The 72,089-nt window shown below is 43.6% G+C and overlaps 2 protein-coding genes across 5 annotated transcripts; both read left to right on the top strand.

Moving 5' to 3' along the window:
• Positions 1-7,068: 7,068 nt before the first annotated feature.
• nxnl1 (nucleoredoxin like 1) lies at positions 7,069-9,895 on the top strand (the record flags this gene model as incomplete). The annotated part of the gene is made up of 4 exons (XM_038967637.1): positions 7,069-7,233; positions 7,646-7,806; positions 8,388-8,520; positions 9,773-9,895. Coding segments are annotated over exons 1-4 (582 nt in total), but the record flags the coding sequence as incomplete, so codon positions are not given.
• A 10,211-nt stretch (positions 9,896-20,106) lies between these two features.
• LOC120018381 (NACHT, LRR and PYD domains-containing protein 3-like) lies at positions 20,107-67,639 on the top strand. 4 transcript variants are annotated; one of them, XM_038961561.1, is made up of 12 exons: positions 20,107-20,728; positions 48,398-48,450; positions 49,799-50,041; positions 50,154-50,216; positions 51,217-53,011; positions 59,308-59,538; positions 59,793-59,966; positions 64,041-64,220; positions 65,239-65,412; positions 65,785-65,958; positions 66,049-66,098; positions 66,232-67,639. In XM_038961561.1, exons 3-12 carry the CDS (start codon positions 49,822-49,824, stop codon positions 67,065-67,067), a joined length of 3,897 nt encoding a protein of 1,298 aa, XP_038817489.1. In that variant the 5' UTR covers positions 20,107-20,728; positions 48,398-48,450; positions 49,799-49,821; the 3' UTR covers positions 67,068-67,639. The 4 variants fall into 4 exon arrangements, with proteins under 4 accessions (XP_038817489.1, XP_038817497.1, XP_038817481.1 ...); XM_038961553.1 differs by lacking the exon at positions 20,107-20,728 and adding an exon at positions 48,059-48,198; XM_038961569.1 differs by lacking the exon at positions 48,398-48,450.
• Positions 67,640-72,089: the final 4,450 nt, after the last annotated feature.

The raw sequence follows: 72,089 nt of genomic DNA, 5'->3' as shown, positions 1-72,089 counted from the left end.
TCATTGAAGCTCGTCTGGAGGTTAGTTAACACAGTGTCCAAAGAAGGGCCAGAAGTATGCAGAATGATGTATCTAGTTGTATCACAGTAGAATCTAGCTGCACCAAGAGCATGCCAAGGGAAGGGGGGGCCCCCCCCCCCCCCCCCTCTCATCTATGAGATTAGTCTGCAGGTATTTTCAGCCTGTGTTTCTTATTGGATTAACATCAACACACTTCATAGTAATCATTTAACACCACAGTCACACACACACACACACACACACACACACACACACACACACACACACACACACACACACACACACACACACACACACACACACACACACACACACACACACACACACACACACACACACACACACACACACACACACACAGAGTCTGGACACAGCACCACCACCCGTCACCCTCTCTCTCTCTCCTCTCTCTTTCTCTCTTCTCTCCTCTCATTCTGATATAATGTGATTAGTGTAGTTGATCCTCTGGGGTTTAGCTGAATTACCTCTCTCTGTCTCTCGCTCTCTCTCTCTTTCTTCTATCTCTCTCTGTCTCTCTCTCTTTCTTCTATCTCTCTCTGTCTCTCTCTCTCTCTCTCTCTCTATCTCTCTATGTCTCTCTTTCTGTCTCTCTCTCTCTTTCTTCTATATCTCCCTGTCTCCCACACAGGTGATATTCTCAGTGTCTGACTCACCCTACTCTTCTGACCCAGCTAATCTCCCACTCTAGGTGGAGGAGAGGGGAGGCGACAGGGAGAGAGACATGGGGACAGAGTGTGAGAGAGAGGGAAAACACTGGGAAGAGAGGCAGACGAATAAAGAATGAAGGAATAACGGAAAGAAGGGAGAGAGGGAGAGTGAGGGAGAGAGAGAGGGAGGGAAACAACAGAGGAACAGACAAGATAAAGAGAGATGAAGAATAATCGATAACGGGAACGGTTTTTGGACAACCTGCGAGAAAGAAAAGAAAGAGGAGGAGCATAAGGAGACGGAGAGAGAGAGAGGACTACAGACTACAGTCTGAAGGTGAACGCTCTGAGATATCTGCTAGATATCTGTTCCAGCTAGAGATAGTTTTAGTCCACCTATTATGCCATCGTTGACTTTAATGAGGAGGCCTGTTCTATAGATTATATTTCTAGGTTAGATATATTATGGGTGCTTACCAACTGTAGCTTCCAGGGCTAACTAGTTATCAACACAGCAATATTTACATTTTTATTTCACCTTTATTTAACCAGGTAAGCTAGTTGAGAACATGTTCTAATTTGCAACGGCGACCTGGCCAAGATAAAGCAAAGCAGTGCGACACAAACAACAACACAGTTACACATGGAATAAACTTACAGTCAATAACACAATAGAAAAAAAGACAGTCTATTTACAGTGTGTGCAAATGGCGTGAGGAGGTAAGGCAATAAATAGGCCATAGTAGCGAAGTAATTACAATTTAGCATATTAACACTGAAGTGATAGATGAGCAGATTATGATGACCAGATGACGGTGTGTAATTAGTGATACTGGTGTGCAAAAGAGCAGCAAAGTAAATAAAACAATATGGGGATGAGGTAGGTAGATTGGATGGGCTATTTACAGATGGTCTATGTACAGCTGCAGCGATCGGTTAGCTGCTCAGATAGCTGATGTTTAAAGTTAGTGAGGGAAATATAACTCTCCAACTTCAGCGATTTTTGCAATTCGTTCCAGTCGTTGGCTGCAGAGAACTGGAAGGAAAGGCGGCCAAAGCAGGTGTAGGCTTTGGAGATGACCAGTGAGATATACCTGCTGGAGCGCGTGCTACGGGTGGGTGTTGTTATCGTGACCAGTGAGCTGAGATAAGGCAGAGCTTTACCTAGCATAGACTTATAGATGACCTGGAGCCAGTGGGTCTGGCGACAAATATGCAGCGAGGGCCAGTCGACTAGAGCATACAGGTCGCAGTGGTGGATGGTATAAGGGGCTTTGGTAACAAAACGGATGGCACTGTGATAGACTGCATCCAGTTTGCTGAGTAGAGTATTGGAAGCTATTTTGTATATGACATCGCCGAAGTTGAGGATCCGTAGGATAGTCAGTTTTACTAGGGTATGTTTGGCAGCGTGAGTGAAGGAGGCTTTGTTGCGAAATAGAGAACCGATTCTAGATTTGATTTTGGATTGGAGATGTTTAATATGAGTCTGGAAGAAGAGGGGGCACTATTTTTATGTTTGGAAAAATAACGTTCCCAAAGTAAACGGCCTATTTCTCAGGCCCAGATGCTAGAATATGCATATATAATTGACAGATTAGGATAGAAAACACTCTAAAGTTTCCAAAACTGTCAAAATATTGTCTGAGTATAACAGAACTGATTTCGCAGGTGAAAACCTGAGGAAATCCAAACAGGAAGTGCCTCTTATTTTGAAAAATCCCTGTTCCATTGCCTGCCTTTCCTCCATTTAAAGGGATAACAACCAGATTCCTTTCCCAATGGCTTCTACAGGGTGTGAACAGTCTTTAGACATAGTTTCAAGATTTTATTCTGAAAAATGAGCAAGATTTTTCACATCGCGTCAGTGGACTGCCAGATGGCCTTCCATTAGTTCATGTGCGCCACAGTGATAGCTCGACATTTTCTTTCTCTGTAGTATTGAATAGTTTACCGTCCGGTTGAAATATTATCGATTATTTATGTTAAAAACAACCTGAGGATTGATTATAAAAAACGTTTGACATGTTTCTACGAACTTAACGGATACAATTTTGAATTTTTGTCTGCCCTTCATGACCTGCCTAAGGCTGTGGAATACTGAACATAACGCGCAAACCAAATGGAGGTTTTTGGATATAAATATAATCTATAACGAACAAAAGGAACATTTAATGTGTAACTGGGAGTCTCGTGAGTGCAAACATCCGAAGATCATCAAAGGTAAGCGATTCATTTTATTGCTTTTCTGACTTTCCTGACCAAGCTACTTTGCTGCTAGGTGTTCATAATGTTTTGTCTACTGATTGATAAATTCACACAAACGCTTGGATTGCTTTCGCTGTTAAGCATATTTTCAAAATCTGACATGACAGGTGGATTATCAACAAGCTAAACTGTGTTTTGTTATATTGCACTTGTTATTTCATGAATATAAATATTTTTTGTAATATTTTGGGAATTTGGCGCTCTGCAATTCAGTGGTTGTTTATGAAAATGATCCCGCTAAAGGGATCGGTGCGCCAAGAGGTTATTAAAGTCTAACCAGACACCTAGGTATTTGTAGTTGTCCACATATTCCTGGTCAGAACCGTCCAGAGTAGTGATGCTAGTCGGGCGGGCGGGTGCTGGCAGCGAACGGTTGAAAAGCATGCATTTGGTTTTACTAGCGTTTAAGAGCAGTTGGAGGCCACGGAAGGAGTGTTGTATGGCATTGAAGCTCATTTGGAGGTTAGTTACCAGTTTTAGAAACTGTAGAGTGTTTTCTATCCAAATCTACCAATTATATGCATATCCTAGCTTCTGGGCCTGAGTAGCAGGCAGTTTACTTTGGGCACGCTTTTCATCCGGACGTCAAAATACCGCCCCCTATCCCAAAGAAATTAACACAGTGTCCAAAGAAGGGCCAGATGTATACAGAATGGTGTCATCTGCGTAGAGGTGGATCAGGGAATCAAGAGCGACATTGTTGATATATACAGAGAAAAGAGTCGGCCCGAGAATTGAACCCTGTGGTACCCCCATAGAGACTGCCAGAGGTCCGGACAACAGGCCCTCCGATTTGACACACTGAACTCTACCTGAGAAGTAGTTAGTGAACCAGGCGAGGGATCATTTGAGAAACCAAGGCTGTTGAGTCTGCCGATAAGAATACGGTGATTGACAGAGTCGAAAGCCTTGGCTGCACAGTATTGTCTTTTATCGATGGCGGTTATGATATCGTTTAGTGCCTTGAGCGTGGCTGAGCTGTTTTGCAGCTCTTTCAGAACATCTGCTATCTGGATTTGAGTGAAGGAGAAGCTGGGGAGGCTTAGGCAAGTAGCTGCGGGGGGTGCGGCGCTGTTGGCCGGGGTTGGGGTAGCCAGGAGGAAAGCATGGCCAGCCGTAGAGAAATGCGTATTGAAATTTTAAATTATCATGGATTTATCGGTGGTGATCGTGTTACCTAGCCTCAGTGCAGTAGGTAGCTGGGAGGAGGTGCTCTTGTTCTCCATGGACTTTACAGTGTCCCAAAACGTTTTGGAGTCAGAGCTACAGGATTCAAATTTCTGTTTGAAAAAGCTAGCCTTTGCTTTCCTGACTGACTGCGTGTATTGGTTCCTGACTTCCCTGAATAGTTGCATATTGCGGGGACTATTCGATGCTATTGCAGTCCACCACAGGATGTTTTTGTGCTGGTCAAGGGCAGTCAGGTCTAGAGTGAACTATGGGCTATATCTGTCCTTAGTTCTACTTTTTTTGAAAGGGGCATGCTTATTTAAGATGGTGAGGAAATTACTTTTAAAGAACGACCAGGCATCCTCTACTGACGGGATGAAGTCAATATCCTTCCAGGATACCCGGGCCAGGTCGATTAGAAAGGCCTGCTCGCAGAAGTGTTTTAGGGAGCGTTTTGACAGTGATGAGGGGTGGTCGTTTGACCGCGGATCTCTGAGATCCTGATTGAAAACAGCAGAGGTGTATTTGGAGGGCAAGTTGGTCAGGATAAAATCTATGAGGGTGCCCATGTTTACGGATTTAGGGTTGTACCTGGTTGGTTCCTTGATAATTTGTGTGAGATTGAGGGTGAGATTGATCTAGCTTAGATTGTAGGACTGCCGGGGTGTTAAGCATATCCCAGTTTAGGTCACCTAACAGAACGAACTCTGAAGATAGATGGGGGCAATGAATTCACATATGGTGTCCAGGGCACAGCTGGGAGCTGAGGGGGGTCTATAACAGGCGGAAACAGTGAGAGACTTATTTCTGGAGAGATTCATTTTTAAAATTAGAAGCTTCAACTGTTTGGGCATAGACCTGGAAAGTTTGTCAGAACATTGCAAGCTATCTCTGCAGTAGATTGCAACTCCTCCCCCTTCGGCAGTTATATCTAGATGGAAAATGTTGTAGTTGGTTATGGAAATCTCAGAATTGTTGGTAGCCTTCCTAAGCCAGGATTCAGACACGGCAAGGACATCAGGGAGTGTGCTAAAGCAGTGAGTAAAACAAAGTTAGGGAGGAGGCATCTGATGTTAACATACATGAAACCAAGGCTTTTTCGATTACAGAAGTCAACAAATGAGAGTGCCTGGGGACACGCAGGGCCTGGGTTAACCTCCACATCACCCGAGGAACAGAGGAGGAGTAGGATGAGGGTACGGCTAAAGGCTATCAAAACTGGTAATCTAGTGCTTTGGGGACAGAGAATAAAAGGAGCAGATTTCTGGGCGTGGTGGAATAGATTCAGGGCATAATGTGCAGACATGGGTATGGTGGGGTGCGGGTACAGTGGAGGTAAGCCCAGGCACTGAGTGATGATAAGAGAGGTTGCATCTCTGGCCTCGCTGGTTATACTGGATGAGGTCACCGCATGTGTGGGAGGTGGGACAAAGGAGGTATCTGAGGCATGTAGAGTGGGACTAGGGGCTCCACAGTAAACTAAAACAATGATAACTATCCTAAACAACAGTATACAAGGCATATTGACATTTGAGAGAGACATAAAGCGAGGCATGAAGCAATCACAGGTGTTGATTGGGAGAGCTAGCTAAGACAACAACGGGTGAGACAACAACAGCTAATCAGCTAAAACAACAACAGGTAAAATGGCGATGAATGGGCAGAGAGGGTCGGTTAACTACACACAGGGCCTGATTTGGGGCTGACAGATAAACTAAAAAGTAAACAAAGTGGAGTACCGTGATAAATGAACAGTCCAGCAGGCATCAGCTATGTAGCCACGTGATCATAGGGTACAGTGAACAGCAATAGATGAAACAGGGAACCCGTGGGGTAGTCGTTACTACGCTAGCATGCGGGAGACACAGCGTTTAAAGTTAGCAGGCCGGGGTAAGGAGAAGTGTCTGCTCCGGCGTCCGGCAAAGGCCGGTTGAGGGCACAGCGGATGGAATTACGTCTGCGGACCAGTCGTGGTGGTACGGCGGGGCACCGTGTTGACAAAGGGTCCAGGCCAGATGGCGAAAGAGGTATTGTAGTTGTAGTAATTTTGTTTGCTACCCGTGTTGGGGTAGATTCCGGGAGGCATCGGCTGAGTAGCCGGGTGATCACAGAGTAGGCCGGGAGGTGGGCCTGGCTCAGGGCTAGCTTCGGGGCTGGGTCACTCGGTAGCAGCTAGCTAGCTGTGATGATCAGGAGTAATGGTTCAGGGTTTACGGCAGGAATCTGGCGTTGTAGTTGAGAAAAACAGTCCGAGGCTGGCAGGTATTATCCAGGCGAAAAAAAAACTGCTGGTGCCTGAGCAGAAGGTAAAGGCCGCTAGCAGTGGCTAACAATGACTAAATAGCTAGTAGCTAATTAGCTGGTTAGCTGCTGATGGAGGTTCTGGCTATAAAGTAAAAAAAATAGCGGATCCGTATCACATTGGGTGAGGCGGGTTCCCGGAATGTATATTACATTTAAAAATGGAAAAGAGATTGTAAAATAAATTTTAATATATACAAAAAAGACGAAAAATACAATAAGTAAACGAGAGGACAACAAACCACGTCTGCACTGCTACGCCGTCTTGAAAAAAGAAATATATATGTTTAGCTCATCTTAGCTGAGAGAGGCTGAGTCCTCAAATGGCATTCCCTATCTAGTGCACTACTTTTAACCAGGGCCCATGGCCCCCGATTCCCTATCTAGTGCACTACTTTTAACCAGGACCCATGGCCACCTATTCCCTATCTAGTGCACTACTTTTAACCAGGGCTCATGGCCACCTATTCCCTATCTAGTGCACTACTTTTAACCAGGACCCATGGCCACCTATTCCTAACTTCTCATGCAACTTCAATGGGGTGTACTGACGTGATTTCTCTCCCTCTCTCTTTCTCTCTCTCTCTCTCTCGTTCCTTCTCCTCTCTCTCCTCTCCTCTCCTCCCCCCAGTAGTAGATCATGGTAGATTTGTTCCTAGGTCATTCACTAGTATGTAACAACAGGGATCGTGTTGAGTACGATACGGAACGAGAAGTCATGCTTCGTCTCCAGAACCGGATCCTGCTCCTGTTCTTTGGTTCCGCAGACTGCCAACGGTGCCAGGAGTTCATCCCCACACTTAAGGTAAACACACACCACTCACAGGCTCCTAGGCACACACACACACACACACACACACACACACACACACACACACACACACACACACACACACACACACACACACACACACACACACACACACACACACACACACACACACACACACACACACACACATTGACTCACTTGATAGCCAATAGTAGAGTAGGTCAAGTCTCTCTCTCTCTCTCTCTCTCTCTCTCTCTCTCTCTCTCTCTCTCTCTCTCTCTCTCTCTCTCTCTCTCTCTCTCTCTCTCTCTCTCTCTCTCTCTCTCTCTCTCTCTCTCTCTCTCTCTCTCTCTGTGCCAATTAAGGTATTATAAACATCTCACATCTCTCCTCCCTCCCTCTACACCCTTCCCCTTTCCTTCCCCAATCTACCCCCTCCACTTAGGACTTCTTCAAGCGTCTAACTGATGAGTTCTACGTGGAACGCTCCGCCCAGTTGGTCCTTCTGTACATCAGCCTGGACCAATCAGAGGAGCAGCTGGAGCACCTCCTCAAAGAGCTGCCCAAGAAATGCCTGTTCCTAACCCACGATGACCCCTATCGCAGGTATGGGTGGATGGGGTTGGGTGGGGTTGATGGGGTTGGGTGGGGAGGAGAAATGCTTGTTCCTACCCACGATGACCCCTATCGCAGGTATGGGTGGATGGGGTTGGGTGGGGAGGAGAAATGCCTGTTCCTAACCCACGATGACCCCTATCGCAGGTATGGGTGGATGGGGTTGGGTGGGGAGGAGAAATGCCTGTTCCTACCCCACGATGACCCCTATCGCAGGTATGGGTGGATGGGGTTGGGTGGGGTGGAGTGTTTGTCTATAGAGTGTGTGTGTATCTTGCACTGTGTGCGTGGGTGTATAGAGTGATTGTGTGTGTATGACAACTTGTCGGTGTCTGTCTGTCTGTCTGTCTGTCTGTCTGTCTGTCTGTCTGTCTGTCTGTCTGTCTGTCTGTCTGTCTGTCTGTCTGTCTGTCTGTCTGTCTGTCTGTGTATGTCTGTGTATGTCTGTGTATGTATGTGTATGTATGTGTATATCTTACACTGTGTGTGGGTGTGTATATAACATGTCTGTGTGTGTGTGTGTGTGTGTGTGTGTGTGTGTGTGTGTGTGTGTGTGTGTGTGTGTGTATCAGAGAGCTGGAGTCTATGTTTGAGGTGGAGGATGTACCGAGGGTGGTGGTTCTGCGTCCAGACTGTTCTGTTCTATCTCCCAACGCTGTCTCTGAGATAAGCAGCCTCGGAACCGACTGCTTCCACAACTGGCAGGTCTCTGTGTGTGTGTGTGGGTGTGTGTGTGTGTGTGTGTGTGTAACGTGGGCGTTTAACGTGTGTGTACATATATGTAACGTGTGTGTATAACGTGCATTTGTGTGTATACAACATTGTGTGTGTGTGTTTATACAACATTGTTTGTGTGTGTATGACAATGTGTGTGTATAATATTGTGTGAGTGTGTATAAAGTGTGTGTATATAATATTGTGTGAGTGTAACGGAAACACCATGTAACGTCCTGACCAGAGTTCTTATGTGTTTTGCTTGTTTAGTGTTGGTCAGGACGTGAGCTGGGTGGGAATTCTATGTTGTGTGTCTAGTTTGTCTGTTTCTGTGTCCAGCCTAATATGGTTCTCAATCAGAGGCAGCTGTCAATCGTTGTCCCTGATTGAGAATCATATATAGGAGGCTTGTTTTGTGTTGGGATTTTGTGGGTGATTGTTTCCTGTCTCTGTGTTTTGTCTGCACCAGATGGGGCTGTCTCGGTTTTCACATTTGTTATTTTGTTACTTGTAGTAGTGTTACCGTTTATTCGTCTATTAAACATGTTGAACACTAGCCGCGCTGCATTTTGGTCCTCTCCTTCACCTATGGAAGAAAACCGTGACACACCAACATAAAGTGTCCTAATAGGACGTTGGGTCACCATGAGCCAGAACAGCTTCAATGGCATAGATCCTACAAGTGTCTGGGACTCTATTGGAGGGATGTGACACCATTATTCTACGAAAAATTCCATAATTTAGTGTTTTGTTGATGGGGGTGGAAAACGATGTCTCAGGTGCCACTCAATTGGGTTGACATCTGGTGACTCTACACACACACGCGCACGTGCGCTCACACACACACACATTTCTTAGCCACTTTTTCTCCTTTGAGACTTCTCTTTCCAAGTCACTGAGATCTCTTCTTCTAGCCATGGTAGCCAAAATAATGGGCAACTGGACATTTTTATACATGACCCTAAGCATGATGGGATGTCAGGAACCACAGCTGTGCGGAAGGAAGCGCTTTGTATCCCTCATTTACTGAAGTGTTTCCTTTATTTTGTATGTATGTATTTATATATATTATTTGTGTGTGTGTGTGTGTGTGTGTGTGTGTGTGTGTGTGTGTGTGTGTGTGTGTGTGTGTGTGTGTGTGTGTGTGTGTGTGTGTGTGTGTGTGTGTGTGTGTGTGTGTGTGTGTGTATTATGCGTGTGCGTGTGTGTATATAAGGTGTGTATAACAACGTGTGTCTGACAGGAATCAGCTGAGCTTATCGACAGGAACTTCATGCTGAACGAGGAGTTTGATGACAAAAAGATGCGGAGCGTCACCGACCCGATACGCCGCCTCAAATACAAGGTGAAGAAGAAGAAGAAGAAGAGGAGCTGGTGGGGGTGGGGGGGTGGTGGAGCCGGAGAGGACGAGGGAGAGGAGGAGGAGGACGAGGAGGAGGAGGAAAGAGGAGAGAAAGAAGGATGAGAAGCAGAATGGAGGAGAAGGAAGAGAAGGAGGTAGAGGAGGAGTAGGAGGATGATGAAGAGGAGGTAGAGGGTGGTCCTGGGGTTGAGATGTGTATAATATTGTGCGTTTGTATATAACGTGTGTATATAAAGGGGAAGAGGAAGAATGAGAAAAGAAGTTGGGAATCCACTCCTCTTAAGCACAGGCCAATCATGTGAATTATCTCCAATGACTGGTTGGTTCTGTCAAGACAGACCTCTTGATTGGTTGATTGTCGCTTCTGTTAATGACTGGATTGCTGATGCTGCCAAGACAATTGTTGTGTCCCAAGTGGCACCCTATTCCCTTCATAGTGCACTATTTATGATCAGGGCCCATAGAGCTCTGGTCAAAAGTAGTGCACTATGTAGGAATGTAGTGTGACATTCGGGACTCTACCCAAAAATGGGTTGTAGTGATATAAAGCTTTTCATTAGGCCTCAAAACACTGATGCTAATGCTAATGCTAACTAATGATTAACAATCACTGAATAATATGAACTGCTGCTAACTAGCCATTAGCAATGCCAATTGCAAACTCCCTCAAAACTGGAGATATCTGTGGCACTGTAGAGCGAGAGAGAGCACAAGGTGCCCCTGTGTAATGGTCATGCTGTTTAGCTTCTTGTTATGCCACCCCTGTCAGGTGGATGGATTATCTTGGCAAATGAGAAATACTCACTAACACGAACATAAACAAATTTGTGCATATTTTTGTTGAGAAATACGATTATTGTGCATATGGAACATTTCTGGGATTTTTTGTTGTTGCATGAAACATGGGACCAAAACTTTGCATGTTGCGTTTATATTTTTGTTCAGTGGCAATGGTTGATGATAACTGATGCTATGTGATGCTAACTAGTGATTAGCAATGACTGGATAATATGAACTGATGCTATTTGATGCTAACTAGTGATTAGCAATGACTGGATAATATGAACTGATGCTAATTGATGTTAACTAACCATTAGCAATAGGTGGCTAATATGACCTTAATTAATAATTGACGCTAACTATGGATTGGAAATCGTTGAATAATATGAACTGATGCTAACCAGAAATTAGCAATGACTGTATAATATAAAATGTTGCTAATATCAGTGGTTGGATAATATTGGCACTAATTACTGTCCATAGTGTTGTGGTGTGACGGTGCCAGAACAGAAGACTGCTTCTGTAGGTCACCTCAATGCTTTACACTGAGCATTAACAACTGATTGTTATGTACATTTGTATTGTGTATATAATTTATGTTGATATATTCATATTAAAACAGATATCAACGCTACATTGTCAGTAAAGGACTTGGTTCTTCATCATTCATCTGGATGATGATGATGATGACTATGTTGTTGTTATGATGATGTAATAAATTTGGCAGAAGCCTAGTTAGGTCTCTCTCTCTCTTTCACTTTCTCTCTCTCGCTGTCTCTCGCACTCCGCCCTTCTTTGTCTTTTGCACAAACCCAGCCAGTTGTGCTTTTCCTTTTTTTACAAATGTGTTGCTGACACAGTCACGTAGCTACTTCCTGTTCTCTCAGTAACAGTACGGCAGAGAGGAAGTACGACTAAAACCACAACTCTTGAGAAAAGCTATCCCTAACTTCACCAGAAAAGTAAGGAATTTACTTCAATTAACAGTTCAGGTTCATAATTGTTCAGATGATATGATAAATAAGGAAGTCAAATGCACTCAATGATTAAATCACAGGATGAATAGGAGGCCTATAGGCCCCAGGCCTACCAGAAGGGTGTCCCTTGACCCCTCAGCCCCAGGCCTACCAGAAGAGTGTCCCCTGACCCCTCAGCCCCAGGCCTACCAGAAGAGTGTCCCCTGACCCCTCAGCCCCAGGCCTACCAGAAGGGTGTCCCCTGACCCCTCAGCCCCTGGCCTACCAGAAGGGTGTCCCCTGACCCCTCAGCCCCAGGCCTACCAGAAGGGTAGGGTTAGGGTTAGGGTTAGGGTTAGGGTTAGACAGTTTTATTGAGATGTGGGTGCAGCAGTGTACGGAAACGGTATGTATTGTGGGGTCAACGAAATAATGCCATGAAGGACTGCAGGTAATATCCGGCTCATGGTTGGTTGTGAAATGCCAGAACAATCTCCTGTCAGAATGTTCCAGTGGCCAGAAATCCCAGGGTGGAGAGGACTTGGGTTTGCACTGGGATGGCATTGGTGCATTTCGTCTCCCTTTCTAATACTGGAAAGAGTTGGTTGCAGAGATACAATAAAATATGCCTTGGAAAACTAAATCTACTAATAAGCCAAGCGTCGCTCTCAGCAAAAGAATCTGCACGCTCATTGAAAACACGCTCCCTGCGTAATGCAGCTTGTGCCAGATCCTCCAGAAATGCAAGATTTGTCATTTTGGACAAGTCATAACGCCTCAGTGTTGCCTTTTATACTATTTAACTGGTTTAACTAAATTGCCTCCAATCTTACATTCCACTCTCTTTCTAAATGACTTTATTATTCAATTAGGCTTAAATGCTTTCATGTTTATGAATTCGATAGCACCCTGAGAAAACTATTAGTAGCTTAAGTGTCTATAAAAGAAAAACATTACTAAACTATTATTGTATTAACTTTTTTCTTCATAGTTGATGATTTGGTCCAGTATGTCAATCCTTTCTCCATTTGGTGGATGGTATTTCATTAGCAGATTTGACTTTTCTACCACAAGGTGCTGTGGGTACGCAGGTCAGAGGTGTGCTTAAATTTACACACATTCTCAAGTATAAGTACAAATTGATAAATCCCACACTTTGCTTAGAAATGATGGCACGCAGCATGGTTTACCAACATTTCTGTTCATACGCAACATTGATAAATGAGTGCCTAGGCTCTATAATAGCCTGCCATTCCTGTGTGTCAACATTTTGTTTTATTTTATCTTTATTTAAATAGGCTAGTCAGTTAAGAAGAAATTATTATTTTACAATGACGGCCTACCGGGGAACAGTAGGCTCAGGGGCAGGGGCAGAACAACAGAGTTTTATCTTGTCAGCTCGGGGATTCAAGCCACCTACCTTTCGGTTACTGGCCCAACGCTCTAACCACTAGGCTACCTGCTGCCCCCTAAATAACTGGCTGTGGTACTGATAAAGTTGCAGTCACACATTCTAGACCCAATTTTCTACCATTTGGTGTAATGTCATGTCCCAGATATTTAACTGATTCAGAGACAAGCTGCAGCTTTTTCTTTGAGACTTTGGCCATTTTCAGCAAGAAAGCCTAGCAGAGTTCGCATGCTTGTTTGGTTTCAGAACACAGTAACAGGTCGTTGACATACTGTATTAACGTACTCCCAGCGGGGGGTATGAAACACTCTAAATTTTGCACCAAAGTAGCAGAAAACACCTCCGTCAAGTCCATGTAATCTTATGGGCAAACGGTCCAGCGCTTGTTCAGAAAAGTAAAAAGCGAACCAGAACTGTGATTGTGGTGCAACGGGACTGCTAGAATTGAGCATCTGTCAGATTTAACACCTGAACACCATTTAGCCGATGCCGGCACGGCAGATAGTGCTGTGGTTTGGCACAACAGGAGCCCTGAACATGAACAGCATCATTAACTGGTCTAAGATCTTGAACAAACGCCAATCACCCGAGGCTTTCCGGACGGGAAGAATGGGGGTGTTGCAGGAAGAGTCTGGACAAGGCACAATTGCTCCTCTTTCTACCAATGAAGCATGAACAGGGGTAATCCCCCTCACTGCCTCCTGACTCAGAGGATACTGGGCCCGGCTGGGTCTGTGTGTGTGCTCTTAGGTGTGACAGTCAGCGGTTTCACCCTCCTCTTTCGCCCAATGTCATACTTATCTTTAGCCCACAGAGAGTCTTGGAGACCAGCCAACAAGGGTGACTCAGTCTCCACGGAAACCATCTGTTTAGTTGGTTTTGCATTATCTAAGCCATGCACACATTGTTGAACAGGCGCAGCCCACACAGAGTATATGTGCCAGGGGTGAATTTAGATCCATCCACTCTAACTGTTAGGACTTCCACCGAAGTCGGTTCCTCTCCTTGTTCGGGCGGCGTTCGGCGGTCGGCGTCACCGGTCTTCTAGCCATCGTAAATGTTTTTGTACATTTTCCATTTGTTTTGTCTTGTATTCCCACACACCTGGTTCTCATTTCCCTCATTGCGTGTTGTGTATTTAACCCTCTGTTCCCTCCATGTCTTTGTGTGGTTTGTTGTAAGTGCTTGTGCACATGGTTACGGGTGCGCGTCGGGTTTTGTACCCATGTTGGTTTATTCTTGATGCCGTTGGTTTTGAATTTAAACTGCTCCGGCTATTACCGAGTTCTGCTCTCCTGCGTTTGACTTCACTGCCACCAGTTACTCACCCCTTACACTAACTTCCCAGTCAGTAACCTGCAAGACAGACTTCAACCAGACACCGGTGTCCTTCCAGGCAACATCATCTGTCTTAGCTATTGAAAAACTGAGGTATCGTTTCGATTAAGAGATCAAGTCTGTACCTTGGTTATCTTTACACTAACAGCACAACATTGGGGCCCACTATACATGTCACTGCGCAGTAAGCTTTTCTTGGATTGCGGTTTCTTTCAGACAATTTTATTCGTATTACAAATCTCTCTTCAATGGTGAAAAATGGGCGGTGCAATGTAAGTCAGTCTGGCATAAAACTGACTGTTTGTTAATAACAAATGCGAGCAATTAAGAAGGGGATGGGATCACAGTGTGATCCATCAATAACCTGCATGTCCCACGCATAGTACCAAACACTTGTTGGGTTAGTGTTAGACAGCATCATGCGATGACATGTCTCCTGAGGCTGTAAAACAGTGAGGACTTTTTCTTTACAAAGAATATTAATTCCCAATTTACGGAGAAGATCTCTTCCTGCCACATTTACAGGACAACATGCAAAAGAAATGAACTGATGTTTTATGCATGTGTCATCAACTTTAACAGGTAGGGGGATTGGGAGCAACTCTTTCATAGTCACTCCCCAGGATCCCACAGTGCTGACTGATTCATTTGACATGCGAGGTTTGGGATTTAGATTTTATGTCTAGTAAAAAGTTGACAGAATTTGACAAGAAGACGAACCATTGGTTCCTCACGGAGGCTAGAAAAAATCTTTAGGTGCTGTCCTACGGTGTCAACTGTCTCAACCTCGTGTCAGTTGGTGTGTGGGTTGTAAAGGGTCATTTACGGTGGTGGTTATGTTCTCCAGTTACCTGCCCCTCGCCCTGCCACGCCCCCAATCCGTTCTTGCAGTTTTTTTGCAAAATGTCAACTCTTTCCACAATTATAACAGAGAGGGCCGTATTTCTGCCAGACGCCACATCCACCTTTGGCTCTACCTCCTCCATGCCCTCCTTGACCATGAGCGGAATTGACCTTGGACTGTGAGTTACTTCTGCCCCTGAGACAATGCCAATTGTGCAGCCTGGAGTTTCACACTCTCCTTCTTCATTGTCTGTTTGGTCTTGGAGACAGCTGTTGTCTCTCAGCATGTTTACAGTATTCAACAACGGTTTGGATGGTGGTGGTTTCCCAGCCAAAACAGGTCGTCTTAACCTGCTTATCCAGGCCCGGACGTAGTCCATTCATCAGGGCAGCCTTCAGGAGGCTGTTGTAGTCAGGCCCGGACGTAGTCCATTCATCAGGGCAGCCTTCAGGAGGCTGTTGTAGTCGTCAGTGCCTGGTCTGATGCTACTGTGTTTAACTTAACCTGCTTATCCAGGCCCGGACGTAGTCCATTCATCAGGGCAGCCTTCAGGAGGCTGTTGTAGTCAGGCCCGGACGTAGTCCATTCATCAGGGCAGCCTTCAGGAGGCTGTTGTAGTCGTCAGTGCCTGGTCTGATGCTACTGTGTTTAACTTAACCTGCTTATCCAGGCCCGGACGTAGTCCATTCATCAGGGCAGCCTTCAGGAGGCTGTTGTAGTCGTCAGTGCCTGGTCTGATGCCACTGTGTTTACGGAAACAGTTCTCAAGTCTGTGCCTGTAATCTTCCAATGACCTTCCAATTGGCCTTTCGTATGCAGCTATGGACAGCTTCCCAATCAGTCATACAGTAGGTGGGTAATGTTCTTTAATAGGGTCACACAGAGAGGTCAGTTGAGTCTGATAGGCTCTATCCTCACCCCAGAGGTGGTTCTCGTCGAATCCTCCTGCCACGTCAGTCCATCGCAGTCTCATCTGGCAGATGTGGGCTGACCTCAGACCTTCTTTTACCATTATTTCTTTAACTTTCCTATCAGAACATGCTGCTTCTCCTTCCCATTTCCTGAAATTATCCCAATCTTTCCTACTTGGTTTCTTGGTCTCAAAATCCTGTAACTTCTTTCTACATTCTGTTGGCTACACTTAATGTACTTTTCAAGGTGAAATCTGCTACCTTGTGCCAGAACGGTACCTGTTCCAGAATGTCCTGCCCCACTTATCCACCAATACCTTCACCGGTCTGACAAGGTTCTCCCTTGCTGCTCTTGGCTCCCATTGTGAAACTCCATCTCTACACACTCTCAGAGACAAAGAAAAACAAACAGTATTTGGTTAGGAATGTCTTCCTTTCTTATAATTCAAACAGAGTTTATTCTTTATTTTTTTCTCCATCAAAATATATATCTATACATTTTTACATTTTCTATGTAATTAAAAAAAGTGTACCCATATGGAAGTTCCTCCTATGCAAATGTAGTACCTCAGGATCTTATCTTGGAAAACCTTTCATCGTGCATTTACATCTGACGATTGCAAACCATAGCATATCAATTCATATTAATTTAGTACTTTGCCCAATAATGCGCATTTACCCAGGAATACCTCTGTTATAAAACAGGGTATTCTCCACACACAGTAGAGCCCTCCTTGTCACTAAGACAACGCCTTCTTCACACACAGTAAATTCTCCTCTACACACAGTAGAATCCTCCTTGTCACTAAGACAACGCCTTCTTCACACACAGTAAATTCTCCTCTACACACAGTAGAGCCCTCCTTGTCATTAACACAACGCCTTCTTCACACACAGTAAATTCTCCTCTACACACAGTAGAGTCTTCTGTCACTAAGACAAGATCTATATTTTAATGTGCACTTTAATTGTCCTTTAAAACCTGTTGAGGATAGAGGGCGCTATTTTCAGTTTGGGGAAAAATCGTGCCCAATTTAAACGGCCTCGTACTCTATTCTTGCTCGTACAATATGCATATTATTATTACTATTGGATAGAAAACACTCTCAAGTTTCTAAAACCGTTTGAATTATATCTGTGAGTAAAACAGAACTCATTTTTCAGCAAACTTCCTGTCAGAAAATGAAAAATCTGAAATCGAGGCTCTGTTCCAGGGCCTCCCTATCATTTTGCTTGACATTTATGACTATACATGCACTTCATACGCCTTCCACTAGATGTCAATAGGCTGTGAGAGGTGAAATGGGGTTTCTAGGTATTTCTATGGTCAAAAGAGAGAGCTTGGAATGACATGACCCCCGAATTCTTTTGTTCAGGAAGCGCATAAAGGTCATCAGTATTGGCTTCTGAAAAGCATTCGCTATAGACGTCTAATATCTCCGGCTTTGCTTTTATTTGATAAATGTGATAATATCATCGTAAAGTATGTTTTTTCAATATAGTTTTATCCGATTATTGAAATTTTTCCGGGAGTTTAGGCGTGTTGCGTTCTTTGCGTTTGGTGACGATGGACAGCTTAGCGCCACTTGGCTAGTTTTGCTTGCTCATTCGAGAGGGAAAAAGGCCATTCTAAAACCAAACAATGATTGTTCTGGACAAAGGACCCCTTGTACAACATTCTGATGGAAGATCATCAAAAGCAGGACCCATTTATGATGTTATTTCATATATCTGTCGAACATGTTTACTTTTAGTTTGCGCCCAGATTTTGGGCGCTCTTTCGCTATAACGTAAGCTGCATGTCGTAATGAAGTTATTTTTAGAATTCTAACACGGCGATTGCATTAAGAACTAGTGTATCTATCATTTCCTATACAACATGTATTTTTTAGTAAAGTTTATGAATAGTTATTTGGTCAGAATAGGTGAGTGTCAGAAATATATCCGGACATTCTGGGAAAAAGATGCTACGTTTTCACAATGTATAACCACGGATTTCAGCTCTAAATATGCAAATTTTCGAACAAACCATATATGTATTGTGTAATATGATGTTATAGGACTGTCATCTGATGAAGTTTATGAAGGTTAGTAAAAAAATGTATATCTTTTGCTGGTTTATTCGCTATCGCTAACGTGCCTATTGCTATCGCTAACGTGCCTTGAATGAATGAATGCGGTTGTGTGGTAGGCTATTGTAGTAAGCTAATATAATGCTATATTGTGTTTTCGCTGCAAAACACTTAAAAAATCGGAAATATTGGCTGGATTCACAAGATGTTTGTCTTTCATTTGCTGTACACCATGCATTTTTCAGAAATGTTTTATGATGAGTATTTAGGTATTTCACGTTGGTCTCTGTAATTACTCTGGCTGCTTCGGTGCTATTTCTGATGGTAGCTGTGATGGTAGCTGCAATGTAAAACTGATTTATACCTCAAATATGCAAATTTTTCGAACAAAACATAGATTTATTGTATAACATGTTATAAGACTGTCATCTGATGAAGTTGTTTCTTGGTTAGTTTGGTTGGTTCTTGGTTAGTTTGGTTGGTTATGTGCAAGCTACCTGTGCTGTGAAAAATGTCTGTGCTTTTTTGTAATTGGTGGTGAGCTAACATAAATATACGTGGTGTTTTCGCTGTAAAACTTTTAAAAATCGGACATGTTGACTGGATTCACAAGATGTGTATCTTTCATTTGCTGTATTGGACTTGTTAATGTGTGAAAGTTAAATATTTCTAAAAAATATTTTTTGAATTTCGCGCTTTGCCTTTTCAGTGGAATGTGGGAGGTGTTCCGCTAGCGGAACCCCGGTGCTAGACAGGTTAAAAAAGTCAGTCTCACCCTTCATTTTATTGTTCGGGATGGCGTATCCGTCCACTAATGCTCCCTGACGGGTCCAAGGTGAGTCCCTTCTGCTCCACTCAGGCGGAGTGTGGGTCCCTGAGCCACGTCTAATGCAGCCCCTGTGTGCAGTTAACCTCGGTGTTACCGGCAACGATCAGCAAATGGAGTTTGCCATCCTCGTCACCAACAATTGTCGTGGAAATTCTAACCAAAAAGAAGAGACTGTAGATTCTTCAAACAACAATTTTATTCTAAGAAATGCAATTCTGGAGCAGTTAGCAATCACTCAATGGTGCAGAGTTAAAGAGCCCAACGAACAAGAGTTACGTCTCAGCTTTTATAGCAATGTACAAACTCTTTGTTCTACGTGACATTTAGCAGATGTGTGAGAACCTGGTGGGAACATAGTGTGCAAAAAAGTGATAACACCAGTTTTGTTACTCCTTTCTTCTGATATCTAGGCACTGCTGCTCAAGCTAGCTTCTGTTCTCTTCACATCAGGGACACAGCTGTGTCCTTGACGCGTCTTTCTTTTCCCCAACGCAGTTAAGCCAAAACCACGGCCCGTTATTCAGAGGGGCGTTCTACAAAACTTTGAGCGTTCTCCAAGTCTCCAAGTCCGGAAGTGAATATCACGGAGTGCGAAATTTCAGTCACTGATTAATAACATTTTCCCTTGTATTTCAAGATTGAAAAATATAATAACATAATGTCGTGGACTGAGCTAGCCATTAACGTCCCTTAACACTCAAAGACAGATTCAATGGCTGTAGAATAGCGTATTCGACTGAATGATTATAATAAATATTTGAGAAATTCTGAATAATAAGCATATGCTTTTACCTGATAATAGACTACTTGTCACGCCCTGAACTTAGAGAGCTGTTTTATTTCTCTATTTGGTTAGGTCAGGGTGTGATGTGGGGTGGGCATTCTATGTTTTGTTTTCTATGTTTCTTTATTTCTATGTTTTGGCCGGGTATGGTTCTCAATCAGGGACAGCTGTCTATCGTTGTCTCTGATTGGGGATCATACTTAGGTAGCCCTTTTTCCCTCCTTTCAGTGTGGGTAGTTGACTTTGTTAGAGGCATTATAGCCTATGTTAAGCTTCACGGTCGTTTCTTTGTTTTGTTGGTGACATTTTCAATAAATAAAAGGAATATGTACGCTCACCACGCTGCACTTTGGTCCACTTCTTACGACGCCCGTGACACTACTAATGATAATATGACAACTTCAAATACCGAGCTAGTGACATTAAGTAGCCTAGGTTAACTTAGCTGACCTTCAATTGAGGGAATTCAACAGAGTTCTCTGTGACATTTTTACATCTCATTCAAACTCTAAAATTAAATACATGGGCAAATGTTACCAAATATGATAATAACAGGCCTGCATTACGGTAGGCAGCTAATTGTTAAATGACACTTTCCATCCTTACCTTGGAAGGTCACTGGATCTGCGCTGATCGACAGTGAGTGTGACAACGCTAGCTAGCCAATGGGAGCCTAGTAGAACGCCCCTCTGAATAATGATGTGTGGTTTTGGCTTAACTGCGTTGGGGGAAAAGTAAGACGCGTCCTTGACAGATACCAAAAGAACAGGATGTACAAAGAGGCTTTTCCTTTTTTCACAAATGTGTTGCTGACACAGTCACGTAGCTACTTCCTGTTCTCTCAGTAACAGCATGGCAGAGATGAAACCACAACTCTGAGAAAAACTAACCTTACTAACTTCACCAGAAGGGTAAGAAACTTACTTCAATAAACAGTTCAGTTTAATAATAGGTTCAGATGATATGATAAAAGAGGACATCAAATGCACTCAATGATTAAATCACCAGAGGAATAGGAGGCCTAAAGGGGAGGAAAATGTAGAGAAGAAGAGAGGAATATGGATGAGTGAGAAAGGAGGTAAAAGAGGAGAGAAAGAAGAGGCGTAATTTAAAATTCATCCTATTCACTAACCCCCAAACCTGTTTTGTTTGTTGACAAATGTATTATTTCCTTATTTATAGCCATTTTTGTCAGAATATCTTGCTTTGTCCTTCTTCAAGTTTGTTGCATTGTTACTCACACATAAAATAGCAAAAAAATAAAATATATATAAACTTTTTTTTACACAGATCTGTGCTCTTTTGCACCACAAAAATGGTGCCCATAGTCACTTTCTGTTTCTGCAGTAAAATCAAAAGTCAAAGTCATGTCATTGCATGAAGTCACTTCACAGCAACATTGTGAACGTTATGAACAGTTTTGCACCTGGAAAATGTCACCCATAATTGCTAGGATTCAGTCTTTGGTTGTACTAGGTGAAGAGTTACATTCATCTGTCAGGAGCCATTGGGAAGTCCCTCCCCTCTGACCTTCTCCTCCAATGGGTTTTGAGAAGGAGACGAGGAGAGGACACAAGGGCGTTACCAATTGAGATTCTCCCATGTAGTCAGGTTGTGTCACGAGACACAAAGTCTGATATGGAGGGAGATCGCCCTCCAGTGGTAGAATGACTGTGGCTCTCCTCTCTAGACAGCATCCTCCCATCTGGATGTGTAGTGATATGTATGTGATTGGGTAGTAGGATTCCGGCACAGTATATCTGCCGTAGTGCGTCTGTGAATGTGTTTCTGTCATCTGACCTGTAGAGGGCGCTCTATCTCTGATTTCATTATGAACAGGTGTGAAAGTAGATGGAATTTCTTCCCTGTACAGGACTTTCTCTATGACTTTGTTGGTTTCAGCAGAGATGCCCATGAATTCCAGTTCAACAAACTTGAATAATGTTCTGCCTTAACTGTCCATTACTGTACGTTACTGTACATATGCACCACAGGTGTCAATAAAAGGCAGGGCCGGCGTTACGGGCTTGCCTTAGGGGGCCTGGTCCACCCTACCGTTCCTCCTTGCCCGTCCAAAATGTGTATTTTAATTTGACCAAGAAGCGGGTCAACAGAAAATCTATCTTAGATAAAGCGTCCAAGCGAGCGAAACAACGCTCCTCTGTCACAGAGTGTGTAGACCATTTTTCTGAAAAGACGTACTCTTTTTAGTTTTGGCCAGACAGCATCAGATACAGAGGCTACACATACTGTAGTAAGACAGAGAGAGAGTTTTGGCCAGACAGCATCAGATACAGAGGCTACACATACTGTAGTAAGACAGAGAGAGAGTTTTGGCCAGACAGCATCAGATACAGAGGCTACACATACTGTAGTAAGACAGAGAGAGAGTTTTGGCCAGGTAGCATCAGATACAGAGGCTACACATACTGTAGTAAGACAGAGAGAAAGTTTTGGCCAGACATCATCAGATACACAGGCTACACATACTGTAGTAAGACAGAGAGAGAGTTTTGGCCAGACAGCATCAGATACAGAGGCTACACATACTGTAGTAAGACAGAGAGAGAGTTTTGGCCACTGTTCAGGTGATGAATTTTTTGGGGGGGGACCAGTGGCGGCCACTTGTCATTGGTCAATTAAAAAAGAACACAGTAAATGTACCGTTCTAGTTCTCAAATGTCCATTCAGTCAGAACTTCTCCCTCCCAATGAGTCTCTCCTGCCAGACAGCTGACTTCTACACGTCAGACTACATCTGCTCTATTAGGTACAGATGGCTGACTTCCACACGTCAGGCTGCATCTGCTCTATTAGGTACAGATGGCTGACTTCCACACGTCAGGCTGCATCTGCTCTATTAGGTACAGATGGCTGACTTCCACACGTCAGACTACATCTGCTCTATTAGATACAGATGGCTGACTTCCACACGTCAGACTACATCTGCTCTATTAGGTACAGATGGCTGACTTCCACACGTCAGACTACATCTACTCTATTAGATACAGATGGTTGACTTCCACACGTCAGACTACATCTGCTCTATTAGATACAGATGGCTGACTTCCACACGTCAGACTACATCTGCTCTATTAGGTACAGATGGCTGACTTCCACACGTCAGACTACATCTCTCTATTAGGTACAGATGGCTGACTTCCACACGTCAGACTACATCTGTTCTAATAGGTACAGATGGATGACTTCCACACGTCAGACTACATCTGCTCTATTAGGTACAGATGGCTGACTTCCACACGTCAGACTACATCTGCTCTAATAGGTACAGATGGATGACTTCCACACGTCAGACTACATCTGCTCTATTAGGTACAGACGGCTGACTTCCACACGTCAGACTACATCTGCTCTATTAGGTACAGATGGCTGACTTCCACACGTCAGACTACATCTGCTCTATTAGGTACAGACAGCTGACTTCCACACGTCAGACTACAACAGCTCTAATAGGTACAGATGGCTGACTTCCATACGTCAGACTACATCTGCTCTATTAGGTACAGATGGCTGACTTCCACACGTCAGACTACATCTGCTCTATTAGGTACAGACGGCTGACTTACACACGTCAGACTACATCTGCTCTATTAGGTACAGATGGATGACTTCCACACGTCAGACTACATCTGCTCTATTAGGTACAGATGGATGACTTCCACACGTCAGACTACATCTGCTCTATTAGGTACAGATGTCTGACTTCCACACGTCAGACCTCATCTGCTCTATTAGGTACAGATGGCTGACTTCCACACTTCAGACTACATCTGCTCTATTAGGTACAGATGGCTGACTTCCACACGTCAGGCTGCATCTGCTCTATTAGGTACAGATGGCTGACTTGCACACATCAGACTACATCTGCTCTATTAGGTACAGATGGCTGACTTCCACACGTCAGACTACATCTGCTCTATTAGGTACAGATGGCTGACTTCCACACGTCTGACTACATCTGCTCTAATAGGTACAGACGGCTGACTTCCACACGTCAGACTACATCTGCTCTATTAGGTACAGATGGCTGACTTCCACACGTCTGACTACATCTGCTCTAATAGGTACAGATGGCTGACTTCCACACGTCAGACTACATCTGCTCTATTAGATACAGACGGCTGACTTAGACACGTCAGACCTCATCTGCTCTATTAGGTACAGATGGCTGACTTCCACACGTCAGACTACATCTGCTCTATTAGATACAGACAGCTGACTTCCACACGTCAGACTACATCTGCTCTATTAGGTACAGATGGCTGACTTCCACACGTCAGACTACATCTGCTCTATTAGGTACAGATGGCTGACTTCCACACATCAGACTACATCTGCTCTATTAGATACAGACGGCTGACTTCCACACGTCAGACTACATCTGCTCTATTAGGTACAGATGGCTGACTTCCACACGTCTGACTACATCTGCTCTAATAGGTACAGATGGCTGACTTCCACACGTCAGACTACATCTGCTCTATTAGATACAGACGGCTGACTTAGACACGTCAGACCTCATCTGCTCTATTAGGTACAGATGGCTGACTTCCCCACTTCAGACTACATCTGCTCTATTAGGTACAGATGAATGACTTCCACACGTCAGACTACATCTGCTCTATTAGGTACAGATGGATGACTTCCACACATCAGACTACATCTGCTCTATTAGGTACAGATGGCTGACTTCCACACGTCATGCTGCATCTGCTCTATTAGGTACAGATGTCTGACTTCCACACGTCAGACCTCATCTGCTCTATTAGGTACAGATGGCTGACTTCCACACTTCAGACTACATCTGCTCTATTAGGTACAGATGGCTGACTTCCACACGTCAGGCTGCATCTGCTCTATTAGGTACAGATGGCTGACTTCCACACGTCAGGCTGCATCTGCTCTATTAGGTACAGATGGCTGACTTCCACACGTCAGACTACATCTGCTCTATTAGGTACAGATGGCTGACTTCCACACATCAGACTACATCTGCTCTATTAGATACAGACGGCTGACTTCCACACGTCAGACTACATCTGCTCTATTAGGTACAGATGGCTGACTTCCACACGTCTGACTACATCTGCTCTAATAGGTACAGATGGCTGACTTCCACACGTCAGACTACATCTGCTCTATTAGATACAGACGGCTGACTTAGACACGTCAGACCTCATCTGCTCTATTAGGTACAGATGGCTGACTTCCCCACTTCAGACTACATCTGCTCTATTAGGTACAGATGAATGACTTCCACACGTCAGACTACATCTGCTCTATTAGGTACAGATGGATGACTTCCACACGTCAGACTACATCTGCTCTATTAGGTACAGATGGCTGACTTCCACACGTCATGCTGCATCTGCTCTATTAGGTACAGATGTCTGACTTCCACACGTCAGACCTCATCTGCTCTATTAGGTACAGATGGCTGACTTCCCCACTTCAGACTATATCTGCTCTATTAGGTACAGATGGCTGACTTCCACACGTCAGGCTGCATCTGCTCTATTAGGTACAGATGGCTGACTTCCACACGTCTTGCTGCATCTGCTCTATTAGGTACAGATGGCTGACTTCCACACGTCAGACTACATCTGCTCTATTAGATACAGATGGCTGACTTCCACACGTCAGACTACATCTGCTCTATTAGGTACAGACGGCTGACTTCCACACATCAGACTACATCTGCTCTATTAGATACAGACGGCTGACTTCCACACGTCAGACTACATCTGCTCTATTAGGTACAGATGGCTGACTTCCACACGTCAGACTACATCTGCTCTAATAGGTACAGATGGCTGACTTCCACACGTCAGACTACATCTGCTCTATTAGATACAGACGGCTGACTTAGACACGTCAGACTACATCTGCTCTATTAGGTACAGATGGATGACTTCCACACGTCAGACTACATCTGCTCTATTAGATACAGACAGCTGACTTCCACACGTCAGACTACATCTGCTCTATTAGGTACAGATGGCTGACTTCCACACGTCAGACTACATCTGCTCTATTAGGTACAGATGGCTGACTTCCACACATCAGACTACATCTGCTCTATTAGATACAGACGGCTGACTTCCACACGTCAGACTACATCTGCTCTATTAGGTACAGATGGCTGACTTCCACACGTCTGACTACATCTGCTCTAATAGGTACAGATGGCTGACTTCCACACGTCAGACTACATCTGCTCTATTAGATACAGACGGCTGACTTAGACACGTCAGACCTCATCTGCTCTATTAGGTACAGATGGCTGACTTCCCCACTTCAGACTACATCTGCTCTATTAGGTACAGATGGATGACTTCCACACGTCAGACTACATCTGCTCTATTAGGTACAGATGGATGACTTCCACACGTCAGACTACATCTGCTCTATTAGGTACAGATGGCTGACTTCCACACGTCATGCTGCATCTGCTCTATTAGGTACAGATGGCTGACTTCCACACGTCAGACCTCATCTGCTCTATTAGGTACAGATGGCTGACTTCCCCACTTCAGACTACATCTGCTCTATTAGGTACAGATGGCTGACTTCCACACGTCAGGCTGCATCTGCTCTATTAGGTACAGATGGCTGACTTCCACACGTCAGGCTGCATCTGCTCTATTAGGTACAGATGGCTGATTTCCACACGTCAGACTACATCTGCTCTATTAGATACAGATGGCTGACTTCCACACGTCAGACTACATCTGCTCTATTAGGTACAGACGGCTGACTTCCACACGTCAGACTACATCTACTCTATTAGATACAGATGGCTGACTTCCACACGTCAGACTACATCTGCTCTATTAGATACAGATGGCTGACTTCAACACGTCAGACTACATCTGCTCTGTTAGGTACAGACGGCTGACTTCCACACGTCAGACTACATCTGCTCTATTAGGTACAGATGGCTGACTTCCACACGTCAGACTACATCTGCTCTATTAGGTACAGACGGCTGACTTCCACACGTCAGACTACAACTGCTTTAATAGGTACAGATGGCTGACTTCCATACGTCAGACTACACCTGCTCTATTAGGTACAGACGGCTGACTTACACACGTCAGACTACATCTGCTCTATTAGGTACAGATGGATGACTTCCACACGTCAGACTACATCTGCTCTATTAGGTACAGATGGCTGACTTCCACACGTCATGCTGCATCTGCTCTATTAGGTACAGATGTCTGACTTCCACACGTCAGACCTCATCTGCTCTATTAGGTACAGATGGCTGACTTCCCCACTTCAGACTACATCTGCTCTATTAGGTACAGATGGCTGACTTCCACACGTCAGGCTGCATCTGCTCTATTAGGTACAGATGGCTGACTTCCACACGTCAGGCTGCATCTGCTCTATTAGGTACAGATGGCTGACTTCCACACGTCAGACTACATCTGCTCTATTAGATACAGATGGCTGACTTCCACACGTCAGACTACATCTGCTCTATTAGGTACAGACGGCTGACTTCCACACGTCAGACTACATCTACTCTATTAGATACAGATGGCTGACTTCCACACGTCAGACTACATCTGCTCTATTAGATACAGATGGCTGACTTCAACACGTCAGACTACATCTGCTCTATTAGGTACAGACGGCTGACTTCCACACGTCAGACTACATCTGCTCTATTAGGTACAGATGGCTGACTTCCACACGTCAGACTACATCTGCTCTATTAGGTACAGATGGCTGACTTCCACACGTCATGCTGCATCTGCTCTATTAGGTACAGATGGCTGACTTCCACACGTCAGACCTCATCTGCTCTATTAGGTACAGATGGCTGACTTCCCCACTTCAGACTACATCTGCTCTATTAGGTACAGATGGCTGACTTCCACACGTCAGGCTGCATCTGCTCTATTAGGTACAGATGGCTGACTTCCACACGTCAGGCTGCATCTGCTCTATTAGGTACAGATGGCTGATTTCCACACGTCAGACTACATCTGCTCTATTAGATACAGATGGCTGACTTCCACACGTCAGACTACATCTGCTCTATTAGGTACAGACGGCTGACTTCCACACGTCAGACTACATCTACTCTATTAGATACAGATGGCTGACTTCCACACGTCAGACTACATCTGCTCTATTAGATACAGATGGCTGACTTCAACACGTCAGACTACATCTGCTCTGTTAGGTACAGACGGCTGACTTCCACACGTCAGACTACATCTGCTCTATTAGGTACAGATGGCTGACTTCCACACGTCAGACTACATCTGCTCTATTAGGTACAGACGGCTGACTTCCACACGTCAGACTACAACTGCTTTAATAGGTACAGATGGCTGACTTCCATACGTCAGACTACACCTGCTCTATTAGGTACAGACGGCTGACTTACACACGTCAGACTACATCTGCTCTATTAGGTACAGATGGATGACTTCCACACGTCAGACTACATCTGCTCTATTAGGTACAGATGGCTGACTTCCACACGTCATGCTGCATCTGCTCTATTAGGTACAGATGTCTGACTTCCACACGTCAGACCTCATCTGCTCTATTAGGTACAGATGGCTGACTTCCCCACTTCAGACTACATCTGCTCTATTAGGTACAGATGGCTGACTTCCACACGTCAGGCTGCATCTGCTCTATTAGGTACAGATGGCTGACTTCCACACGTCAGGCTGCATCTGCTCTATTAGGTACAGATGGCTGACTTCCACACGTCAGACTACATCTGCTCTATTAGATACAGATGGCTGACTTCCACACGTCAGACTACATCTGCTCTATTAGGTACAGACGGCTGACTTCCACACGTCAGACTACATCTACTCTATTAGATACAGATGGCTGACTTCCACACGTCAGACTACATCTGCTCTATTAGATACAGATGGCTGACTTCAACACGTCAGACTACATCTGCTCTATTAGGTACAGACGGCTGACTTCCACACGTCAGACTACATCTGCTCTATTAGGTACAGATGGCTGACTTCCACACGTCAGACTACATCTGCTCTATTAGGTACAGATGGCTGACTTCCACACGTCATGCTGCATCTGCTCTATTAGGTACAGATGGCTGACTTCCACACGTCAGACCTCATCTGCTCTATTAGGTACAGATGGCTGACTTCCCCACTTCAGACTACATCTGCTCTATTAGGTACAGATGGCTGACTTCCACACGTCAGGCTGCATCTGCTCTATTAGGTACAGATGGCTGACTTCCACACGTCAGGCTGCATCTGCTCTATTAGGTACAGATGGCTGATTTCCACACGTCAGACTACATCTGCTCTATTAGATACAGATGGCTGACTTCCACACGTCAGACTACATCTGCTCTATTAGGTACAGACGGCTGACTTCCACACGTCAGACTACATCTACTCTATTAGATACAGATGGCTGACTTCCACACGTCAGACTACATCTGCTCTATTAGATACAGATGGCTGACTTCAACACGTCAGACTACATCTGCTCTGTTAGGTACAGACGGCTGACTTCCACACGTCAGACTACATCTGCTCTATTAGGTACAGATGGCTGACTTCCACACGTCAGACTACATCTGCTCTATTAGGTACAGACGGCTGACTTCCACACGTCAGACTACAACTGCTTTAATAGGTACAGATGGCTGACTTCCATACGTCAGACTACACCTGCTCTATTAGGTACAGACGGCTGACTTACACACGTCAGACTACATCTGCTCTATTAGGTACAGATGGATGACTTCCACACGTCAGACTACATCTGCTCTATTAGGTACAGATGGCTGACTTCCACACGTCATGCTGCATCTGCTCTATTAGGTACAGATGTCTGACTTCCACACGTCAGACCTCATCTGCTCTATTAGGTACAGATGGCTGACTTCCCCACTTCAGACTACATCTGCTCTATTAGGTACAGATGGCTGACTTCCACACGTCAGGCTGCATCTGCTCTATTAGGTACAGATGGCTGACTTCCACACGTCAGGCTGCATCTGCTCTATTAGGTACAGATGGCTGACTTCCACACGTCAGACTACATCTGCTCTATTAGATACAGATGGCTGACTTCCACACGTCAGACTACATCTGCTCTATTAGGTACAGACGGCTGACTTCCACACGTCAGACTACATCTACTCTATTAGATACAGATGGCTGACTTCCACACGTCAGACTACATCTGCTCTATTAGATACAGATGGCTGACTTCAACACGTCAGACTACATCTGCTCTATTAGGTACAGACGGCTGACTTCCACACGTCAGACTACATCTGCTCTATTAGGTACAGATGGCTGACTTCCACACGTCAGACTACATCTGCTCTATTAGGTACAGACGGCTGACTTCCACACGTCTGACTACAACTGCTCTAATAGGTACAGATGGCTGACTTCCATACGTCAGACTACATCTGCTCTATTAGGTACAAACGGCTGACTTACACACGTCAGACTACATCTGCTCTATTAGGTACAGATGCATGACTTCCACACGTCAGACTACATCTGCTCTATTAGGTACAGACGGCTGACTTCCACACGTCAGACTACATCTACTCTATTAGATACAGATGGCTGACTTCCACACGTCAGACTACATCTGCTCTATTAGATACAGATGACTGACTTCAACACGTCAGACTACATCTGCTCTATTAGGTACAGACGGCTGACTTCCACACGTCAGACTACATCTGCTCTATTAGGTACAGATGGCTGACTTCCACACGTCAGACTACATCTGCTCTATTAGGTACAGACGGCTGACTTCCACACGTCAGACTACAACTGCTTTAATAGGTACAGATGGCTGACTTCCATACGTCAGACTACACCTGCTCTATTAGGTACAGACGGCTGACTTACACACGTCAGACTACATCTGCTCTATTAGGTACAGATGGATGACTTCCACACGTCAGACTACATCTGCTCTATTAGGTACAGATGGCTGACTTCCACACGTCATGCTGCATCTGCTCTATTAGGTACAGATGTCTGACTTCCACACGTCAGACCTCATCTGCTCTATTAGGTACAGATGGCTGACTTCCCCACTTCAGACTACATCTGCTCTATTAGGTACAGATGGCTGACTTCCACACGTCAGGCTGCATCTGCTCTATTAGGTACAGATGGCTGACTTCCACACGTCAGGCTGCATCTGCTCTATTAGGTACAGATGGCTGACTTCCACACGTCAGACTACATCTGCTCTATTAGATACAGATGGCTGACTTCCACACGTCAGACTACATCTGCTCTATTAGGTACAGACGGCTGACTTCCACACGTCAGACTACATCTACTCTATTAGATACAGATGGCTGACTTCCACACGTCAGACTACATCTGCTCTATTAGATACAGATGGCTGACTTCAACACGTCAGACTACATCTGCTCTATTAGGTACAGACGGCTGACTTCCACACGTCAGACTACATCTGCTCTATTAGGTACAGATGGCTGACTTCCACACGTCAGACTACATCTGCTCTATTAGGTACAGACGGCTGACTTCCACACGTCTGACTACAACTGCTCTAATAGGTACAGATGGCTGACTTCCATACGTCAGACTACATCTGCTCTATTAGGTACAAACGGCTGACTTACACACGTCAGACTACATCTGCTCTATTAGGTACAGATGCATGACTTCCACACGTCAGACTACATCTGCTCTATTAGGTACAGATGGCTGACTTCCACACATCAGACTACATCTGCTCTATTAGGTACAGATGGCTGACTTCCACACGTCAGACTACATCTGCTCTATTAGGTACAGACGGCTGACTTCCACACGTCAGACTACATCTGCTCTATTAGGTACAGATGGCTGACTTCCACACGTCAGACTACATCTGCTCTATTAGGTACAGACGGCTGACTTCCACACGTCAGACTACAACTGCTCTATTAGGTACAGACGGCTGACTTACACACGTCAGACTACATCTGCTCTATTAGGTACAGATGGATGACTTCCACACGTCAGACTACATCTGCTCTATTAGGTACAGACGGCTGACTTCCACACGTCTGACTACAACTGCTCTAATAGGTACAGATGGCTGACTTCCATACGTCAGACTACATCTGCTCTATTAGGTACAAACGGCTGACTTACACACGTCAGACTACATCTGCTCTATTAGGTACAGATGCATGACTTCCACACGTCAGACTACATCTGCTCTATTAGGTACAGATGGCTGACTTCCACACATCAGACTACATCTGCTCTATTAGGTACAGATGGATGACTTCCACACGTCAGACTACATCTGCTCTATTAGGTACAGACGGCTGACTTCCACACGTCAGACTACATCTGCTCTATTAGGTACAGATGGCTGACTTCCACACGTCAGACTACATCTGCTCTATTAGGTACAGACGGCTGACTTCCACACGTCAGACTACAACTGCTCTATTAGGTACAGACGGCTGACTTACACACGTCAGACTACATCTGCTCTATTAGGTACAGATGGATGACTTCCACACGTCAGACTACATCTGCTCTATTAGGTACAGATGGATGACTTCCACACGTCAGACTATATCTGCTCTATTAGGTACAGATGGATGACTTCCACACGTCAGACTACATCTGCTCTATTAGATACAGACGGCTGACTTCCACACGTCAGACTACATCTGCTCTATTAGGTACAGATGGCTGACTTCCACACGTCAGACTACATCTGCTCTATTAGGTACAGAAAGCTGACTTCCACACATCAGACTACATCTGCTCTATTAGATACAGACGGCTGACTTCCACACGTCAGACTACATCTGCTCTATTAGGTACAGATGGCTGACTTCCACACGTCAGACTACATCTGCTCTAATAGGTACAGATGGCTGACTTCCACACGTCAGACTACATCTGCTCTATTAGATACAGACGGCTGACTTAGACACGTCAGACTACATCTGCTCTATTAGGTACAGATGGATGACTTCCACACGTCAGACTACATCTGCTCTATTAGGTACAGATGGCTGACTTCCACACGTCAGGCTGCATCTGCTCTATTAGGTACAGATGGCTGACTTCCACACGTCAGACTACATCTGCTCTATTAGATACAGATGGCTGACTTCCACACGTCAGACTACATCTGCTCTATTAGGTACAGACGGCTGACTTCCACACGTCAGACTACATCTACTCTATTAGATACAGATGGCTGACTTCCACACGTCAGACTACATCTGCTCTATTAGATACAGATGGCTGACTTCAACACGTCAGACTACATCTGCTCTATTAGGTACAGACGGCTGACTTCCACACGTCAGACTACATCTGCTCTATTAGGTACAGATGGCTGACTTCCACACGTCAGACTACATCTGCTCTATTAGGTACAGATGGCTGACTTCCACACATCAGACTACATCTGCTCTATTAGATACAGACGGCTGACTTCCACACGTCAGACTACATCTGCTCTATTAGGTACAGATGGCTGACTTCCACACGTCAGACTACATCTGCTCTATTAGATACAGACGGCTGACTTAGACACGTCAGACCTCATCTGCTCTATTAGGTACAGATGGCTGACTTCCCCACTTCAGACTACATCTGCTCTATTAGGTACAGATGGATGACTTCCACACGTCAGACTACATCTGCTCTATTAGGTACAGATGGATGACTTCCACACGTCAGACTACATCTGCTCTATTAGGTACAGATGGCTGACTTCCACACGTCATGCTGCATCTGCTCTATTAGGTACAGATGGCTGACTTCCACACGTCAGACCTCATCTGCTCTATTAGGTACAGATGGCTGACTTCCCCACTTCAGACTACATCTGCTCTATTAGGTACAGATGGCTGACTTCCACACGTCAGGCTGCATCTGCTCTATTAGGTACAGATGGCTGACTTCCACACGTCAGACTACATCTGCTCTATTAGGTACAGACGGCTGACTTCCACACGTCTGACTACAACTGCTCTAATAGGTACAGATGGCTGACTTCCATACGTCAGACTACATCTGCTCTATTAGGTACAAACGGCTGACTTACACACGTCAGACTACATCTGCTCTATTAGGTACAGATGCATGACTTCCACACGTCAGACTACATCTGCTCTATTAGGTACAGATGGCTGACTTCCACACATCAGACTACATCTGCTCTATTAGGTACAGATGGCTGACTTCCACACGTCAGACTACATCTGCTCTAATAGGTACAGATGGATGACTTCCACACGTCAGACTACATCTGCTCTATTAGGTACAGACGGCTGACTTCCACACGTCAGACTACATCTGCTCTATTAGGTACAGATGGCTGACTTCCACACGTCAGACTACATCTGCTCTATTAGGTACAGACGGCTGACTTCCACACGTCAGACTACAACTGCTCTATTAGGTACAGACGGCTGACTTACACACGTCAGACTACATCTGCTCTATTAGGTACAGATGGATGACTTCCACACGTCAGACTACATCTGCTCTATTAGGTACAGATGGCTGACTTCCACACGTCAGACTACATCTGCTCTATTAGGTACAGATGGCTGACTTCCACACGTCAGACTACATCTGCTCTATTAGGTACAGACGGCTGACTTCCACACGTCAGACTACAACTGCTCTATTAGGTACAGACGGCTGACTTACACACGTCAGACTACATCTGCTCTATTAGGTACAGATGGATGACTTCCACACGTCAGACTACATCTGCTCTATTAGGTACAGATGGATGACTTCCACACGTCAGACTATATCTGCTCTATTAGGTACAGATGGATGACTTCCACACGTCAGACTACATCTGCTCTATTAGATACAGACGGCTGACTTCCACACGTCAGACTACATCTGCTCTATTAGGTACAGATGGCTGACTTCCACACGTCAGACTACATCTGCTCTATTAGGTACAGAAAGCTGACTTCCACACATCAGACTACATCTGCTCTATTAGATACAGACGGCTGACTTCCACACGTCAGACTACATCTGCTCTATTAGGTACAGATGGCTGACTTCCACACGTCAGACTACATCTGCTCTAATAGGTACAGATGGCTGACTTCCACACGTCAGACTACATCTGCTCTATTAGATACAGACGGCTGACTTAGACACGTCAGACTACATCTGCTCTATTAGGTACAGATGGATGACTTCCACACGTCAGACTACATCTGCTCTATTAGATACAGACAGCTGACTTCCACACGTCAGACTACATCTGCTCTATTAGGTACAGATGGCTGACTTCCACACGTCAGACTACATCTGCTCTATTAGGTACAGATGGCTGACTTCCACACATCAGACTACATCTGCTCTATTAGATACAGACGGCTGACTTCCACACGTCAGACTACATCTGCTCTATTAGGTACAGATGGCTGACTTCCACACGTCAGACTACATCTGCTCTATTAGATACAGACGGCTGACTTAGACACGTCAGACCTCATCTGCTCTATTAGGTACAGATGGCTGACTTCCCCACTTCAGACTACATCTGCTCTATTAGGTACAGATGGATGACTTCCACACGTCAGACTACATCTGCTCTATTAGGTACAGATGGATGACTTCCACACGTCAGACTACATCTGCTCTATTAGGTACAGATGGCTGACTTCCACACGTCATGCTGCATCTGCTCTATTAGGTACAGATGGCTGACTTCCACACGTCAGACCTCATCTGCTCTATTAGGTACAGATGGCTGACTTCCCCACTTCAGACTACATCTGCTCTATTAGGTACAGATGGCTGACTTCCACACGTCAGGCTGCATCTGCTCTATTAGGTACAGATGGCTGACTTCCACACGTCAGGCTGCATCTGCTCTATTAGGTACAGATGGCTGACTTCCACACGTCAGACTACATCTGCTCTATTAGATACAGATGGCTGACTTCCACACGTCAGACTACATCTGCTCTATTAGGTACAGACGGCTGACTTCCACACGTCAGACTACATCTACTCTATTAGATACAGATGGCTGACTTCCACACGTCAGACTACATCTGCTCTATTAGATACAGATGGCTGACTTCAACACGTCAGACTACATCTGCTCTATTAGGTACAGACGGCTGACTTCCACACGTCAGACTACATCTGCTCTATTAGGTACAGATGGCTGACTTCCACACGTCAGACTACATCTGCTCTATTAGGTACAGACGGCTGACTTCCACACGTCAGACTACAACTGCTTTAATAGGTACAGATGGCTGACTTCCATACGTCAGACTACATCTGCTCTATTAGGTACAGACGGCTGACTTACACACGTCAGACTACATCTGCTCTATTAGGTACAGATGGATGACTTCCACACGTCAGACTACATCTGCTCTATTAGGTACAGATGGCTGACTTCCACACGTCAGACTACATCTGCTCTATTAGATACAGATGGCTGACTTCCACACGTCAGACTACATCTGCTCTATTAGGTACAGACGGCTGACTTCCACACGTCTGACTACAACTGCTCTAATAGGTACAGATGGCTGACTTCCATACGTCAGACTACATCTGCTCTATTAGGTACAAACGGCTGACTTACACACGTCAGACTACATCTGCTCTATTAGGTACAGATGCATGACTTCCACACGTCAGACTACATCTGCTCTATTAGGTACAGATGGCTGACTTCCACACATCAGACTACATCTGCTCTATTAGGTACAGATGGATGACTTCCACACGTCAGACTACATCTGCTCTATTAGGTACAGACGGCTGACTTCCACACGTCAGACTACATCTGCTCTATTAGGTACAGATGGCTGACTTCCACACGTCAGACTACATCTGCTCTATTAGGTACAGACGGCTGACTTCCACACGTCAGACTACAACTGCTCTATTAGGTACAGACGGCTGACTTACACACGTCAGACTACATCTGCTCTATTAGGTACAGATGGATGACTTCCACACGTCAGACTACATCTGCTCTATTAGGTACAGATGGATGACTTCCACACGTCAGACTATATCTGCTCTATTAGGTACAGATGGATGACTTCCACACGTCAGACTACATCTGCTCTATTAGATACAGACGGCTGACTTCCACACGTCAGACTACATCTGCTCTATTAGGTACAGATGGCTGACTTCCACACGTCAGACTACATCTGCTCTATTAGGTACAGAAAGCTGACTTCCACACATCAGACTACATCTGCTCTATTAGATACAGACGGCTGACTTCCACACGTCAGACTACATCTGCTCTATTAGGTACAGATGGCTGACTTCCACACGTCAGACTACATCTGCTCTAATAGGTACAGATGGCTGACTTCCACACGTCAGACTACATCTGCTCTATTAGATACAGACGGCTGACTTAGACACGTCAGACTACATCTGCTCTATTAGGTACAGATGGATGACTTCCACACGTCAGACTACATCTGCTCTATTAGGTACAGATGGCTGACTTCCACACGTCAGGCTGCATCTGCTCTATTAGGTACAGATGGCTGACTTCCACACGTCAGACTACATCTGCTCTATTAGATACAGATGGCTGACTTCCACACGTCAGACTACATCTGCTCTATTAGGTACAGACGGCTGACTTCCACACGTCAGACTACATCTACTCTATTAGATACAGATGGCTGACTTCCACACGTCAGACTACATCTGCTCTATTAGATACAGATGGCTGACTTCAACACGTCAGACTACATCTGCTCTATTAGGTACAGACGGCTGACTTCCACACGTCAGACTACATCTGCTCTATTAGGTACAGATGGCTGACTTCCACACGTCAGACTACATCTGCTCTATTAGGTACAGATGGCTGACTTCCACACATCAGACTACATCTGCTCTATTAGATACAGACGGCTGACTTCCACACGTCAGACTACATCTGCTCTATTAGGTACAGATGGCTGACTTCCACACGTCAGACTACATCTGCTCTATTAGATACAGACGGCTGACTTAGACACGTCAGACCTCATCTGCTCTATTAGGTACAGATGGCTGACTTCCCCACTTCAGACTACATCTGCTCTATTAGGTACAGATGGATGACTTCCACACGTCAGACTACATCTGCTCTATTAGGTACAGATGGATGACTTCCACACGTCAGACTACATCTGCTCTATTAGGTACAGATGGCTGACTTCCACACGTCATGCTGCATCTGCTCTATTAGGTACAGATGGCTGACTTCCACACGTCAGACCTCATCTGCTCTATTAGGTACAGATGGCTGACTTCCCCACTTCAGACTACATCTGCTCTATTAGGTACAGATGGCTGACTTCCACACGTCAGGCTGCATCTGCTCTATTAGGTACAGATGGCTGACTTCCACACGTCAGACTACATCTGCTCTATTAGGTACAGACGGCTGACTTCCACACGTCTGACTACAACTGCTCTAATAGGTACAGATGGCTGACTTCCATACGTCAGACTACATCTGCTCTATTAGGTACAAACGGCTGACTTACACACGTCAGACTACATCTGCTCTATTAGGTACAGATGCATGACTTCCACACGTCAGACTACATCTGCTCTATTAGGTACAGATGGCTGACTTCCACACATCAGACTACATCTGCTCTATTAGGTACAGATGGCTGACTTCCACACGTCAGACTACATCTGCTCTAATAGGTACAGATGGATGACTTCCACACGTCAGACTACATCTGCTCTATTAGGTACAGACGGCTGACTTCCACACGTCAGACTACATCTGCTCTATTAGGTACAGATGGCTGACTTCCACACGTCAGACTACATCTGCTCTATTAGGTACAGACGGCTGACTTCCACACGTCAGACTACAACTGCTCTATTAGGTACAGACGGCTGACTTACACACGTCAGACTACATCTGCTCTATTAGGTACAGATGGATGACTTCCACACGTCAGACTACATCTGCTCTATTAGGTACAGATGGCTGACTTCCACACGTCAGACTACATCTGCTCTATTAGGTACAGATGGCTGACTTCCACACGTCAGACTACATCTGCTCTATTAGGTACAGACGGCTGACTTCCACACGTCAGACTACAACTGCTCTATTAGGTACAGACGGCTGACTTACACACGTCAGACTACATCTGCTCTATTAGGTACAGATGGATGACTTCCACACGTCAGACTACATCTGCTCTATTAGGTACAGATGGATGACTTCCACACGTCAGACTATATCTGCTCTATTAGGTACAGATGGATGACTTCCACACGTCAGACTACATCTGCTCTATTAGATACAGACGGCTGACTTCCACACGTCAGACTACATCTGCTCTATTAGGTACAGATGGCTGACTTCCACACGTCAGACTACATCTGCTCTATTAGGTACAGAAAGCTGACTTCCACACATCAGACTACATCTGCTCTATTAGATACAGACGGCTGACTTCCACACGTCAGACTACATCTGCTCTATTAGGTACAGATGGCTGACTTCCACACGTCAGACTACATCTGCTCTAATAGGTACAGATGGCTGACTTCCACACGTCAGACTACATCTGCTCTATTAGATACAGACGGCTGACTTAGACACGTCAGACTACATCTGCTCTATTAGGTACAGATGGATGACTTCCACACGTCAGACTACATCTGCTCTATTAGATACAGACAGCTGACTTCCACACGTCAGACTACATCTGCTCTATTAGGTACAGATGGCTGACTTCCACACGTCAGACTACATCTGCTCTATTAGGTACAGATGGCTGACTTCCACACATCAGACTACATCTGCTCTATTAGATACAGACGGCTGACTTCCACACGTCAGACTACATCTGCTCTATTAGGTACAGATGGCTGACTTCCACACGTCAGACTACATCTGCTCTATTAGATACAGACGGCTGACTTAGACACGTCAGACCTCATCTGCTCTATTAGGTACAGATGGCTGACTTCCCCACTTCAGACTACATCTGCTCTATTAGGTACAGATGGATGACTTCCACACGTCAGACTACATCTGCTCTATTAGGTACAGATGGATGACTTCCACACGTCAGACTACATCTGCTCTATTAGGTACAGATGGCTGACTTCCACACGTCATGCTGCATCTGCTCTATTAGGTACAGATGGCTGACTTCCACACGTCAGACCTCATCTGCTCTATTAGGTACAGATGGCTGACTTCCCCACTTCAGACTACATCTGCTCTATTAGGTACAGATGGCTGACTTCCACACGTCAGGCTGCATCTGCTCTATTAGGTACAGATGGCTGACTTCCACACGTCAGGCTGCATCTGCTCTATTAGGTACAGATGGCTGACTTCCACACGTCAGACTACATCTGCTCTATTAGATACAGATGGCTGACTTCCACACGTCAGACTACATCTGCTCTATTAGGTACAGACGGCTGACTTCCACACGTCAGACTACATCTACTCTATTAGATACAGATGGCTGACTTCCACACGTCAGACTACATCTGCTCTATTAGATACAGATGGCTGACTTCAACACGTCAGACTACATCTGCTCTATTAGGTACAGACGGCTGACTTCCACACGTCAGACTACATCTGCTCTATTAGGTACAGATGGCTGACTTCCACACGTCAGACTACATCTGCTCTATTAGGTACAGACGGCTGACTTCCACACGTCAGACTACAACTGCTTTAATAGGTACAGATGGCTGACTTCCATACGTCAGACTACATCTGCTCTATTAGGTACAGACGGCTGACTTACACACGTCAGACTACATCTGCTCTATTAGGTACAGATGGATGACTTCCACACGTCAGACTACATCTGCTCTATTAGGTACAGATGGCTGACTTCCACACGTCAGACTACATCTGCTCTATTAGATACAGATGGCTGACTTCCACACGTCAGACTACATCTGCTCTATTAGGTACAGATGGCTGACTTCCACACGTCAGACTACATCTACTCTATTAGATACAGATGGCTTACTTCCACACGTCAGACTACATCTGCTCTATTAGATACAGATGGCTGACTTCCACACGTCAGACTACATCTGCTCTATTAGGTACAGATGGCTGACTTCCACACGTCAGACTACATCTGCTCTAATAGGTACAGACGGCTGACTTCCACAAGTCAGACTACATCTGCTCTATTAGGTACAGATGGCTGACTTCCACACGTCAGACTACATCTGCTCTATTAGGTACAGACGGCTGACTTCCACACGTCAGACTACAACTGCTCTAATAGGTACAGATGGCTGACTTCCATACGTCAGACTACATCTGCTCTATTAGGTACAGATGGCTGACTTCCACACGTCAGACTACATCTGCTCTATTAGGTACAGACGGCTGACTTACACACGTCAGACTACATCTGCTCTAATAGGTACAGATGGCTGACTTCCACACGTCAGACTACATCTGCTCTATTAGATACAGACGGCTGACTTAGACACGTCAGACCTCATCTGCTCTATTAGGTACAGATGGCTGACTTCCCCACTTCAGGCTACATCTGCTCTATTAGGTACAGATGGCTGACTTCCACACGTCAGACTACATCTGCTCTATTAGATACAGATGGCTGACTTCCCCACTTCAGGCTACATCTGCTCTATTAGATACAGATGGCTGACTTCCACACGTCAGACTACATCTGCTCTATTAGGTACAGATGGCTGACTTCCACACGTCAGACTACATCTGCTCTATTAGGTACAGATGGCTGACTTCCACACGTCAGACTACATCTGCTCTATTAGGTACAGATGGCTGACTTCCACACGTCAGACTACATCTGCTCTATTAGGTAGAGACAGCTGACTTCCCCACTTCAGACTACATCTGCTCTATTAGGTACAGATGCCTGACTTCCACACGTCAGACTACATCTGCTCTATTAGGTACAGATGGCTGACTTCCACACGTCAGACTACATCTGCTCTATTAGATACAGATGGCTGACTTCCACACGTCAGACTACATCTGCTCTATTAGGTACAGATGGATGACTTCCACACGTCAGACTACATCTGCTCTATTAGATACAGATGGATGACTTCCACACGTCAGACTACATCTGCTCTATTAGGTACAGATGGCTGACTTCCACACGTCAGACTACATCTGCTCTATTAGGTACAGATGGCTGACTTCCACACGTCAGACTACATCTGCTCTATTAGGTACAGATGGCTGACTTCCACACGTCAGACTACATCTGCTCTATTAGGTACAGATGGCTGACTTCCACACGTCAGACTACATCTGCTCTAATAGGTACAGATGGTGCTAAAGCGAAAAGCTAATTGTAATTATCTTATCAATGGCCTCATGGTGACATCTCTAAGCAGTTTACTTCCTGTCCATCAGCTCAATTCAGAAGGACGACTGTGTCTTTGATGTGTCTGAGTGGTTTAATTCATCATCCACAGCATCATTATGAACCTGATGCTTAAAGAGATATTCAGTGTTTGATTTGTTATTGTTACCCATCTACCAATCACTGCCCTTCTTTATGAGTCGTTCAAAAAGCTCCCCGGTCTTTGTAGTTGGATCTGTGCATGAAATGCAATACTTGTTGTACAGATGTTGTAATACTTGTTGTACAACTTATGTTGTATGTATGGGGCACAAAGGAATGGGTAGTCATTCAAAAATCACGTCAATCCCAATTATTTCAAACAGAGTGAATCCATGTAACTTATTATGTAATTTGCCAAATTTAACTTCTGAACTAATTTAGGCTTGAACTAATTTGGGGTGAATAGTTATGCAATGACTATATTTTAGTTAAAAAATGCATCGAATTTTTGTTTCACTTTGACATTATGGAGTATTCCGTGTAGATCAATGACCAAAAAATTACAATTAAATCAAATCAAATCAAATGTTTTTATATAGCCCTTCTTACATCAGCTGATATTTCAAAGTGCTGTACAGAAACCCAGCCTAAAACCCCGAACAGCAAGCAATGCAGGTGTCGAGGCACGTTTCAATCCCACTTTTTAGCGCAACAAAAGAGTTCAAGGGTTTATGTACTTTCTATAGGCACTGTATCTTCTCTAAGAAACTGCCATTATTTTGAAAACTTGCCGTCATATTTCTGTCATGCTAATTTGTTGACAACTGACCCCCCCTTCCCTCCCTGTGACAAGGGTATTCAGCCAATCAGTAGCCATCACGTTTTTGGACCAACGTGAGAAGGTAATGTACTAAATCTAAAACATTGTAGCTAAACCATATAAACACAGCTCCTATTTCTGCAAACACAAAGATGTGTTTTGGACCTAATCATAGAACAGCAGAATCCTATTACATAAAAGGATCTCTGTGGGTCTAATAGTAAATATTTACACTTTTAAAGTGTATTAGCTTTTAAATGTAGCTTAAACACAACCAGACATTATGTTTTCATCGGATTACTTCAAAAGGCTCCTCCTCACGCACGTTCGTAATAATTCCAGTTTCCCGAATAGTCCACAGTGCCGTTTGATGAAAAGAAAGAGACATCTTGCATCTTGTTACAAAACACCAGAAGGTGTAGCAACATACAGCGATGATCAAATAGTCCTACACTTGTAGCCTGTATTGATGAGCCCATTGCTGCCAATGAGTTTCTCGGTCTCTACAACGCATTTCTGCCTTGGCAAAATTGCAGCATTCTCATCCAACCACAATGCATTTTGGAGCAAATACCACCTGTTTTCAAGAGCCATTAGCTAATTTTTCCATGCGGTAATGATAATTAATTGTGTAACAGACAGTTAAGTTGGCATTTTGTTTTAATTATTGATTGTATTTTACCTTTTACGCAAAGGTGTGGACTCAAGTCACATGACTTGGACTCGAGTCTGACTTGAGTCACACATTTTATGACTTGATTTGATAGAAAATAAAAAACTTGACTTGGAGCCTGAAAACTTGACTTGAGACCAATGACTTGAAATGATCTACCCAGGTTTTGTAATGTTTGTCACTCATTTTGTGGCACAGAGTCTATGGGATTACTCTCCACTCAACCAGAGACCGTATGGCAATTGCAAAAAAAATAAACGGATTGGCTAGTGAAAAGCACACTCGGCCCTCTGATTGGACCAGCAAACTGTCAATCAATACAGTTCTGGTGAGCTTGCACAGTGAGAAGGTTGTGGGGGGTGGCAAGTGTGAAACTGAAAGGGATTTATTTTCTTCATATTTTAATAGGCTACATATGGCCTACTGTTTTTATATTATATCTTTGCTTATTCGATCTGGCCACTAACATATACATATGGCATTGCACCAAATTCTTGTTAAATAACACCTAATCTGTGCTTCAGAACCAAACAGTTCTGAGTCAGTGTAAAGTACCGTTTAGCAATCTGCTACAGAGGCATCTTTGCCACAACAATAGGCTACCTGGTGATGTCACTGATCATCTTCATATCTCAGATAGGCCTAGTTTGGGAGGGTTATACTTGCATAGGCCTACCTCAATGGAGGGTACTGGCTCTGTCTAAAGATAGCTGTAACATCCTTCAATACTTAAAGGGATGAAGATGTAACAAATGAATTAAGATATGTGTGAGGAAGACAAAGGCTACAGACAAATCATGCTTTCCATCCGATCCTGTAACCCCCGCTGCATACAGGTAGACAGTATGATCCTGCTTGCTCTGGACTCCAGAGAAGTGACAACGTGATGTGATATCCCTAGTTGACTTGACTTGAAAAAACTTGTGACTCGACTTGACTTGCTCTTAGAATGCACGACTTGGACTTGACTCGAGACTCGACCCATTCTACTTGGGACTGGACCTGAGACTCGACCCATTCTACTTGGGACTTGACCTGAGACTTGGACCATGTGACTTGAGACTTGCTTGTGACTCGAATAATAGTGACTTGGTCCCACTTCTGCAGGTATGGCATATCTCCACTATTTATTTTGCCAGGCCGTTGTAAGGGCCCATACAGTCTTCCTTTCACCCCTGAGTATGAGATACAAGAAAAGAGATGTGGTTGGTTAATAGACCTGAGTATGGGATACAAGAACAGAGATGTGATTGATAAAACACTCCTGAACACTGCAGGTTGGGTCTTAATTAACCCCAACCCCTGTAAAAAAAAAAAACGGTATAAATATTTTTCTGAATATCTTGCTTTCTGCTTCTTCAATCAAGTTCAATCAATCAAATGTATTTATGAAGTGCTTTTTATATCAGCCGATGTCACAAAGTGCTATACAGAAACCCAGCCTAAAACCCCAAACAGCAAGCAATGCAGATGTAGAAGCACGGTGGCTAGGAAAAACTCCCTAGAAGGCAGGAACCTAGGAAGAAACCTAGAAAGGAACCAGGCTCTGAGGGGTGGCCAGTCCTCTTCTGGCTGTGCCGGGTGGAGATTATAACAGAACATGGCCAAGATGTTCAAATGTTCATAGATGACCAGCAGGGTCAAATAATAATAATCACAGTGGTTGTAGAGGGAGCAACAGGCCAGCACCTCAGGAGTAAATGTCAGTTGGCTTTTTATAGACGAGCATTCAGAGTTAAAGGCAGCAGGTGCGGTAAAGAGAGAGAGTCGAAAACAGCAGGTCCAGGACAAGGTAGCACGTCCAGTGAACAGGTCAGGGTTCCATAGCCACATGCAGAACAGTTAAAACTGGAGCAGCAGCACGACCAGGTGGACTGGGAACAGCAAGGTGTCATCAGGTCAGGTAGTCCTGAGGCATGGTCCTAGGGCTCAGGTCCTCCTGGAGGGGAGGGAGAGGGAGAGAATTAGAGAAAGCATACTTAAATTCACACAGGACACTGGATAAGACAGGAGAAACACTCCCGATATAACAGACTGACCCCAGCCCCCCGACACATAAACTACTGCAGCATAAATACTGGAGGCTGAGACAGGAGGGGTCGGGAGACACTTACGATACCGCCGACACGGCCAAACAGGCAGGATATAACCCGACCCACTTTGCCTAAGCACAGCCCCCACACCACTAAAGGGATATCTTCAACCACCAACTTACTACCTTGAGACAAGGCTGAGTATAGCCCACGATGATCTCCCCCACGGCACGAACCTGAGGGGGGCGCCAACCCGAACAAGAAGATCATGTCAGTGAATCAACCCACTCAAATGACGCACCTAGGGACGGCATGAAAGAGCACCAGTAAGCCAGTGACTCAGCCCCCGTAATAGGGTTAGAGGCAGAGAATCACAGTAGGGAGAGACAGAGACAGTAAGGGCGGTTCGTCGCTCCAGTGCCTTTCCGTTCACCTTCACACCCCTGGGCCAGACTACATTCAATCATAGGACCTTCTAAAGAGATGAGTCTTGAAAGTTTCTGTCAGCTGAATGAGCGACACCGGTTGAGCATTCCTACACAACTTCCTTCCAGAAGCCATGAGAAAATTGTCCAGCTGCGGGGACTGTGCGAGGGGATTACACTACTATCTCTACTTACTGGTGGCACAGACGCTGTTTCATCCTTTCCTACACTTAAATTACCCTTGCAATGGCGTCTGAAGCTGGGCTTGCAGCACAGCTATCCTCGCCGTAAGGCGATCGTTCTCCTGTATATTATGAGTACAGCGACTGCAATTAGAAGGCATCATGTTAATGTTGCTTAGCTTCGGCTGGTGGAGGTCGTGTAGAACCATGGCCAGATCCGCGTCCGGGGAGAAAAAGCTTCGGCTGGTGGAGGTCGTGTAGAACCATGGCCAGATCCGCGTCCGGGGAGAAAAAGTTGAGGGAAGAAAAAAAAAGATATTAAAAACGATTATTAAAAATTAAAAAGTAAAAACTGTAAAGTTGGCAGGTAGTAAAGTAACGTTAGCAACAAACCGCAAGCAGCACGTCAACAAGTCCACAAGTTGTGACCGGAAATGACAATACAAGTTCTTCAAGTGTGATGCATTGTTTTGGACACCTAGGGCGCCATTTTGTGAAAGCGAATCTGGGGGTTTTCTATATGAAAATGGCGCCCATAGTCACTTCCTGTTTCTGTGACAGTAGGATGGAAAGTCGAAGTCATGACATTGCATTAACAGTCACTTCACAGCAACAAGTTTATTTGGGGATTTTAATTTTCTGTCAATGCTAAACACATATAAATACAAGTCAAATCACACATTTTTATCCTTCATGAATTGTATTTTGCTATTGTAAAAACATCTGCAATTGTATTTAGTAGTTTTTCTACATATTATATAATACAAATCAATATACTGGGATTTATTTTCTGTGTTCACTCACAGATCTCATAGATCAAGACTCTGTAGAGTCAAAGAGATGGGGAGCAACTGCTCCAAAAGGAGGAGAGAAGAGGAGAGCCCTCGCCCTGTCTGGTGGAGACGCTCAGGGAGGAGAAAAGAGGGGGGCACTGAAGGGAGGAGAGAAGAGGGGGACACTGAAGGGAGGAGAGAAGAGGGAGACACTGAAGGGAGGAGAGAAGAGGAGGACACTGAAGGGAGGAGAGAAGAGGAGGACACTGACGAGAGGAGAGAAGAGGGGGACACTGAAGGGAGGAGAGAAGAGGAGGACACTGAAGGGAGGAGAGAAGAGGAGGACACTGAAGGGAGGAGAGAAGAGGAGGACACTGAAGGGAGGAGAGAAGAGGGGGACACTGAAGGGAGGAGAGAAGAGGAGGACACTGAAGGGAGGAGAGAAGAGGAGGACACTGAAGGGAGGAGAGAAGAGGGGGACACTGAAGGGAGGAGAGAAGAGGAGGACACTAAAGGGAGGAGAGAAGAGGGGGACACTGAAGGGAGGAGAGAAGAGGAGGACACTGAAGGGAGGAGAGAAGAGGAGGACACTAAAGGGAGGAGAGAAGAGGGGGACACTAAAGGGAGGAGAGAAGAGGAGGACACTGAAGGGAGGAGAGAAGAGGAGGACACTAAAGGGAGGAGAGAAGAGGAGGACACTAAAGGGAGGAGAGAAGAGGAGGACACTGAAGGGAGGAGAGAAGAGGGGAACACTGAAGGGAGGAGAGAAGAGGAGGACACTGAAGGGAGGAGAGAAGAGGAGGACACTAAAGGGAGGAGAGAAGAGGGGGACACTGAAGGGAGGCGAGAAGAGGAGGACACTGAAGGGAGGAGAGAAAAGGGGGACACGGAAGGGAGGAGAGAAGAGGGGGACACTGAAGGGAGGCGAGAAGAGGAGGACACTGAAGGGAGGAGAGAAGAGGGGGACACTGAAGGGAGGCGAGAAGAGGAGGACACTGAAGGGAGGAGAGAAAAGGGGGACACGGAAGGGAGGAGAGAAGACCGTGACATTGTCAACAGTGGAGCAAGGTCCTTTGACCAAATGTGAGATAGAGTTCCCTGAAATACTTCAAGTCAGTGTGGTCTCCATGTTGTAGAACCATGTTGATGACACAGGGGGCGCTGTTACCAGAGCAAAGGGGGGTTTCCATGTTGTAGTACCATATTGAGGACAAAGGGGGTGCTGTTACCGGTGCCCAGATACTATACATGTAATATGTATCCATGTTTCCTATTGTTCCAGACCCCCCCACTCTCTTGACTGTATTGAGACAGAGAAGAGATGTGAAGAAAGCGGTAAGTAAAGCTGTTAATCATGAGGGGAAACACCAGAAATGGTCTCCTTATGAAGTAATGTATCTGAGGTGAAACAACAGAAATGGTCTCCTTATGAAGTAATGTGTCTGAGGTGAAACAACAGAAATGGTCTCCTTATGAAGTAATGTCTCTGAGGTGAAACACCAGAAATGGTTTCCTCATGTAGTAATGTATCTGAGGTGAAACACCAGAAATGGTCTCCTTATGAAGTAATGTCTCTGAGGTGAAACACCAGAAATGGTCTCCTTATGAAGTAATGTATCTGAGGTGAAACACCAGAACTGGTCTTATGAAGTAATGTATCTGAGGTGAAACACCAGAAATGATCTCCTTATGAAGTAATGTATCTGAGGTGAAACACCAGAAATGGTCTCCTTATGAAGTAATGTATCTGAGGTGAAACACCAGAAATGGTTTCCTCATGTAGTAATGTATCTGAGGTGAAACACCAGAAATGGTCTCCTTATGAAGTAATGTATCTGAGGTGAAACACCAGAAATGGTTTCCTCATGTAGTAATGTATCTGAGGTGAAACACCAGAAATGGTCTCCTTATGAAGTAATGTCTCTGAGGTGAAACACCAGAAATGGTCTCCTTATGAAGTAATGTATCTGAGGTGAAACACCAGAAATGGTTTCCTCATGTAGTAATGTATCTGAGGTGAAACACCAGAAATGGTCTCCTTATGAAGTAATGTCTCTGAGGTGAAACACCAGAAATGGTCTCCTTATGAAGTAATGTATCTGAGGTGAAACACCAGAACTGGTCTTATGAAGTAATGTATCTGAGGTGAAACACCAGAAATGGTCTCCTTATGAAGTAATGTATCTGAGGTGAAACACCAGAAATGGTCTCCTTATGAAGTAATGTATCTGAGGTGAAACACCAGAAATGGTCTCCTTATGAAGTAATGTATCTGAGGTGAAACACCAGAAATGGCCTCCTTATGAAGTAATGTATCTGAGGTGATAATGTGATAGTAGATATATAGTATATACACAGTGATAATAATAATAATGGTTATTTTACTGAATATAGCTTCATCTTTCTACTATTTCTATATATTCTATTTTAAATGTGTGTCGTATGTAAAATAAATACTGTACAGTTACATATATATTTATAATGTTTTGATGTGTTTCTTACCTGGATTTTTTTGTAACACATGCATGTTTTTGTACGGTGTGTGTGTGTGTGTGTGTGTGTGTGTGTGTGTGTGTGTGTGTGTGTGTGTGTGTGTGTGTGTGTGTGTGTGTGTGTGTGTGTGTGTGTGCATGCGTGCGTGCGTGCTTTGTGCATAATACACCTGTCCTTCTCTCTACTTCAGATGCAACATTTGTGGATGATAACATGGCAGAGCTCATTCAGAGAGTTACCATGGTGATGGCCATATCAGATAAACTTCGTCAGAGGGGTATGATCCATCGTGAGGCGTACTCTAAAGTCTGTGCTGCCCGGACCAGCCAGGAACAGATGAGGGAGCTGTACAAGGTCTTAAACACAGTTAAAGTCAAATCAGCCTTCTACAGGATCCTCCAGGAGGAAGAGCCTTATGTGGTCCACAAGCTAGGTAGGTCTGTCTCTCTCTCTCTCTCTCTCATCAGTGTCCTCTAAACCACGTATGATACCACTCACTGAAGTCTGTTTGAATTACAGTAGAATATATTCTTCTTTCCTTCCAGGTGGGCGTGTCTGTATAGAGGTGGATGGCTATGAACAGACTGAGAGCATTGGGCAGAGGAGAGGTATGTCTGTTAATAAGGCTAACCTCACACAATGCATACTGTACACTCACACACAACTTTATAGTTGTATTAGTCCTCTGTAAAGGATACAACAACAATAAGAAATAAGAAAAGATAACAACATAAAGTAAATGGCTCAGTGGAATAGAATTAAGCAGCATGGCCCGAGGGGGTGTAGCATATTGCCAATATACCATGGCTAAGGGGCTGTTCTTATGCACGATGCAAACGGAGTGCCTGATACAGCCCTTAGCAATGATATATTGTCCATATACCAAAAACCCTGAGGTGCTTTATTGCTATTATAAACTGGTTACCAACTTAATTAGAGCTGTAAAAATACATGTTTTCTTATACCCGTGGTATAGGGTCTGATACCACGGCTGTTAGCCAATCAGCATTAAGGGCTTGAACCACCCAGTTTATTATATCTGATATACCACAGCTTTTAACCAATCAGCATCCAGAACCCAAACCACCCAGGTTATAATAAACATTTAATCGCAATTATAATACTATAATACAGGAAGGCACAATTTATAGTACAATATGTACGTGTGTTTTGTAAATTGTGCACAGTATTTAGCAATAATAATTAAGCAGTTGTGATGTGTGTGTAGCGTGATATGTGTGTGTGTGTGTGTGTGTGTGTGTGTGTGTGTGTGTGTGTGTGTGTGTGTGTGTGTGTGTGTGTGTGTGTGTGTGTGTGTGTGTGTGTGTGTGTGTGTGTGTGTGTGTGTGTGTGTGTGTGTGTGTGGATAAGTGTATATCTGTGTGTGTGCGTGAGTCAGTGCAGGTGGTCAGTCCAGTAAAAGTGTTCAGCAGTCTTGTAGATAGAAACTGTCTCTAACATGTTGGTATCAATTTGCCCGATTGTAAGGGAGTGAACAGCTCGTGGCTGGGATTTGTGGTGTCCTTGATGATGCTTCTGGACTTCCTCAGGCACACTTTCTCTTGTAACTTTACTTATTGACGTTTTAAAGTGTGTTGTTCTTTCCAGTGGATGACGACACACAACGAGTTAAAGAGAAACATAAAGCCAGTCTGATGAAGAAGTTTGGATTCGTGTTTGAAGGCACTGCAGTGGATAGAACTCCCCTCAACAGCATCTACACACAGCTCTACATCACACAAGGACAGAGTGAAGGGGTTAATAACGAACATGAGATTCGACAGATTGAATATACATCCAGGACAAAAAAATCTACAGACACTCCAATAAACTGCAATGACATCTTCAAACCTTTACTTGGAGAAGAGAGAGAAAAGCAGAGACCCATCAGAACTGTGCTGACGAAGGGCATCGCTGGCATCGGAAAAACATTCTCTGTGCAGAAGTTCATCCTCGACTGGGCAGAAGAAAAGGCTAATCAGGATATTAATTTCATCTTTGTGCTCCCACTCCGAGAGCTGAATCTGATTCAAGATGACCAGTACAGTCTTCATGGACTTTTGCGTTACTTCCACCCTGAACTTACAGAGATAGAAGAGGCAAAGATATATGATCCCTGCAAAGTCATGTTCATCTTTGATGGTCTGGATGAAAGCAGACTACCATTAGGTTTTCATCAGAACAAGAAGTTGACTGATCTAACTGAGACATCATCAGTTGACAGGTTGATGACAAACCTCATTGAGGGGAATCTGCTTCCCGAAGCTCTCCTCTGGATAACCTCCCGACCAGCAGCAGCCAATCAGGTCCCCCATGAGTACATCAACAAGGTGACAGAAGTACGAGGGTTCAATGACAAACAGAAAGAAGAGTACTTTGAGAAGAATGTTGAGGATAAGAACCGGGCCAGGAGAATCATCTCACACATTAATACATCAAGGAGCCTCCACATCATGTGCCACATACCAGTCTTCTGTTGGATTACTGCTAGGGTTCTTGAGCAAATGTTGAGTGAAGATAAAAGTGGAGATATCACAACTCGGACTGAGATGTACAATCACTTCCTGCTCATTCAGACAAACCTGAAAAGCAAGAAGTATGATGGGAAAAAGGAGACAGATCTGGACATAATCATAGAAAGAAACAAAGAAATAATTATCAAACTGGCACAACTTGCATTTGAACAGTTGTTGAAGGGAAATCTGATATTCTATAAGAAAGACCTGGAGGAGTGTGGCATTGATGTCAGTGAAGCCTCAGTGTACTCTGGGTTTTGCACAGAAATTCTGAAAGAAGAGTATGGGTTGTATCGGAAGAAAGTTTACTGCTTTGTTCACCTGAGTTTCCAGGAGTTCCTTGCTGCTCTGTTCGTGTTCCACTGCTGTGTGAGCAAGAACATCAAGGCCCTGGAGTCTTTCATTGGGGATGTGTCTTCAGAGCTGCCCTTGCATGAGCTGCTGAAGATGATGGTGGATAAAGCCTTGAAGAGTGAGAATGGACACCTGGACCTGTTCCTCCGCTTCCTTGTTGGCATCTCAACAGAATCCAACCAGAGACTGTTACAAAACCTACTGCCACAAACAGAGATCAGCTCAGAGACTGTTAAGGAAATTAAGAAATACCTCAGGAAGCCAAATGTAGAGCAAGTTTCACCTGATAGGTACATCAATCTACTCATCTGCTTGACTGAGATGAAAGATGATTCAGTACATGAGGACATTGACAAGTTCCTGAAGTCAGGAACACAAACAGGAAAAGAACTCTCAGGTTCACACTTCTCATCACTGGCCAACGCACTGCTGATGTCAAAGGCCGTGCTGGATGAGATTGACCTGAGGACATACAACTTGTCACCTGGGTGTACGAGACTGGTCCCAGCTGTAAGGAAATGCAGAAAGGCCATGTAAGTAATATCATAACGTCAAAATCACCAATATCTATCAATAAGTATATCAGACCGATTGCAACCAATGAGGGCCACTAAATTAACACCAGCTGATATCTCGTTATACCATCAACATGTACTAAAATCAACCACACGCTGATCTCAATTGCCACCAATTGTTAGTGTATTCTTTCACCTTTACGGCAATGACAAAAATAATCAACTTCGTGTAAAATATCATCACACGAGAAGTGTTTGAAAAAGTCTAGAGAATGTCGATATATACCTTCCTCGGGAAAAGGAAGGTATATATATATATATATATATATATATTATATATATTATATTATATTATATATTACATATTATATTATATATATATATTATATATTACATATTATATTATATATATATATATTACATATTATATTATATATATATATTATATATTACATATTATATTATATATATATATTATATATTACATATTATATTATATATATATATTATATATTACATATTATATTATATTATATTATATATTACATATTATATTATATATATATATTATATATTACATATTATATTATATATATATATTATATATTACATATTATATTATATATATATATTATATATTACATATTCTATTATATATATATATTATATATTACATATTATATTATATATATATATTATATATTACATATTATATTATATATATATATTATATATTACATATTATATTATATATATATATTATATATTACATATTATATTATATATATTCCTCTTCCAAAAATAACAACTTTTTCTCAGCACGTGACACGAACTCATGACGCTCGGAGTTGTAGCGCGCTGCTTACGTCACTGCGCTACCGGAGTACACTGCGCTCTAGCAAGCTGTGAGAGTAATTGAGAGTAATACCTCATGGTAATAGTGCGTCGTGTTTTTTTTATTATGTTGTTTTAAGCCTTCACCAAACCATAGCCCTAATCTTGAAGTCCAGGAATGAATGACTAAACTTAACCCTTTGAGTTGTTTCTGTTTCAACCATCTAACCATGCAGAATTAATGTGTCAAAAATAAACATTCATCCATAATAAGTCGAATTTCGAAGGGAAACTGTAAGGTCTTGATGGAAAATCACATGTTACATACGATCGAATAACCTTTCACATGTGGATTCAAATTCCCACAAGGTTTTCCCAGATGATGCAATGCAAACAAAGACGAGTCATTAGAATGTCTCGAAAATAGCAGCAGTGTTTTCAACTTATGTATTTGACACATTTTGAAATACATGATTACATTGTGTATGTTTATTTATACAATAATTATTATAAAACATATCCTCAACTTGAATTTGAACTCACAACTTCTTGGTTCACGGCATTCCGATCGTCTTGCTACTCCACCTTGTCTGTGCCAATGACTGATTTCACCTGTATTCCTACACTTTGGACATCAAAGTTAATCTCAGTATTGTTCAAAATACACTCAAGAAAACTGGTATACAGCGCATTAGGAAAAGTATTCGGACTACTTGACATTTTCCACATTTTGTTACGTTACAGCCTTATTCTAAAATGGATTTAATTGTTGTTTCCCCCTCATCAATCTACACACAATACCCCATAATGACAAAGCAAATACACTTTTTTTTCTGTATTAAATATAAAAACAGGAAATATCACATTTACATAAGTATTCAGACCCTTTACTCAGTACTTTGTTGAAGCACCTTTGGCAGCGATTACAGCCTCAAGTCTTCTTGGGTATGACGCTACAAGCTTGGCACACCTGTATTTGGGGAGTTTCTCCCATTCATCTCTGCAGATCCTCTCAAGCTTTGTCAAGTTGGATGGGGAGCATATTTTCAGGCCTCTTCAGAGATGTTCAATCAGGTTAAAATCCGGGCTCTGGCTGGGCCACTCAAGGACATTCAGAGACTTGTTCCGAAGCCACTCCTACTTTGTCTTGGCTGTGTGCTTATGGTCGTTGTCCTGTTGGAAGGGGACCCTTCGCCCCAGTCCGAGGTCTTGAGTGCTCTGGAGCAGGTTTTCATAAAGGATCTCTTTATACTTTGCTCCATTTATCTTTCCCTCGATCCTGACTAGTCAACCAGTCCCTGCCACTGAAAAACATGCACACAGCATGATGCTGCCACCACCATGCTTCACCGTAGGGATGGTGCCAGGTTTTGGCCTGAATGCTTGGCATTCAGGCCAAAGAGTTCAATCATGGTTTCATCAGACCAGAGAATCTTGTTTCTCATGGTCTGAGAGTCTTTAGGTGCCTTTTGGCAAACTCCAAGCTGGCTGTCTTGTGCCTTTTACTGAGGAGTGGCTTTCGTCTGGCCACTCTACCATAATGGCCTGATTGGTGGAGTGCTGCAGAGATGGTTGTCCTTCTGGAAGTTTCTCCCATCGGGTTCTTGATTGCTCAGTTTTGCCGGGCAGCCAGCTCTAGGAAGAGTAGGTGGTTCCAAACTTCTTCCATTTTAGAATGATGGAGGCAACTGTGTTCTTGGAGACCTACAATGCTGCAGAAATGTTTGGTACCCTTCCCCAGATCTGTGCCTCGACACAATCCTGTCTCAGAGTTCTACGGACAATTCCTTTGACCTCATGGCTTGGTTTTTGCTCTGACATTTACTGTCAACTGTGGGACCTAATATAGACAGATGTGTGCCAGGTTGTGTGACTCCGATCAAATTGAAGAACCATCTCAAGGATGATTAATGGAAACAGGAATCACCTGAGCACAATTCTGAGTCTCATAGCAAAGGGTCTGAATACTTATGTAAAAATGTTTTTTAATTTTAATAAGTTTGCAAACATTTCTAAAAACCTGTTTTTGCTTTGTCATTATGGGGTATTGTTTTCAGATTGATGAGGAAAACAATTAATTTATTCAATTTTAGAATAAGGCTGTAACGTAAGACAATGTGGAGAAAGATAAGGGGTCTGAAAACTTTCCGAATGCATTATATTTATCATAGTGATTCGGAGAGCAACATTAAAACCCCACCAACATTAAACAAACTACACAGAAAACCCTAAACATTTTGTGAAATAAGTCAATGAAATCAATGATGAGAGAATAATCAGATTAACGGATAACTAAAATAGCAGTGCAGATGGTACTATTGCAATGTGCATAAATGTATTATAGGTAATTCATGTGTAGGGGACTGCTGCGGCCTTTGTTGTGCAGCAGAAATATTACAACACCTCAATCCAGAGGTTGTGAGTTCCAGGTGGGGATTTAAATTTTAAAAATTCTGAACAGCGTACCACTTCCTTTAAAATCCCCATACCATTTCATTAGTATATTTCTACTGGTTTGGGACTATCTGGGAACATCGCGTGACGTCCTGACGACTGGTAAAACAAATGTCTTGAGAACATCTTACAAACATCCTAACATGGTCCTCACCCTTACGGAACCGCATGGATCAATTGGATCAATTGAAAGTTTGGGTTCAGAGCTCCAATTCAGATGTGTTGGTCATTACTGAGACGCGGTTAAGGAAGAGTGTTTTGAATACTGATGTTAACCTTTCTGGTTATAACCTTTTTCGGCAAGACAGCTCTTCCGAAGTTGGGGGAGTGGCAATCTTTACCAAGGATCACCTTCAGTGCTCGGTTGTCTCCACCAAGTCTGTACCCAAACAATTTGATTTGCTGGTTTTAAGTATTGAACTTTCAAATAGCTCTTTTTTGACTGTTGCTGGGTGCTATTGTCCTCCATCAGTACCAGCCTGTACCCTACCTGCCCTGCGCTCTCTCCTGGCCCCTTACACCAAGTCTGAATTTGTCCTTCTAGGTGACCTAAACTGGGGCATGCTTTAACCACCTGGCCAAGTCTTCAAGCAATGGGACTCCCTAAATCTTTCTCAGATTATTACCAATCCCACAAAGTATTACTCCAAACACCCAGACAAGGCTACTCTTCTTGATGTTAGCCTCACAAATAATCCTGATAGGTATAAGTCTGGTGTTTTCTGTAATGACCTTAGTGATCATTCTTTTACAGCCTGTGTTCGTAATGGCTGCTAAGTGAAACAACCTGTCCTGATTTGTCATAGACGCTTGCTGAAAAACTTTAATGAGCAAGCCTTCCTTCATAAACTGTCCTCTGTAAAATGTTATAGAATCAGCTTGATCCACTCTGTCGAAGACGCTTGGACCTTCTTTTATGATATTTTCAGTGTCATTGTTAACAAACACGCCCCCATAAAGAAAATGAGAATTAAAAACAGGTTCAGCCACTGGTTCGATCGTGATCTTACAGAGTTACATTTGACGAAAGGCTCAGCACACGCATACTCAGGCTGACTGGCTCTCGTTCAGGCAAATGAGAAATAAGTGCACTCAGGCTATCCGGAAGGCCAAAGCTAGTTACTTTAAGGAGCAGTTCTCTCTCTGTGGGTCTAACCCCAAGAAGTTTTGAAAAATTGTTAAATCCACTTCGTGTTTTGTTTCCTTGCTACGGTAAAGCATTTTTTAAATCGGACACGATGGGTAGATTAAAACTTCTTGTCAATAGGGGGGCGCTATTTTCACTTTGGAAAAAATCGTGACCAAATTAAACTGCCTCGTGCTCTATTCTAGATCATACAATATGCATATTATTATTACTATTGGATAGAAAACACTCTCAAGTTTCTAAAACTGTTTGAATTATATCTGTGAGTAAAACAGAACTCATTTTGCAGCAAACTTCCGTACAGGAAGTGAAAAATCTGAAAACGAGGCTCTGTTCCAGGCCCTGCCTATTCAACTGGCTTATATTTATCGATATGCATGCACTTCATACGCCTTCCACTAGATGTCAACAGGCAGTGGAAGGTGGAATGGGGTGTCTAGCTTGATCTGAGGTCGAACAAGAGCTTTTGGATTGGCAGGTCAGGAATTTCCCTTCTCTACCTAGGCGCGCGAAGCACCTCCATATTGTCTTCTGATAAGCGTTCGGTATACACGGCTAATATCTCCGGCTCTGATTTTATTTGATACATGTGATAATAACATCGTAAAGTATGTTTTTTCAACCGAGTTTTATCAGATTATTCAACGTTTATTGGGACTTTTGGAGTTTTCCGTTCTTTGCGTCGAGAGAAACTGGGAACGTCATCAACATTAGCTAGCATTGTGGCGCGAATTCGACAGGAGAAAAAGACATTTTAAAACCAAACAACGATTTATTCTGGACCAAGGACTCCTTGTACAAGATTCTGATGGAAGCTCAGCAAAAGTAAGAACAATTTATGATGTTATTTCATATTTCTGTGGAAAATTTTATTTCTATTCTCCGCCGTTTTGGTGGGCGCTGTCTCGCAATAACGCAAGCTGTTTGTTATGGTAAAGTTATTTTTTAAAATCTAACACGGCGGTTGCATTAAGAACCAGTGTATCTTTCATTTGCTGTACAACATGTATTTTTTAGTAAAGTTTATGATGAATTCGTGCCACAATGCTAGCCAATGTTGATGACGTTCCCAGTTTCTCTCGACGCAAAGAACGGAAAACTCCAAAAGTCCCAATAAACGTTGAATAATCTGATAAAACTCGGTTGAAAAAACATACTTTACGATGTTATTATCACATTTATCAAATAAAATCAGGGCCGGAGATATTAGCCGTGTATACCGAGCGCTTATCAGAAGACAATATGGAGGTGCTTCGTGCGCCTAGGTAGAGAATGGAAATTCCTGACCTGCCACTCCAAAATCTCTTGTTCGACCTCAGATCAAGCTAGACACCCGATTCCACCTTCCACTGCCTGTTGACATCTAGTGGAAGGCGTATGAAGTGCATGCATATCGATAAATATAAGCCAATTGAATAGGCAGGCCCTGGAACAGAGCCTCGTTTTCAGATTCTTCACTTCCTGTATGGAAGTTTGCTGCAATAAGTTCTGTTTTACTCACAGATATAATTCAAACAGTTTTAGAAACGTGAGAGTGTTTTCTATCCAATAGTAATAATAATATGCATATTGTATGATCTAGAATAGAGTACGAGGCAGTTTAATTTGGGCACGATTTTTTCCAAAGTGAAAATAGCGCCCCCCCTATTGACAAGAAGTTAACTTCTTTAGGAACACAGCCCTAATGTTGGTAACTAACATCATTATGTTGTCATCCAGAGAAACATTTAATTATTTTCCATGCTACCACACATACAGCAGGTTTTTAGAGGACCAAAGAGTTTGGTCTGCTTTGTGTTTTCATTTTTACCATGGAAAAGACATCACGATACTGGTATCATCACAGCCCTAATGAATTATACTGTCTCTGTATCTACAGACTGATTGGCTTTGAACTCTCTATGGAGGACTACGAATCACTGGCCTCCATTCTCCAATCAGCAGACTCACATCTAAGAGAGCTGCACCTGGATGACATCGGGGAGCGTGATCCTGATGGTATTGATGACCCTGGTGGTGATGACGAGGCAAGACTGACTGTTCTCTTTGCTGCGCTGACTGTTGTCCTCGCTGCACTGAAGCATCCACACTGTAAACTGGAGACACTGAGGTCAGTAGTATTGAGGAGGTCTTCTCATGATGAAAACTATGAGAGATGAATCATTGTTGGACAGTTGGTAGGGGTAGAATTATCATGCCTTGAACATTATGTTTTTGTCACTCACAGAACTTCAGACACACACAGCAGACTTATCTGAGGAAGACGTTGACCTCACTGTGCTAAATGTGTTATAATGCTGGTATGTGTCCCTGACCTGCATTACATCACACTCTGTATGAGTGCTATTGTCTCTGTTTCTACAGACTGGGTGGCTATAAACTCTCTGAAGAGCACTGTGAGTTACTGCTCTCTGCTCTCCAATCAGCGGACTCACATCTGAGAGAACTGGACCTGAGAGACACTCAGCTGTCTGATGGTGGCGGGAGGGAACTCTTTGCTTCTCTGAAACATCAGAACTGTAAACTACACAAACTGCGGTTAGTACTATGGGAGGGTTGATCACATGACAATAGCCTAAAGATGTATGCGTTGTTGGACAGTTTGTTGGAGTAAAATTATCTGTAATAATTAACTGTGAACAGACATTATTTATGAATTTAGAATTATTTTAATGACCACAGGCGTACAGATATGACTACATACCTACAGACATGACTACATACCTACAGACATGACTGCATAGCTACAGACATGACTGCATACCTACAGACATGACTACATACCTACAGACATGACTACATACCTACAGACATGACTACAGAACTACAGACATGACTACATACCTACAGATATGACTACATACCTACAGACATGACTAAATAGCTACAGACATGACTGCATACCTACAGACATGACTACATAGCTACAGACATGACTGCATACCTACAGACATGACTACATACCTACAGACATGACTGCATACCTACAGACATGACTACATAGCTACAGACATGACTACATACCTACAGATATGACTACATACCTACAGACATGACTGCATACCTACAGACATGACTGCATAGCTACAGACATGACTGCATAGCTACAGACATGACTACATACCTACAGACATGACTGCATACCTGCAGACATGACTACATAGCTACAGACATGACTACATACATGACTACATACCTACAGATATGACTGCATACCTACAGACATGACTGCATACCTACAAACATGACTACATACCTACAGACATGACTGCATAGCTACAGACATGACTGCATACCTACAGACATGACTACATACCTACAGACATGACTACATACCTACAGACATGACTGCATACCTACAGACATGACTACATACCTACAGATATGACTGCATACCTACAGACATGACTGCATACTTACAGACATGACTACATACCTACAGACATGACTACATACCTACAGACATGACTACATACCTACAGACATGACTGCATACCTACAGACATGACTGCATACCTACAGACATGACTACATACCTACAGACATGACTACATACCTACAGACATGACTACATACCTACAGACATGACTACATACCTACAGACATGACTACATACCTACAGACATGACTGCATACCTACAGACATGACTGCATACCTACAGATATGACTGCATACCTACAGACATGACTGCATACCTACAGACATGACTGCATACCTACAGACATGACTGCATACCTACAGACATGACTACATACCTACAGACATGACTACATACCTACAAACATGACTACATACCTACAGACATGACTGCATAGCTACAGACATGACTGCATACCTACAGACATGACCACATACCTACAGACATGACTACATACCTACAAACATGACTACATACATGACTGCATAGCTACAGACATGACTGCATACCTACAGACATGACTGCATAGCTACATACATGACTACATGACTACATACCTACAGACAGGACTACATACCTACAGATATGGCTACATAACTACAGACATGACTGCATACCTACAGACATGACAACATACATACAGACATGACTGCATACCTACACACATGACTACAGAACTACAGACATGACTACATACCTACAGACATGACTGCATACCTACAGACATGACAAATGACTACATACCTACAGACATGACTACATACTTACAGACATGACTACAGAACTACAGACATGACTGCATACCTACAGACATGACTACATACCTACAGACATGACTACATACCTATAGACATGACTACATACCTACAGACATGACTACATACCTACAGACATGACTACATACCTACAGACATGACTACATACCTACAGACATGACTACATACCTACAGACATGACTGCATACCTACAGACATGACTACAGAACTACAGACATGACTACATACCTACAGACATGACTGCATACCTACAGACATGACACATGACTACATACCTACAGACAGGACTACATACCTACAGACATGACTACATACCTACAGACATGACTACATACCTACAAACATGACTACATACATGACTGCATAGCTACAGACATGACTGCATACCTACAGACATGACTGCATAGCTACATACATGACTACAGAACTACAGACATGACTACATACCTACAGACATGACTGCATACCTACAGACATGACACATGACTACATACCTACAGACATGACTACATACCTACAGACATGACTACATACCTACAGACATGACTGCATACCTACAGACATGACTACATACCTACAGACATGACTACAGAACTACAGACATGACTACATACCTACAGACATGACACATGACTACATACCTACAGACAGGACTACATACCTACAGACATGACTACATACCTACAGACATGACTACATACCTACAAACATGACTACATACATGACGACATACCTACAGACAGGACTACATACCTACAGACATGACTGCATACCTACAGACATGACTACATAGCTACAGACATGACTACATACCTACAGACATGACTGCATACCTACAGACATGACTGCATACCTACAGACATGACTGCATACCTACAGACATGACTACATACCTACAGACATGACTACATACCTACAGACATGACTACATACCTACAAACATGACTACTTACCTACAGACATGACTGCATAGCTACAGACATGACTGCATACCTACAGACATGACTACATACCTACAGACATGACTACATACCTACAAACATGACTACATACATGACTGCATAGCTACAGACATGACTGCATACCTACAGACATGACTGCATAGCTACATACATGACTACATGACTACATACCTACAGACAGGACTACATACCTACAGATATGACTACATAACTACAGACATGACTGCATACCTACAGACATGACAACATACCTACAGACATGACTGCATACCTACAGACATGACTGCATACCTACACACATGACTACATACCTACAGACATGACTGCATACTTACAGACATGACTACAGAACTACAGACATGACTACATACCTACAGACATGACTGCATACCTACAGACATGACACATGACTACATACCTACAGACATGACTACATACCTACAGACATGACTACAGAACTACAGACATGACTGCATACCTACAGACATGACTACATACCTACAGACATGACTACATACCTACAGACATGACTACAGAACTACAGACATGACTACATACCTACAGACATGACTACATACCTACAGACATGACTGCATACCTACAGACATGACTACATAGCTACAGACATGACTACATACCTACAGATATGACTGCATACCTACAGACATGTCTGCATACCTACAGACATGACTGCATACCTACAGACATGACTACATACCTACAGACATGACTACATACCTACAAACATGACTACATACCTACAGACATGACTGCATACCTACAGACATGACTACATACCTACAGACATGACTACATACATGACTGCATAGCTACAGACATGACTGCATACCTACAGACATGACTGCATAGCTACATACATGACTACATGACTACATACCTACAGACAGGACTACATACCTACAGACATGACTGCATACCTACAGACATGACAACATACCTACAGACATGACTGCATACCTACACACATGACTACATACCTACAGACATGACTGCATACCTACAGACATGACACATGACTACATACCTACAGACATGACTGCATACCTACAGACATGACTACAGAACTACAGACATGACTGCATACCTACAGACATGACTACATACCTACAGACATGACTACATACCTATAGACATGACTACATACCTACAGACATGACTACATACCTACAGACATGACTACATACCTACAGACATGACTACATACCTACAGATATGACTACATACCTACAGATATGACTACATACCTACAGATATGACTACATACCTACAGACATGACTACATACCTACAGACATGACTACATACCAGACGTACCTCACTAAGAGTTGATGTACTAAATGTGTTACCATCTGACAGGACAGGTTCTGAATAATGCTGTTATGTGTCTCTGACCTGCACTACATCTTTATGAGTGATATTATCTCTGTTTCTACAGACTGGCTAGCTTTAGAATCTCTGAGGAGAACTGGGGATCACTGGCCTCCGTTCTCCAATCAGCAGACTCGTCTCTGAGAGAACTGGACCTGGACCTGAGGAACAGTGGACTGTCTGACGATGGTGGGAGGGAACTCTTTACTGCTCTGAAACATCCCCACTGTAAACTACAGAAACTGAGGTCAGTATCTACACTGTAAACTACAGAAATTAGGTCAGTATCTACACTGCAAACTACAGACACTGAGGTCAGTATCTACACTGTAAACTACAGACACTGAGGTCAGTTTCTACACTGTAAACTACAGACACTGAGGTCAGTATCTACACTGTAAACTACAGACACTGAGGTCAGTATCTACACTGTAAACTACAGACACTGAGGTCAGTATCTACACTGTAAACTACAGACACTGAGGTCAGTATCTACACTGTACACTACAGACACTGAGGTCAGTATCTACACTGTAAACTACAGACACTGAGGTCAGTATCTACACTGTAAACTACAGACACTGAGGTCAGTATCTACACTGTAAACTACAGACACTGAGGTCAGTATCTACACTGTAAACTACAGACACTGAGGTCAGTATCTACACTGTACACTACAGACACTGAGGTCAGTATATACACTATAAACTACAAACCCTGAGGTCAGTACTTTGGGAGAATTTGTCATATGACCTGAACTCATTGATTGTTGGACAGTTTGAAAATGTCAAAGTGTCACCCGAGAGCATATTCAGATACATTTTCTCTTGTTAATTATTGCTTTTACTTGGAAGCCTGGTCCAAAGAGTCATACCTACTACAGGTAAAACTACATATTAACACTAGCAGACTAAAATGTTGATACGGTTGACACCTCATGTTCACTACCCATACAGGCTTTCTTTGCATAGAATGCACTTAAATAGATTAACCGGATTAAACCATTGCATTTCTGTTCAAAATGTTGTATCAAGACTGCCCAAATGTGCCTAATTTGTTTATTAATAATAACTTTTCATGTTCAAAACTGTGCCTCTCCTGAAACAATAGCATGGTATTATTTCACTGTAACAGCTACTGTAATTTGGACAGTGCAGATTAACAAGAATTAAATGTAATCGTTTTTTTTATCTTCATTTTTTACATTTTGTTTTCAAAGTTGTTTACTTGTTACTCATCATGTTACAATATATTATCCCCTTTAGGCTGAACGGATGTTATCTGACAGATAAATGGTGTGAAGCGTTGGCCTCAGCTCTCAGCTCAAACTCCTCTCACCTGAGAGAGCTGGATCTGAGTCACAATGTCCTGCAGGATTCAGGAGTGAAGCTGCTCTCTGCTGGACTGGGGAATCCACACTGTCAACTACAGAAACTGAAGTTTGTACTTAGAAACATACCTGCTCAATACAAAGATGATGTGTCAAAGCACAACATCATTACAGTATCAATCAATCAAGTTTATTTTATATAGCCCTTCGTACATCAGCTAATATCTCGAAGTGCTGTACAGAAACCCAGCCTAAAACCCCAAACAGCAATCAATGCAGGTGTAGAAGTAGCCAGTAAGTTATCTCAACCAATAAGGTAAATACTGTGTTAAGTGGGGACCCACATTGTAAACTAGAGAAACTGAGGTTAGTACTTAGAAACAGTATTGGTTTTATTGGAAATATGTATATACTGTGTATCAGCTATGACCACTAGAGGGCAGCAGTCCTGTTGTAAAATCATGATGATCTCTCTCCACAGGCTGTCATTCTGTAGAGTCACAGAGGAAGGCTGTGCTTCTCTGGCCTCAGCTCTAAGGTCAAACCCCTCCCACCTGAGAGAACTGGACCTGAGCTTCAATCACCCAGGAGACTCTGGAGTGAAGCTGCTCTCTGCTAGACTGGTGGATCCACACTGTAGACTGGAGAAACTCAAGTTAGTACAGTTACTGTGAAAATTATATTGTTGTATACATACACAGACTGGGTGTCACTCACTCTGTCTGTTCCTCTGTCTCTCCCACAGTGTGGACCATAATGAAGAGATCTGGGTTAAATCACAACTGATGAAGACATGTAAGGGTGTTAGTTATAAGGAATCAGTTTATTGACCAATACATTTGACAAACAAGTGTATAATTAAACACACACACATTCTAACAAATTCTAGCCAATTCCCTCTCCTCTAACTTGTCCTCTTTGTCTGCAGATGCCTGTGATCTCACACTGGACCCAAACACAGCACACAGAAACCTCTCTCTGTCTGAGGGGAACAGAAAGGTGGAGAGGGTTAAAGAGAAGCAGCCGTATCCCAATCAGCCAGAGAGATTTGATATGTACGCCCAGGTGTTGTGTAGAGAGGGTCTGACTGGGCGCTGTTACTGGGAGGTAGAGTGGAGCGGGCTGGCTGACATAGGAGTGACATATAAAGGCATCAACAGAAAAGAAGATGGTTCTGCCAGTGACTTTGGATACAATAACAAGTCCTGGCGTCTGGCCTGCCGTGGGAATCATTACGGTGCCCTCCACAATAGTGAATATACTACTATACATGCTCCACACCTCATCAACCCTCCTCAACCCCAGAGAGACCTGTCCTCCTCCCCTCCACACCTCATCAACCCTCCTCAACCCCAGAGAGACCTGTCCTCCTCCCCTCCACGCCTCACCAACCCTCCTCAACCCCAGAGAGACCTGTCCTCCTCCCCTCCACGCCTCATCAACCCTCCTCAACCCCAGGGAGACCTGTCCTCCTCCCCTCCACGCCTCACCAACCCTCCTCAACCCCAGGGAGACCTGTCCTCCTCCCCTCCACGCCTCACCAACCCTCCTCAACCCCAGGGAGACCTGTCCTCCTCCCCTCCACACCTCAGAGTAGGAGTGTTTCTGGACTGGCCGGTCGGCACGCTTTCCTTCTATGAGATCTACTCTGACACAATGACCCACCTGTACACATTCCAGACCATATTCACTGAGCCCCTCTACCCAGGGTTTGGTGTTTCTAATGAGGAGGGCTCTTCAGTGTCCCTGATCCAGGTAGAGTAGTCTCCTGTGTCCTGGAGGAACACCTGGGTATCCATGGAAACACAGTCACACTCCTGTTCTAACCCAACCATGTGACATGATAGGGTGTTGTTGACAGTGATCATGACTACAGATATGGACATTGTAACAGATAAATGTTGTTGACAGTGATCATGACTACAGATATGGACATTGTAACAGATAAATGTTGTTGACAGTGATCATGACTACAGATATGGACATTGTAACAGATAAATGTTGTTGACAGTGATCATGACTACAGATATGGACATTGTAACAGATAAATGTTGTTGACAGTGATCATGACTACAGATATGGACATTGTAACAGATAAATGTTGTTGACAGTGATCATGACTTCAGATATGGACATTGTAACAGAAACATTTTGTCAACGGTGATCCTGACTTCAGATATGGACATTGTAACAGAAACATTTTGTCAACGGTGATCCTGACTTCAGATATATGTATTCACACCACTGAGTCAATACTTTGTTGAAGCACCGTTGGCAGCGAGTACAGCTGTGAGTCTTTTTGGGTAAGTCTCTAAGAGCTTTGCACACCTGGATTGTTCAATATTTTACCATTATTATTTGTTCAATTATTCAAGCTCTGTCAAATTGGTTGTTGATCATTGTTAGACAGCTATTATCAAGTCTTGCCATAGATTTTTAAGCGGATTTAAGTCAAAACTGTAATTAGGCCACTCAGGAACATTCAATGTCATCTTGGTAAGCAACTTTTTATCCTATAAAATGCCTTACTCCTTGCTGATGACAAACATACTCATAACATGATGCAGACACCATCATGCTTGAAAATATGAAGAGTGGTACTCAGTGATGTGTTGTGTTGGATTTGCCCCAAAGATAATGCTTTGTATTCAGGACAAAAAGTTAATTTCTTTGCCACATTTTATGCAGTATGTTTTTAGTGCCTTTTTTACAAACAGGATGCATGTTTTGGAATCTTTTTTTATTCTGTACAGGCTTCCTTCGTTTCACTCTGTCATTTAGGTTAGTATTGTGGAGTAACTACAATGTTGTTGATCCAACCTCGGTTTTCTCATATCACAACCATGTAGCTGTTTTAAAATCACCATTGTCCTCATGGTGAAATCCCTGAGCAGTTTCCTTCCTCACCGGCAACTGAGTTCGGGAAGGATGCCTGTATCTTTGTAGTGACTGGGTGTATTGATACACCTTCCAAAGTGTAATTAGTAACTTCACCATGCTCAAAGGGATATTCAGCGGCTGCTTTTTTTTATACACATATCTACCAATTGGTGCCCTTCTTTGTGAGGCATTGAAAAACCTCCCTGGTCATTGTAGTTGAATCTGTGCTTGAAATTGAGGGACCCAGCAGATAATTGTATGTGTGAGGTACAGAGATGGTGTAGTCAATCGGAAAGAATGTTAACGGAATGAGTCCATGCAACTAATTATGTGATTTGTTAAGCACATTTTTTACTTCTGAACTTATATAGTCTTGCCATAACAAAGAGGTTGAATACTTATTGACTCAAGACATTTCAGCTTTTCATTTTATTTGTTAATAAAATAAAATCCCACAAACAAAATTCCACGTTGACATTATGGGGCATTGTGTGTAGATCACTGACACAAAATATCAATTGAATCCATTTTAAATTCAGGCTGTTACATAAGAAAATGTGGAATAAGTCAAGGGGCGTGAATACTGAAGGCAGCGTATACAGTACAGGCCAACATACTGTATGTGACCTGTGGGCTACAACACGCCTGGTGTTTGTAACGAGCTCTTTAACTGCTATTACATATGATTTGCATTGGATTGGTTAGGTTCTCCTGACTCCTTGATTCAATCTTGATAAATATTACCGTTTTAAAATAATAATAATAATAACGTTGTTTCATAGACTACAATTAGAGCCTATACTGTCTGATTACCACTAGGCCTGTGTGAAAGTTTAATTTTGTTGGTTTGATTAAGATAAGAGAGAGAGAGAGCGAGAGAAAGCGAGAGCGGGGAGAGCGAGCGAGCGAGACAGAGCTAGACGAGGCCGCGTTTAACGGAAAATCGGTGCCATTGAGAAACAGTGCGTACGTTACTTTCCGCTATTACGCTAGGGTATCTAACGATTCCATACATTCGATCGTCGGTCATATCAACTCTATTCTGTCGCGAGGTTTATGGAGCATTACAGACTATCAGGCATACATTCTTTAAATGTGCTGGATAATATATATCCGTGTGTAATGTTGGAGCCCACCGCATTCCAGGCTAGAGAGAGGAAGGATGCTGTAGCCTACTAGGCTATGCGCTACTGAAACGTTTTACATTGGCCAATCGCCCAGCCTCAACAGTGCGACTGCATTTTGACTGGAATCGACGAAAGATAATATAATATAATATGACTTCCATTTGCTATGTGTTATATCTGTACGTTTGTATTTGTCATCCAACTGGACTAGCCTGTAGAATAGGCTACAGTCATCGCCATAGGAACCCGAGGGAAATAGCATTATAATAAGCTACTTTAGTGCAACGTGACGTGCAACAGCGGGAAAGACGGTGGAGTCCTATTAGGTGAGATTGAGTGTATGTGTAACGCTAAAGTGGCTTGTGTTTCCTCATGTGGTGTGTTTTTCGTCGAGGAGGATACGCTCGCGTTGTCGGATAATTCCCACGTCAGGGATCGGTTGACTCCCTTCTTTATTCCATCTCGCTCTCACACACACGGTGCGCGTGGCCTCGCCCGGGAGCAATCGGGTCGCCTATTACACGGGCTTAATTTTACTGCATCGGCAAGGAGGAGAGGGAGCGAGAACCGAGAATAAACAACGGGAGGGAAAGATTGGGGGACCGGAGGAGAGAAGAGGAGAGGCGGGATGAAGGAGGAGACGCAGTGAACGAAAGAGGAGGAGGAGGAGGGAGACTCGAGCGTTCGAGGTAAGCGGGAATAATGGCGACAGTAGGGTGCATTTATGAAGAACGGTTTGGTCTGTACAATCACACAAAAAACACACACCCACACATATACGACTTAGGCTACGGTTTGGCCTGTCATTATGGCGCATGCATGTACACTCGTGTGTGTGTGTGTGTGTGTGTGTGTGTGTGTGTGTGTCATACACATGTTGACTGGTGGCGTCTCCTGCTGTGTGTGAGTTGTTTTAATGCACCATGGAACACTCCAACGGGCATTTAGAATCTCCCCCTCTTCCTCTCTTCTGAGAAACAGACAGTAGGATGATGAGAGTGATAGTAGGGGGTTTGCTTACTGACAGGCTGTCTCACTGACTGGTGAATCACTCACATTCCTGTCCCAATGATTTTCAAATGCATTCTAATCAAATTTCAAATCAAGCTGTGTGTGTGTGTGTGTGTGTGTGTGTGTGTGTGTGTGTGTGTGTGTGTGTGTGTGTGTGTGTGTGTGTGTGTGTGTGTGTGTGTGTGTGTTCGTGCATGTGTGTGTGTTTCTATGTATGTTGTGTGTCAGTGCGTGTGTGTGTGTGATGATTGTGTTCCAACTCTTTGAAGAGTGTGTTATTTTTGTCTGCCTCTGTTTGTCTCTCCTCTGTGTTGGTATTCTGTAGGGAGTGTGTGTGTGTGTGTGTGTGTGTGTGTGTGTGTGTGTGTGTGTGTGTGTGTGTGTGTGTGTGTGTGTGTGTGTGTGTGTGTGTGTGTGTGTGTGTGTGTCAGTATGTTTTGACTGGGGACTATGATGGTGGAAAGAGGGATCACTGGGGAGAAGTAAAGACCAGTTGACAAAGAGATTATAAACAGAATGTAAAGTGCACACTGGGTCTGTACATAGTCAATGTTAGGCTTCAAAGGGAATTTTACAGTAGGTACACCTACAGCTCATCCCTTGGCAGTAGTACTGTAGATTACTTTATCACTGACCTCAACCCAGAGTCTCTCAGACCGTTCACTATCAGCCTACTGACACCCTTGTCAGATCACAGCAAAATCACAGTCTACTTCAACAGAGCAATAGTTAATCATGAGGCATCAAAGCCAAAGGAACTGCATAATATTAAGAAATGCTGTAGATGGAAGGAATGTAGTGTGGAAACCTACCAAAAAACAATTAGGCAACAATAAATTCAATCCCATTTAGACAACTTCCTGGACAAAACATTTCACTTTAATGGTCAAGGTGTAAATTTGGCAGTAGAAAACCTAATCAGTATATTTGACCTCTCAGCTTCCCTATCAAATCTAACAATTTCAAGCCGACAACCAAAGAAAATTAACAACAATTGCAAATGGTTTGATGAAGAATAAAAAACCTAAGAAAGAAATTGAGAAACCTTTCCAACCAAAAACATAGAGAGCCAGAAAACCTGAGCCTACGCTTTCACTATGGTGAATCACCAAAACAATACAGAAATACACTATGGAAAAAGAAGGAACAGCACGTCAGAAATCAGCTCAATGTAACTGAAGGATCCATTGAATCGAACCACTTCTGGGAAAATTGGAAAACACTAAACAAACAACACAAAGAACTATCTATCCAAAATAGAGATGTACGGATAAACCACTTCTCCAATATTTTAGGCTCTTTAACAAAGAATAAACATCAACAACATATACATGATCAAATACAAGTCTTAGAATCAACTACTAAAGACTACCAGAACCCACTGGATTCTACAATTACATGGAATGAACTACAAGACAAAATTCAAACCCTCCAACCCCTAAAAGGCCTGTGGTGTTGATGGTATCCTCAATGAAAAGGATAAAATACACAGACCACAAATTCCAATTGCTATACTTAAACTCTTTAACATCATCCTCAGCTCTGGCATATTCCCCAATATTTGGAACCAAGTACTGATCACCCCAATCCACAAAGGTGGAGACAAATTTGACCTCAATAACTACCATTGTTACGATATTGTGTCTAGATGTAGGTGAAGGAGTCAAGCGCAGGAGAGCAGAGATGTCCGAGTAGCGTTTTTTAATAGGCAAGTCCACAAAAACATAAAGGTCAGGTACAATACCAAAATAAACGCTCTCGGCAAAAG

Source organism: Salvelinus namaycush, chromosome 2 (assembly GCF_016432855.1).
Source record: "Salvelinus namaycush isolate Seneca chromosome 2, SaNama_1.0, whole genome shotgun sequence".
NCBI classification, from domain to species: domain Eukaryota; kingdom Metazoa; phylum Chordata; class Actinopteri; order Salmoniformes; family Salmonidae; genus Salvelinus; species Salvelinus namaycush.
This window is presented reverse-complemented; position numbering and strand designations above follow the sequence as displayed.

Bases quoted from the DNA above. Each gene is read 5' to 3' on its own strand.
- LOC120018381 (XM_038961569.1), top strand. From the start codon at position 49,822: ATGGCAGAGCTCATTCAGAGAGTTACCATGGTGATGGCCATATCAGAT. The intron at 64,221-65,238 runs GTCAGTATCTAC...TATCCCCTTTAG, and splicing joins TGTAAACTACAGAAACTGAG to GCTGAACGGATGTTATCTGA. The intron at 65,959-66,048 runs GTTAGTACAGTT...TCTCTCCCACAG, and splicing joins TGTAGACTGGAGAAACTCAA to TGTGGACCATAATGAAGAGA.